This window comes from Camelus ferus, chromosome 4, assembly GCF_009834535.1.
Source record: "Camelus ferus isolate YT-003-E chromosome 4, BCGSAC_Cfer_1.0, whole genome shotgun sequence".
Classification (NCBI taxonomy): Eukaryota; Metazoa; Chordata; class Mammalia; order Artiodactyla; family Camelidae; genus Camelus; species Camelus ferus.
This window is the reverse complement of record NC_045699.1, coordinates 8,809,875-8,881,963: the sequence shown is the minus strand read 5'-3', so window position 1 is coordinate 8,881,963 and position 72,089 is coordinate 8,809,875. Positions and strand designations below refer to the sequence as shown.

At 42.7% G+C, this 72,089-nt stretch overlaps 1 protein-coding gene across 1 annotated transcript; it reads right to left on the bottom strand.

Moving 5' to 3' along the window:
- Window positions 1-22,637: 22,637 nt before the first annotated feature.
- Window positions 22,638-70,694, bottom strand: SLC28A3 (solute carrier family 28 member 3). The gene is made up of 18 exons (XM_032477498.1): window positions 70,481-70,694; window positions 50,623-50,721; window positions 47,201-47,283; window positions 44,461-44,552; window positions 42,291-42,480; window positions 41,060-41,204; window positions 39,683-39,796; window positions 39,003-39,080; window positions 36,368-36,448; window positions 35,731-35,811; window positions 33,750-33,875; window positions 31,967-32,097; window positions 30,574-30,742; window positions 29,981-30,178; window positions 25,674-25,755; window positions 24,917-25,015; window positions 24,560-24,680; window positions 22,638-23,341 (listed from the first exon to the last, which is right to left on the bottom strand). The coding sequence occupies exons 1-18, from the start codon at window positions 70,556-70,558 to the stop codon at window positions 23,215-23,217; spliced, it is 2,094 nt and encodes a 697-aa protein (XP_032333389.1). The 5' UTR covers window positions 70,559-70,694; the 3' UTR covers window positions 22,638-23,214.
- Window positions 70,695-72,089: the final 1,395 nt, after the last annotated feature.

The following is a 72,089-nucleotide window of genomic DNA, read 5'->3' as shown; positions in this document are numbered from 1 at the left end:
CTCGAAAGACCTGAAGTTTTTGCTTGGCCTTGCAATAAACACCAATGAGCACTGGTACTAATTCTGCTGGAACCTCTGTGTAAACCGGGATTGCCCCTGGCAAATAATGGCATGTAGTCACTCTGAGCCATGTGACTGCTTTCCAGGAGTGGAGGTCACCTCAGGGCTCTACCCTTGTGCCCCAGAGTGGGTCTGGGCATCCGAAAGTGGCCCATGTAGTGAATTTTGGAGATTAAAAACCCCTAGACTAGCAATGTCTGCTAGAAGTGTAATGCAAGCCACATGTGTCATTTAAAAATTTTCTATTAAACACATTAAAAAGGTAAAGAAACCAGTGAGATTAATCTTAGTAATATATTGGATGAAATCCAATATATTCATGTGCTAGGCAGAATAATGGCCTCCAAAGATGCCCCCGTCCTAAATTTGGCCACCTGTGGTATGTTACCCTACATGACAAGAGGAACTTTGCAGATGTTACGAAGTTACGGACCTTGAGATGGGAAGATAAATCTGGATTATACTGGATGATCTGGGCCCGATCTAATCACATGGATTGTTAAAAGCTGAAGTCCCTTTCTGGCTATGGTCAGAGAAACATGGGCAGACAGATGGAGTGTTGGGGGCTTTGAATATGGAGGAACGGGGCCATGAGTCAAGGGCTGTGGGCAGCCTCTGGAAACTGGACAAGGCCAGGAAACAGATTCTCTGCTGTGGTCTGTGGGAGAACACAGCCCTGTCAATCAACACCTGGCTCTTAGTTCAGTGAGACCCATTTCAGATTTCCAACCTGTGTGACTGTAGTAGAAAAAATTAGTATTGTTTTAGGCCATGAAATTTAGTAGAAATTTGTTACACTAGCAATAAGAAACTAGTATAATCCAACACATTCTCATTTCAACATTTGATCATATAAAAAATATGAACAAGATATTTTACATTCTCTATTTCATGCTAAGTCTTCAAAGTCTCATGTGTATTTTACACTTTAAAGCACAGCTCAGATCTCAGTTCAGGCTGTCCTCGTTTCAAGTACTAGCAGCCACACGTGACTGGCAGCTACCATACTGAAGAACATAGTTCTAGACATGTTGCTCCAGGATTCTGAAATCTGAGGTCCCCAGGACTGATTAATCCCAGCTCGAAGCATCTGCAGAGCATCTTTCTAGGGCAGCCCTATTTCTAGCCAGTGGCACTTTGCATGTGTGTGAGTATGTGTGTGTGTATGTGTGGGTTACCTCTATGAGCATTTATGCCGTGCCTGTGGGTGGCAGGGCAGGGCCAGCAGCCTTGGCAGACATCCCAGATGCCCCAGGGAAAAAAGGGACAATTTTTGCCAGTCCTAGTTGTCCTCCCAGCAGGAACCAGCTTGCAGACTGATCTGCTAAAGATCCTTTATCACTGCTCCCAGTCCTTCCAGCCTTGGCCAGCAGCTATTTCTGGGTCTCCACAGAGGCCAGTGTTGACTCATAGAAGGTCCACATTCCATTTGTTTTTAATTAAAAAAATTTTTATTCTAGCTTTGTTGAGATATAATTGACGTATTAACATTGTGTAAGTTTAAGGCGTACCATGATCTGATAGATGCATTTTGTGAAATGTTTACTACAATAAGGCTACTTAACACGTTTCATGTCGCATAATTACCCTTTTATTGTTGTTGTTTTTGTTGTTGTTATGGTGAGAACATTAAAGCTCTACTCAGATAGCAGCTTTTAAGTATACAGTGCAGTATTAACTCCAGCCCCATATTCCATTTTGATCTGCCTTCACCCACACTGCACTGGAGCAGACAGAGACAGTGGCCAGGAGGCTTGAATTGAGGACAAGTCAGTGCATATTCATGCAGAGGGGGACATGAGCATTCAGATCGTTTCTCCAGGCTTCTTCTAAAGCGTGAGCCACCATGATCAGGTCACACAAGGAATGGGCCAGCCCGGCCGCTGGACCAGGCAGCTAATATATCTCTTTAATTTGTTGGCATAACCTGTCAGTAAAACAGGCAGGGAGCAGTGGGCGCTGTGTTCCTAACTCTCCATATAATGGCTCTTTATAATATTAGATGTGCAGAAAGGTCACAAGGAACATGTTGCACTGGCTAAGGCTGTCCTGCTGTCACAAAGCAAGCAGACAAAACCCTCCTTCCTTGAAAAAGTACATGCTATTCTCGCCTCTGATTAGATTTCCTTGAGAAATGACCCTTCACCAGGGCAAGTGATCCTAATGTCCATCTGTTTCTTCTGGGTCCCTGCTTCTGACTGTAATTCATTTCTCTCTGGCACATGTTGTTTTGTATTTCTGATTAGACTTACGTGGAAGACAAGGTGGCCGCTGACTTTCTTGGTACCATTTGCTCATGAAATCCATGCTGTTGGTGATTATGCAGTGCATTCAGAGGAACCGGCCTTCTAGTTAAGGATTTTCACAAGATCCATGTTGTGCAGAAGGATAATCGTTTCCTGAGTGGGGGGACCTGTATCTGAGGGGGGGCGATGGCATGGTGTAGGTGATCACGACTGCAGAAAGAATGGTTCATTTAATAGTTGTGGTCTAGTGTTTTCCCAGGGAGATAGGCAAGTTGCATCTCCCTGCAAGTCTACAAAGCGCTGTACACACGAAGGAAGGTTATCCATTAAACTGGATATAGGAAATTTTGCCAGGGAGAGTCTAGTCTTAATAGCAGTGTGTTCTTACGCTTAGCCTGCCAGCAGATTATAATGTAGGCTCCTCCTAAGTTTTCAGTGTGACTCTGTGTGTGTGTGTGTGTGTGTGTGTGTGTGTGTGAGCAGTGGAGGGGTAGCAGTGTTCTCAAGAGGATAAAAGTGAGAACACGGAGCATTCTCACTCTACATTTTTTCTCGTCCTTCCATCTCAAGGAGCTTTTACAAGTTCTGTGACCATAAAATCTACTGATGAAAGCTCTAGCCATTTTCGAACATGAATGGGTTACTGAAAGGCAAGGTGTGAGCTCACAGTGGATGTCTTATTCTGGGGAATAATGGATGAGGCTCCTGGCTGGACGGCAGGGTTGAGAGACCCCTACGTATAAGAGCTCAGCAGACTTTCACCCCACCTCTTTGGGCAAATCCCCAGGACCACCATGTTGCTACATGCTTGGGGCCGCTTGGGACTACTTGTAACTCGGCCCACGGGCCACCCCTTGGCCAGGAATTCCTCAAGCTCTTGCTTGTAACCAAGCCATTGTACTTGGCATTCAAAGCCTTCCAGGACTGGCCACAACTCTCTTCTATAAGCTTGCTTGCTTCCATGCCCTCCCTGCACCCTGTGCTCCAAGCCCATTAAATGACTCCCTCTTCTCGCACTCCCCCAGTCTGCCATTGCTCACACCTGTTGTGTTTTAGAATGCCCCCTCTTTTCTAACTCCGCATTCTTTCAGGGTTAATGCATCTGTTACCTCCCTATAAAGCCATGCCCCAACCCTCTCCAGCTCAATGTTACCTCTTCCTCTTCAGAACTCTGTCCCTCTCTCATGAAAATCTCTTACTCCCTTTGAGTAGCTATTTATGTTCATGTTTCTAGACCATAAGTTTCTTGAGGGTAGGGTCCATGTGAAATTTATCTGCCCCGTGGGTGACATCCTACAGATAGCAGGTCACTGTTTGTTGGGTAAATGAATGAACATGGTAGCTGATCAAAAGCCGTTGAGATGAGCCTTCTTGGGGCAATGTTTGTCAAAGTGAGTTCCAAGGACCATTTCCTTGGGGTGGGGACAGGAGGTTGTTGAGAAATGCAGATTCATGGACTGCACTAACTACTGAATCAGGCTCTGTGGGAGGTGATGTCTGGGAGTCTGATTTTTAAATGAGATCTTTGGGAAGTCCGATCTTTGAGAGCCTCCTGAGGTTTACAGGGTATGTTCAGCCTGGTTGGGGTTAGGTTCTCTGAAACAAGGATCTAGAGAGAGACAGGAGTGGGGGCTAAGGAAATTCTGTTCCACTGACGTGCCAGAGAGGGCTTTTGTATCAGCTTTAAAGCTGGGAAGGATGAACATGCAGTGACTTTTGGTTAAGATTTGTGGGAGCCCAGCATCCAATGCAGGGAATCCTTCTAAGTCAGGGAGAAAAATATATCCTGGGCAGACAGTTTAATCTGTGTGTGCCTGTAAACCAAAGTGTTGTCAAGGTTTGGCTCCAGTTTAGGAGAACCAGGTTAGAAAACTCAAAGTTCACTGGTTTAATGAACAGAATTGGGTGTTTACTTATTAGTAAAAAAAAAAAAAAAATTTTAAATGAGTAAAGCAACTGAGGGAAATCAGCCAGACTTTAGACCTCAGGCTAGAAAAGCAGCTCATTTGGGATGCAAAAGAAAACACGAAGCATTCAATGGAACATTTTAAATGCTTTTAAAATTTAAATAGGAAATGGGAAATGGGTTTCCATGGACTTTAGTTACTATGGCCAATGGGTAACTAAGAAGGTACTCTGCTCGTCCCTACTGATTTTTCCAGGTGATTTTAACCAAGTATAAAAACCATCGAGAGAGAGAGAGGAAAAAAAAAATGTAGCCAGCCTAGCAACATAGGGAGAAAAGCAAATAAAAAGAAAGGCACTTCACCCTTTACATAAAAAGCTTTTTCCTGAAGAAAAGTAGTGTGGTGGTCGGGGTTGTCAGAAAAGGCAAAAAGGGACAAGTACTTTAAAAACGATGGCATAATGGGGCTGCTGCTAATATTTAGAAAGACAGAGAATTATGGGAGTCGAGCTGCAGAGAAAATGGCTCAAGGTTCTATTTTCAGCTTTCCAACAGGTCAGAGGTAGCTAATGAGGGCTGTCGGCAGGGCGGCTGTCACGATTCCGGCTGAACTGGCTGTACGAGCTTCCTGTACTAAAAGCAGAGCCCAGCGGAACCTTCTCAGAGTGGAAGCAGCAGGTAGAGCGGCCTCAGGGACCCATTTTTCTAAATACTGCATTCTTCTTTTTCCTTTTAATTTTCAACTTGATGTCCATTAGGACGAAATTTACCTGGTTGGGTCGTTCAGTCAGAAGTTACTGAGTTTCCATTTGGCCAAAGGCTGTGTATCTACCAGCCATGCAAGAACCCCCTGTTACCTCTGAGCGCTCAGAAGACCACTGCAGCAGCCCCAGGAGTCCTTTCAAGTCTTCCTTCTGTATGGTGGGGTCGACAGGAAGACTTGTTGGGGCTGCCCTAAGAGTTGCACTTGAACAGGAATGTCTAAATCTGTTGTTTGCTTGAGGCCAAATTCTGGCTGTGTGTGTGTATGTGTGTGTGTGTGCGCACGCGAGTGTGTTCTCTGGGGTATGTGGTATTTATTTTCTCTCCCTCTCACATCCTGGGCCAATTTGCCTTATCCAGGTTAATTGCACATCTTTGTTATTATTCTCGAAATTAGGCCATCCTGGCCATCAGACAGAGCCACCTCAGCTCTGAGTAATCATCTGAACGTTTTGCTCAGGGGCACAGAGGCAGACATATTCAGACGCATCTTCCTTCTGAGGCTTTCCAGTTGTACTTGCTTGTAGGATAGACAAATTCAGGTTTTTCCAGCTGTCTTAATTATGCCACTCTCATCTTGAAAAAGCAAGCAGTAGAGAGTACAACATGTACCGTACGTGGCTAACAAGAATACCGGATCACCCTTGTTCCTGGTGGGGGTGGGCGCCTGATGCTTCGTGTACCTTCAAGGGCCCTATTTGATGTCCCCTATCTAACAGTGAACTCAGCAACCATTGCTCAACAAACAGCCTCACTGCGTGGGCTCACTGTTGCAGAGTCATGGCCCCCAGGATGGAGAGTGAGACTAAAGTGGGTGGGTGGGGAGATGGGATCAGGCCCTGCTGTCGCCTAGTTGCTGTGACAATACCCAGCTCATGGGATTGCAGCTGAAGCAGGTACTTAGTTCGGGCTCCTCTGGGGAGGATTAAATCCAGTTCTTGTTTCTGAATGTATGAGCCCGGCATCGTAACTTTGACTAATGAGTGTTAAAAGAGAAATCAGAGTCCTGGATGATCACCTACGAAGAGCTCGTCAGGGAAAAACAAATTACACAGTACCAGTGCTGACTTTACCAGTCGTTTAGTCTCACCCACGTCCCTGGGGCTTGTGAATTTATGACAAGCTGCATTAATGTCTATCAATGACTTTGGAAAGTGGAGGGCACCATGAATGCCCTAACACTCACTCCTCCTTCCACCTCTGAGCGCTGGTCAAAGTCTTGGCATTGCTCTTCCCCACTTACTTACTCTTGGTCTCAAACTTGTGCAGTCTGTTCTTCTCTATTTACTTATGGTATGGTTTTGGGATCAGGATATTAGCTACAGAGATTTCGATTCTTAAAAATAATTTGCCAATGTAACACCCCGTAGATCATTTCCTGGTTGGATGGATTAAGCTCTTCTCTGCCTTAATCCAGGGGGTGATCATAGCATCACTAATGGTAGGCAGCTGAGTGTTACATGTCCCCTGAGGTGGTACAATATGAAGTATGCTACAGCTCCTCTGATGGGTTCTAGCCAGGAAGGGTTTGTGTCTAATCCTCTGGGTCTAATTTCCAGTTTACAGGGAATCTGGGGGTGGGAGAACAAGCTTAATGACAGATAGCCTAAGAAAGCAACAAAGCAAATAAATCCAGAGGCTAGGACTTCAGCTGGAGAACTGGCTGGCTGTCTTCAAGGACTCAGTGATGTGTAACAAGAGATAAGTGTCCTAGATTAAAAGAAAATTAAAGAATATGATAATCTGATACAATGCTTGGTCCTGGATTGGATGCTGGGTTAGCTAAACTAGCAGCGACACACATTTTGGGTAGAATGAGGGTGGGGGTTTGAAAGGTATATAGATTAGAAGAAAATGTATTAATATATGATATATATGTGATACATATATGTGCGTAGAAGGAAACTGTGGAAGGATACACACATAGGTGGTAACTGTGGTAACCCTGGAGAAGGAGAATATGATGTTCTGACTTTCCCTTTTTTCCTTATTGACATTTTCCATTTTTCCAGCTTTGCGATATTATTGACACACAACACAGGCTAAGTTTAAGATGTGCAATGTGATGATTAGCTACACAGGTATGTTGAAAACTGATCTGATTTTTAATTTTTATTTATTTATTTATTTTCGATCACATTTTTTAATAGTGAAAAGATACTGCTTTTGTAATCACAGAAGTCTGTTCAAACCAACCAACCAACCAACCAGGAAATGCATCTCTGTGTAGCAATAACGAAAGGGGACGGGGAAGCCGGGTCCCACAAGCTGCTAGTGGGCTAACACAAAGGATGTGCGAACACCCTCCCTGCCAGCTGTCAGTTATCAGGATGTCCCCAGCAGAGATCGTAATTTTACAGTCACGTAGACCCACCCAGGCATAGGAGAACAACTTACAATTTGTTGCCATGTAATGGAATGTGAGAGTGACTTCCCACCAATGATGATTTTTGAGGGGTGGGGACTGCTGGGATGGAGGCTCAGAGCCTGAGCGCCATTGGAAGGGCCGGGTTGTGTCTCTCCACGCATGCCTTGTTCTAGGTAGGAAGCATCCCTTCAACACAGGCTCTTGGGAGCTTTGCACATCGCCTGGTTAATTCCTCAGGGCCAGATTTTATCAGCGACATTTCCCCTCGGTTGAAGCTTTTCCTGAGAGGAGTGTTCTGTCAGAGGCAGATGGATGGCACGCAGTTTTCCACCCAAACACTGAATGACATCTTATGCTGAAATGACACCCAGAAGATTCTCTGCTGTAACCAGTGAGTCCCTTCTCTCAGGCAGGTTAGCAATACTGAATGACACCTTCTGAATATTCAAATGAAGGGATGATGGAATAGCTTCTCTAATCCTTTTTTGATGGTAACTATAGCACGAGGAAAAACAAAACCCAAAATGAGGTGAAGAGGAATCAGAGGGTCACATCTCAGAAAAACTGGGGGGAAAATTTACTCTTAAAATGAAGCCAAATGCCTTTAAAAAATACTCTTGCAATAAATTAACCTTAAAAAAAAGAGGGAAAAGAGAAAGAAGAATACCATATGATATCACTTATATATGGAATCTAAAAAAAAGACGCAAATGAACTTGTTTACAAAACAGAAACAGACTGACAGGCATAGAAAACAAACTTATGGTTACCAGTGGGGAAAGGGGGTGGTAAGGGATAAGTGGGGAGTTCGAGATTTGCAGATATTATTATATATAAAGTAGATAAAGCACAAATTTCTATTGTATAGCACGGGGAACTGCATTCAATATCTTGTAGTAACCTATAATGAAAAAGAATATGAAAAGGAATACATGTATGTATATGTATGACTGAAACATTATGCTGTGCACCAGAAATTGACACAACACTGTAACTGTCTAGATGTCAATAAAAAACAGAGAAAGAAAGAAAAAAACAGGGAAGAGATGGCTCACAGCACAGCGACTTCAGCCATGATTTGCAGGTTCACATCCGCCCTGCGGGAGGGAGGTGGAAAGGCCCAGCGTACACTCCATTCCTTAGTGTAATCAGTTAAGTTCAAATCAGATCATCTGGCCTGTCTAGCTGAGTCCCAGGACCTAGAGGGACCGAGGTGGCTAGTCTGCTTCCAAATGCATGGTACATGGCCATTATGTGCAGATTATGATTTAGGGCAAGACTGTTTTTTCTTACAGAGAAGCTCTGCTTGTGAAAGGCTCTTGGCTTGTGTGCGTGGCTGACTTACTCAGACTCCAGATGTGCAGTTTAAATTAGTTAGTGAAAAAGACCTAAACGCACAAAAGTAAACCTGTGGAGGGAGAAAACTAATGTTTACCTCTTGTAAGTTTGTTCAGCATCATTCTCTGTCTTGATCACACTGACACTCAGGAGTGTCTGTCTCGGCACGGTGATACACTTAACACTGTCCAACTGCGTCTCACCACGGTGCCAAAATATTACGATGTCAAACGTATTAGCTCGAATCATACGATTTTTGTAGGTCAAATATGGCCAAATGGCAGCAATTTCATATAATTCAATCTAATAATTGGCCCTTTCCCTTAGAGGAGCTAAGGCATGAGTTGGGAGACAGAAGAGTAAACTTATCAAAAGATGCAAAATAATCGAGAACTGGAATTAAGAAGCCTTTGTTTTGAAATCAATAACACCCACATTAGTAACACCTTAAAGTTTTTCCTGACTGCCTCTGTGAAGGTGAATCTTTTCTACTAGATGAATCGTCTGGTCAAATTTGTAAGCCACAAAGGAGATCAACCCAATGACTGTATGCAACTCAGTTTTACCCCTAGATATTCTTATCTGCCTTCACCACCCACCTTATTCCCAAAAGCTCACTCTGGAGGTTTTCCACATACACGTCCACCCTCGCACAACCAGGATTTATGCCCATGGTAGATATTTGGCAGGACACGGTGAAGCTCTGAAGGCAGGTCCCAAAGAAGAGCTAATGTTTGAGCTGCTGCAGTATCTCTGGCACGAATATGAAGCTTCCCAAAGTGACTGCTCACTCAGACGTGTAAGCGTCGATGGTGTTTCTTATAAAATCAGACCCATTACTTGATAGTCACACCTTCTGAGACAGGCTCACCATCTCCAGAGTCCCAGGAGAGGCATTTTGCTCCTTCTGCCTGAATTTTATTTAATCTCATATTCCAGTGGAGTGGCGGATTCTTTTTCAAATTCTAGAAAGTACTCAACCCTGGATCATCTGTTAGGGTTTTAAAATTTTGGTGGGGGGAGTGGGTAGGGTAGTGGTAGAGCTTAGCATGTACAAGATCCTGGTTCAATCCCTAGTACCTCCATTAAAAATAAATAAATAAATAAACCTACCTCCCACCCATCCTTAAAAAAAAAAAAAAGGGTCATAGTGCCAATGTATGCATAGCCCTAAATTTGATAACTTAATGGAACAAGAAAAAGTCCCATTAAAAAATAAATAAATAAATAAATAAAATAAAAATCGTGGTGGGGGGTGTTTAAGACCATAGAAATCACGATGCTTCTCAGTTTTTGTCCTAGCCACTACTGAATTTCTATTACAGACCCAGTGAAACTGCTGGAATCACACAGCATGATACTGGGCTGGTAATTTCTCTTTTTGCAAGTGATTTTTCTATCTGCAGGGTAAAGGACCATCATGACTTCCCTGACACAGTTAAATGAAAGATCAAAATTAGTCCAAACTATCCTGAAAATCAGATGACAGAAGTTCAGGTCTCAGTCCTGAACCTACTTTCTGTGTTATCTTAGGCAAGTTAATTAACTTCTGGCAACACTACTTTCTTCCTTGGGAAAGAAAGGATGTTAAAGTAAATAATCTCCCAGTTACCCTCCAACTCTAAAACAATACAAGTCTATGTACAACCTTGGCTTTTTAAGATACTCCATAATCCTTAAACATTCACTTTCGTAGAGAGTAAAAAAGAAGATAGCTCAGAAACAGGTAGGCTAGTAGGAAAATCCAGGTTTTAAAATGTTTATGGTAACTGAGTCAAATAGAAATAATTTAATTTTTAAAAAAGATATTTTCATCTGTATAAGAAATTATTGTATAAGAGGGCTCTGGCGATTCTGGAGGGTGGCTCCCAATGTTACTGAGTCCAAACTCATTCTGCTTGCTGCACTACAGGCCAATAAATCAGGAGACAAGTTGTTGGGGCAAGGAATAGCGACTTTATTCGGAAAGCCGGCAGACTGAGAGGATGGCAGACTAATGGCTTTGAGGACCATCCTCCTCCAGTCAGAATACAGGCTCCTTTCTATTAAAAAAAAAAAAAAAAAGCAAGGGAGGGGGTGTGGTTGATTGTTGCAAACTTCTTGCTGTAGGAATTCTTTGTTCCTGCAGCTGTCCACCTGGGCCAGCTCCTGGTGCTCCTGCAAAACCTCCAACAGAACAAAGGTTATTCTCTGTTCTGCAACTTGTTATCTTTATGTGAGTGCAGAGCTAGCAAGACTAAGCCTAGGAAACAGGGCACAGGGTTAAAGCCAAAGGAACAGATCCAATATGGAGTCAGATTTGTTCTTTTCTATTACACAACACCTAAAGTTTCTCAATTCTTTTATACTATTTGAAAATTGGGATTCATGTAAACAGAAGTAGTCATATGTGTTGGAATAAGTTCATGGTCTCCTTAAGTCTCCTTTTAGTAGGTGAAGCTTAATGAGGTGCCCGTCTGGAATAAGAGCCGAGCATTTAGGCAGAAGAATGGCATTTGCAGAATATTTGGCACGAACTTAGGTTTAGGGCTGACGTTAACTGGACTATTTCAGTTTGTCATCTTGGGTGTCGGACACCAATCAGCGCTCTGGCCTGATTTGCTCCAGCATGAAGTTTGGACTCAAGCGTCCTTGCTGGTGACATCCTGCCACCTTGTGGCCAGCTGTGGACTTCAACATTGTGCAGTGTGCCTTGTCCCCTAAGTGTGCCGATGCAGAGAAGCTTTCCAGCTTTCCAGCTTTCGGGGATTCCAAGCACAATTCTGTGGGCTCTGTTCATTGTCTACAGGCACTTCTATCGGTCATCAAATGTTTGTGTTGCATTCCCGCCTTAAAGGAGAGTCAGTAATCCTTTCATTCCATAAGCTCACATAGCTGATGGGATGGCAGAAATAAAGAGAGGTTTAAGTGGTGTAAATGTTGATCTGATCTTGGTTCTGCTCCTAAATTCTTGCTTCAGGTAAGCTCCAGATCTGCAGTTGAGAGGCCATGTTCTTCCTGGTTCTGCAGATTAAACTGTTCATCCTTGGGAAGACCAACTCACCCCTCCATCCTTACCTAACCGTTACAAGGCTTTACCAGGGTTACCGCATGTCTGTTACCACATACCACGGCACTCGTCTGTGGTAAGTACTATTTTTATCCTCATTTTATAGATTTACTGAGATTCGGAGGCATTAAGTAACTTGTCCAAGGTCGCTCATACAAACCTCAGTTACAGGAATCCCCACTGTGAACCCCTCTGCCTTATGTCTGTGAAATGAAGTAAAAACATCTCCTTTACTGCACACAAAGCAGATGTAAGACCAAAGGAGATGATAATGCAAATGAAGCATTTTTTTAAATGGGAAAGATCTACCCAGATGTTGGTCGGCATTTCAAAAATTAGTCGTTATTACTATTATTATGCATGATGTTGAGATTGTTGCTAATGGCAGCCCAAAATTGTCAATTTCCTAAATGGAAGAGAAGAATGACTTCTTGAAGAGAAATATCCAGACTGATTAAAAAGTTATTTTCAGTTGCTATGAATGGTGTTCTGTCATCCCCTCCCTCTCCTGTTTGCTGCACAGTTTCAAATGAAGGTGATCCTAATTAGAGATTTCATGTGTGAGAAATGAATTTGCTTGTGAATTCAATATATAATAATGGAAAGCTGGCTATAGACCACTGGGGGCTAACAACTAGACCTGTGTGATAAAGTGTTGAGATTTGTGCCTGTAGCTGCCTGGATGAATTGGACAGTAAATTTGAATTAAAGGGGGACAAACAGATGTTCCACTGTCCTCTCTGAGGGATAAATAGGAATTCTGTGTTCTGTTTCTGTGGGACTTGAGTTACTTGGAATGACTGCGGATATACACTCACCTCTCTGTTTTACCAATTTAAGTGCAGTATTTGCATCATGAAATCTAGTGATGCTCAGGGTGAAAACCACCAAACAAAAGACAGCATATCATTCGATTCTCAAATCCAGCACTGGGTGATAGGATAAGAAAGCGTACCTTAACGAAATCTAGTGATAAACTATAAAGGTACCACATTGGACGTGAAGTACATGACCATCTAATTTAGACTAGTGCATATGTAACACTCACTTCCCACACACTGCTCTCACAAGTCATTCCTTCGACAGGATAAAGCCAGAAGGAAACCTGGTTAGACCTGCAGGTCTTTGGAGGGCAAGATCCTGCTTGAAATGGTGTAGTATCAATGGAGCAGGCATGAGACTCCATCAGTAAGCATCTCACTAGAAATTTTGAAAGTGTATCCCTCTGGCTTTGTGGGTGCCTGCCCTGTTGCTCCTAGCAAAAAGTATGTTGTGTTGGAAACCATTTTGGTTTCTTTTATGAGTTATAAATTGCTGACATTCGCCACTTTGTATTCACAGTTAGGACACATGACCCATAGGTTAAATATTTACATTTTTGATCCCTGTGGGTTTGTTTTTTTTTTTTTTTTTTTTTTTTTTTTTTTTAGTAAATGAGTGGTTTGAAATAATCTATAAAATTAAAATAACCTGAAGGGTGTATTAAGGAGAAAATAAGTCATAAAAAGAAAGGTTGGGTGTGTGGAAGGGCGGATATATTAATTCTGCCCATTTCTCATTGATGGGGGTAATGCTGGTGGTAGACAACTTGGATATGGGTCGAGCGTATAAGAAGTTGGCTTTTAAACCACCTTCTTACCCTCCCACCTGTTACTTCTCTGAGTCCTACCTAGCTAGTATTTGTGAGGGATGGGAAAGAGAGCGTTCAATTCAGCATACTACATAGATTGGTAGACAGGGCAATTTCAAATCATCTGCACTTGGATTCTCCTGCCCTGTATTGAAGAACATCACAAAACAATCGTTTCTACTGTAAGGAAATTGTGGAATTGTTATTATACCATAAGATGGATGTACTCTTTATGGAGATTCTCAGGATAAATTAATTTGCTCTTAGCATCAGGAACAGTTGTGTTTCTCCTGAGCAAATAAAAAAATAAACCTTAGGACACTGAGAATTGTGTCCTTAAAAGTCTTACTGTCACACTGACCACTAGAAAGCTTGAAGCTAAATTTGCAGCTTATTCATAGCAACTATACAAGCATGTGGTATATATTTGTGTGCTGAGTTTATTTCTGGCTTTATTGTGTGTTTCTATCTTTTTTTCTCATTTACATTAGTAGTAAGAATTAGGTTTGGCTGTGTGGAATCAAAAACCCCAAATACTAGTGGCTTAAACAAGATAGAAATTTCATTTTTTTTTTGGGGGGGTAAAATTCTGGGTAGGTAGTCCAAATTTGGAATGGCACCTCCATGATCATTGGGTACCCAAACTTCCAGTGCGTTGCTCTGCCATCCTCAACACACAGCTTCCAGCTCACAGTCCAGGATGGCTGCTCTCGCCATCAAGTCTGCAGCCAGTCAGCAGGAAGGGACACAACCAATGCTCCCTTCTAAGGATACTTCCTAGAAATTGCACACACAGCTTCCATTTACATCCCACTGACCAGACCTTAGACGTATGGGTACACCTAGCTGTAAGGACAGCTGGGGAGCGGGGTAGCCATGTATCTTAGCTAAAAATGAGGAATCTTAACGCTGTAGAGGAAGGGGAGATGGGCTGTTGGGAAGCAAGTAGAAGGCTGTGGCAATTTAGATTATTCGATGCATCTTTGTGAACTATTTTAAATTCTATTCACACTGGGACAGGGGTGCTTATAAGTAATGAAGGAGTAAGTTTACATTCCTTAGAAGAAGGGTGGATCTCGTTACTTCTTCTGTTTAACAGGAGTCAGAATCTCAGAACGGGCTCCTCGATGCCACGGGGTTCTGAAACAGTTTCTGTAACCCCACTTTGGGATGTTCAGATCGCTAAGGGTCTGCAAAGGTAGGACTGTTGCGCATGAGCTATTGTGGTTAATCTCTGAAAGCCCCTTGAGCAATATACATTTACCACTCAGAGATGGTTGTAGAAGTCTTTGATAAAAAGAGGAAAATCATTATTATTCAACATAATTATGCATTGGTATCCACAGAGGCTGGTTCCAGGACCCCCAGCCAATGCCCAGAACTGCGGATGCTCGAGGCCCTTATGTAAATGGAACAGTGCTGCCGTACCCATGGGTTCCGCACCCTCAGTCAGCCGCCCGCGACCAGGATCGGCTGAGTCTGGGGATGGGGGATCTGAGCATATGGAGGGCGGAGTGCACATGCGGTTTTTTGGTAGACAAATATCTTGTGAAGAGTTCGGCTCTTGGGGTGTCCTGGTATTGTAAGAACATGACCAAAAGGATGTGGAATAGTGAAGTGTTTTGGAACTGGTGGCTGGAATGGCTGTTTTGTCATGAGACTTTAAAGTCATGGCCACACTAGAGCAGTGGTTTCCAGACTTCAGTGTGTCCAGGACTTTAGGGCCATCGTTAAAACTGCTGCTACCTGACGCCCACCTTCAGAGATGCTGATTTGTTAGCTTGGGGGCAGAATTTGACAGGTACTGGACTAAAGGATGTTGATTGCCCAACGTTAAAGATTTCTAAATGGAGTTAATTAAACTTTCCTTTGAAATAGAGCATGAACAAGTCATTGGAAAACACAGAATATGCTTTAGATACTTTATTTCCCCAAGTTTCTGAGGGGGCCAGCATTTCTCCTCCCCAGGACAATCTCTTCTGTGAAGCATGACTCTCAGACCAGTTGAGCACAGTTGAATTCCTGCCTAAACGTTAATGACTTGATGAGGGCTTTTAGCACTCTCTCGCAGCTCTGGGCACCCGACATGCCAGGCGCCAGTGAGCATGGAGAAGGCATCCTTAGGTTCCTCCTCACCATGGAAACCAGTGCACACTGATCTGTGTCCGTCAGTTTTCAGGCTGGTGACTGGTCACCTGTGTCGTAGCAACAGGAGAAGGCTGCAGTTGATCTCGGCATTTCACATGCTCTGGAAACAGGGTTTCAATCCCAGGCCCTGGCTTCTTCCTCTGTGTAGATTCCTGGTGAGCTGTTGTTTGGACTCTGGGAGTTGAGGGGGCCTGAGAGCAACAGAGTGGGAGAGAAATTCTGGACCATGAACAATATTGGTGGCTGATGTATGCAAACTGGAGGTGTTAGCTGAACCAGTAAAAAAAATAAAGGTATGAATTTTAGGGGAGGGGAGGGAATCCTATTCATTTTTTAAATCGAAATACAGTTGGTTTACAATGCTGCGTTAACTTCTGGTGTGCAGCACAGCGACTCAGCCACACACACACATGCGTATAGATTCCCTTTCATACTCCTTTACATTATAGGCTACCACCGGGTGTTGAATATAGCTCCCTGTGCTATACAGTAGGACTCTGCTGTTCACCTATTTTACATACAGTAGTTAGTATCTGCAAATCCTGAACTCCTAGTTTATCCCTCCATCCCCCCTCTCCCCTCTGGTAACCACAAGTTTGCTCGCTATGTCTGTGAGCATATATGGATTTGCAAAACTCCAAAAGTTATAAAGTACCGCACTGTGTTTGGCTGGTAAGAGTATAAATCAGTCAAATAGCTACGGAAGGCAATTTGTCAATATCTTTCCAAATTACAAATGTACATGACCTAAGTTTCAGCAATTCCCTTTCTAGAAATTTCTCCTACAAGTATACTCTCACATACGTGAAGTGACATATGTAGAGGCTATTTACTGCAGTGTTTTGGGAGTGCAAAATATGGACTATAACATAAATAGAAAATGGCTAAATAAATTATAGTAAATCCATATGATATGTGCAAAAGAATGAAGCTTTTATGTAGTGCTCTAGAAAGAGTCCTAAAGTGTATCATTAAGTGAACACGAGTGAGCAGCAGAACAGATGTATGGTATGCTGCCATTTGTCAGCCACGAGTACAGGAAGTTGACTCCCTCGCCTGCAAAGGAGAACTAACGGCTGCTCTCCTGGGCAACCCAAGGAGACAGGACACACAATTCTGGATCCTACTTTTGCTGCTGCAGTTGCTAGCCCTCCCCTAACTGGGTGAACAGACCCAGACCCTCAAGGACCTGTGCAGTGCTCACCAGTCCCCTGCCGTCCGCATGCCCGGTATCCAGTGGTACTGGCAGGAACCATACTTTTTGATTCGCAGTGGACTAGGACTTCTTTCCTCTTGGACTGGGTCTATGCGGGGTTGGGAGTTAGCATTCAAACTTACTTCTGTTTCATTCATACCCGATGAATCTGGGTTGGCGGTATAAAAGCCCACAGTAGAAATAGAGAAATCACTTTCAGTTTCTGGTGTGCAACTAGAAAATTCGTCTTTTATCAGATGATGATAACCTTGTGTGCCATCTACCCAGGGTTTTTACAAAGCAGATATCAGTGGTTAGTGTATAAAAATCCCACGCAAGCCCGGGCTCGCTGTCATGTTTCAGTTACCTTCTTGACTGCCAGCAGAATTAGCAGGTAGATTGGCTTTGTAGGAAGCCAGTAGGAAGTACGTTGTCCATTCAAACTTTGACCATTTGGCTTCGCCTTGAGGTTAGCATAACACAGGAAACATTAGGTTGGGAGATAAAAACCTCTATATGTCTCTAGCGTTTTTGTATGTCTTACAAGGAAGTAATCATGAATTCGTGCAAAGATCTGACTACCAGAATGCGTATAGTAGATGTGTTGATAATCATGAAAAATGGGAGGCATCCATAATAGCCAACCACAAGGAGTTGGTTAAATTCTGGTACAGTGATACAGCCAAGAGCACAGCGGACATTTAAAAATGATAATGTAGAAGGATATTTAACAACATGCAGAAATGTTCATGATATACTAAGAGGGAAAAGCTGGCCTCAAAATAAATCACAGCACTGATCTTGTTTTAAAATTATTATACGTACAGCAACAACAAAAAACACACACTGAGTGACTATACACCACAGATTATTAGCACTTGTCATATTTTGTGATGGGATGTGGATAAAGTTTTAATTTTCTTCTTAAGATTATGAATATTTTTCTACAAAAATACGCTTGATTACTTTTGCAAGAAAGCATCTTAAAAAAGCTATTATGAGAAGGGCGTCAGATGGAAACATTGCTGAGCACCTCTCCCTACACAGTTGCAGCAGGCCAATGTTGGGAGCCCCCTCTGGAGCCCCACATCTCGGCCTCACCCTCTCAGGCCCACCCCCCCGGCCCTGGGTCTGGCCCGCTCCTGGGCAGACTCTCCAAGTCTCTGCCTTGTTCCTCAGTATTGATGTCTGGACAGTGTCTGTCCCACCTACCTGACCAGAAGCCCTTGTGATGATTAGGTCATCTAGAAGACCACCACCCCCGCCAGTTTTAGATGGAATTTTGATTGAATTCTTTCTGAATACTTCAGTAGTTTTTAAGAAAAAACTTTCTTGAGCATCCAGCTGCAGCCTCCAGTGAGCACCTGGCCCTTGTTTGAGAACGCCGGAGTCTGTTGCCATGGAAACAACACTCAAGTCAGACTGCTACAGAAAGACCTCTCCTGAGCCCCCAGGAACATATTGTTTCCTTCAGTTTGGTTCCTTTTGGTTTAAGTAGGCATGGAAACCCTCACTTTCTGGGGAGCCTGTTTTCCTTGGCCAGATGTTGATGAATGGATGGTCAAAGAGGTCAAATAAATTTTCAGCTGTTTGAGATGTCTGTCACAGAAAGGGCAGGTTGAATTTTGATGGGTGAGTTCTAATGAGAATTAGAGTCTTTGTTTTGCACAAGTGCTTTTAAGAATGGCCAGCCTTTCCCATAAGTGGGATTAAGTTGCTCATGGCTTCTAAGTCACAAAGTTTTAGCTGATGCGTGCTTCCCTACCGTGCAAGCTGCTGCAGCCAAAATCTGTTACGGTGTGATCAGAGCTCACCTTGAATATGCATCAGGCTTTCCTGCAATGCTTTCAAACTAAGTGTTTTTTTTCATTTCTTATATATTTTAAATTCACGTTCTTGCGCTACAGTTCTATGATGTCGAACGTTAATGTAACTCTTTTATTAGAGACTTAGAAAGGGGAAGTGATTTTTCTCAGAATGCAGTACCATGAAAAAAGCCATCATACAGTGTGTAGGAACAGGCTAATCACCATTCTATTCAACCAAGAGTGACCTCACGGTGCTCCAGCCTCTCTGTTATCCCCTCCTGAGGCCCAGTCATCACTGGCCTTCCAGTTTGTGGCCTGGAGCCAACAATCTTGAAAATCCCTGCGAAGAACAACATATAAGTAAAAAGATTCAGCAAGATTATGGGGAAGAGAAAGTGCAAACCCCCGTGTGGGTAAACCATGCCTCCTTCACATTCCAATTTATATTTCCGAAGCTTAAAATATTCTGAAACCCCTAAAGAATGCGTGGAAAGTAGAAATTTCTCTTAAAAACAAGTATTCTACAAAAACTAAGAAACTTTCACATGTCAATCAAGAGTAGAAGGGATACATAAGTGGTGGTGTGGTTGTACAATGGAATAATGGCAATGAGAACAGAATGAGCTACTGGATAAAACTGAAATTCATTATGCTGAAGGGAGAAAGCAAGAGACAAAGAGCATGTGCTGTGTGAAGTTCTAGCTGATTCATTTATCAGAACTAATCTCTGGGGGAAAGAAAAGTCAATGGAGCTTCCCTGGGAGTGTGGGAGCGTGGGGGTGAGCATGACTGGGGAGGGGTGCCAGGGAGCTTTCTGAAATGATGCAATTGTGCTCCATCTGGACTGGGCTGATAGTCACATGGGTCACGTGCATTTGTCAAAACTCAACAAAATTTACACTTAAAACCTGTGCATTTGTTGTATATAAATTATACCTCAATGAATAAAAGTGTATTGGATAGCCTTTCTCAGCAAGACATATTTCTAAGTGCTTTACATGATTTAACTTACTTAATTCTCACAAAAATATAAGGGAGCAGATGTTCATTTGCATTTTACTGATAGGGAAACTGAGGCACAGAGCAATTACATAGACACCTAAGGTAATGGAGCTAGTGTCGGGGCCAGGACTCGAACACTGACAGTTCAGGTCCAGAGATGGACTCTTAGCAGTTGAATCGTATTTCATATGTGCCAGCAGTGACAACCAGCTTGTCGTTTCCCCTTTCCTCTAAGAGCTTTTCCAAATGTGATAGCAGAACAATTGCTCATATAAGCAGGAAGAATTATCCAATGAAGTAGGTACTCTTCAGTCAAGGAACTTAGACCAGGGAGTGTTGCCCCCAACTCTCCTTTCAGCCATAGCAATGTATAGATTTGGTGGCTTTCAGTGACTTGACGGTAGTGGGAGTGGAAGGAGATGAAGCGTTTCTGAGTGCCCTAGGATTCTACAGTCCTCTGATTTTATGAATATGACTGAAAGCATGCCCAGTACGTGGAAGATATGGGGCTGATTCTACATGTAAACACGACTTAATGAGACATCAGATTTTTTCCTGATCTCGGTTATCTCATGCTAAAGCAGTTGGCTGTCAGGTGCCAGGGGACTCAGTTTCAAGACTGTCACTTGTGTGCCTTTCCCTGTTCCATGTCTATGGGCAGTATCCCTTCTATCAGTTGGTATCTTTCCATTTTGCAAAAGGCATGGTGAGTAAGAGGAGCTGGCTTGGCACAGATCCATTGTTTACTTTCTAGAGTCACTTGAAATAAAAATGCAAATAGTCCACCAATGACCAGCGTAGAAAGTACTCCTCCTGCATCCCGGGGCGGTCCCATTGCCTTTGTAACATAAAGGAAAACAGAATCATCATTGTAAGCTTGTGTTGTCTTTAGATCCAGAAAAAGGATGGGTAAGTGTACACTTTTCTACCTACTTTAGCTTAAAACAAAGTTGTTTTTTTATTAAGTAACAGGTTGTAAAAAGGTAGCTTTCTTAAGACCATATGGTTCATTGGCACCATATGGTGCACCTGTACCATGCATTTCTTCCTTAAGTCCTGTGCTCCTGCCTGTTTAAAATGTGAATGGTCACCTCCGCTTCCCCTGCTCCGGTACACTCAGGGTAGTTTAATCCTTCCTTGCACACTGTGTCCTTCAATATCTCCTTTATAAACATGCCTGATTTTGGAACTGTTCTGTAATTGGACATCAGCCTCACTGGGCAGGTGCACGTCTTAAGCTCTTCACAGTGGCTTACCAGCCTAATTGAACTACAGAAATATAAAAGCAATGAGGTGGGAGTATTTGCAAAATGAATGCATGTTGATAATCTGTGTATTTACAGAGACCTTCTCACGCAGACCTAACTGCTTGGTTATGCTGCTTTTACCAATGGAAAGAAAAATCAAAGAAAATTTTCCATATTCCATGATTCCAATCTATTCTTGGCTGAGACCCTAAGGCTTCTGCAGGATCAGAGAACTTGTTTTCATAACCATAGCTTTTGGATTGAAGTGAGAAATGCCATTTCTTCCCCCCTCTCCCTTTTTGCAAACCAATGGAAAAGAACAAGGAGACCAAAAAGCAGGAAGGCAAACTTCCATCTTTACTGAAATTAGGAAACATTCATACCTGGACCCGTAATACTGTCTTTGAAAAAGGGCTTTCAGATACGTGTAAACTGCGCCAGTGTGAAGACAGACTCGGAGAGGAGGCTAGGGACTTCAGATTTCGTGGGCAAACTAGAGAGACTGCAGACTTCTTTGAAGTAGATTTCACAGCCTTGGCTTGAAACGAGGTAAGGGCGCATAGTCTGATAGCAGCAGTGACCTCAGGCGACAACTGAGCGAACACCTAGAAGACACCCCGACACTCCGTCTTCGCCATCACCGAAGACCATGGGAGGTGTGGAGGACAAACTATAAGGAACGAAGAGCCCTCCAGCTTCTACGTCCACCAAAGAAGAGCGAAGACATCACCATCCCCAAATAACCTCCACCGACTGGTTTCACTGGGAAGAGGGAAACTTCCAACCAGCCCAGAGCCACTCACAACATTCACGGGGGGCTGGTGAGTTTTCTGAAGGCAACAAGCCTCAAGTGCTCACCAGCTCATTCGCCTGATCCTTACCCTTACTGCCCTGTCTTCTAATATGGTTCAGAAACAACACCGCCCTCCTCAGTTCAAGGACAGACGACATTCAAAAGGAAATCACGGGGCTTAGGTGAACATGTAGTATTTAAAAAGAAATATCACACATACACCCAGACATAGATGAATAAAACACATGTGAAAAATTATACTGCAAAGCGGATGAAAATTAAGACAACGTATTTCTCCAAGAAGTAATCTGGTAACATACATTAATACCAGATATATACACACACTTCAATTCACCTAGGAAATCATCCTGTAGAATTTCACTGTCCATTATATTAGTCACAGATATTTGATACATGGAACTATTTCATGTATGGAACTGAGAAACTAAAATTTTAATTTGAAAACATACTCATTTCAGTTATTGGAAACTTTTATTTATTTATTTATTTATTTATTTATTTATTTATTTATTTATTTTTTTATTTTTTTATTGGAAACTTTTAGATGTTATTTGGAACAACTTGGGGATTTAAATTTACTTTTCAACTGTAAATTTTATGAGATCTAATTACAGATCAAGTATTGCCAATGAAAATTTAGTGTCTCATGATATGCTCTAAGTATAAAATATACACTAGATTTTTTAAAGACTTAATTCAATAAAAAAGAATGTAAAATATGTCATTGAAGTAATATATTACTAATATAATATACTGTTAAAATTGATTTTACCAGTTTCTTTTACCTTTTCAATGTGGCTACTGAAAAATGTTAAATTACATGCAGCTTGCATTATATTTTGATCAAACGGCCTGCACTATGCCATAGGCTTTTAAGAAGGCTCACATCAGAACATAGAGAACAGAAGAAAAAAACATGTAAATCATTTCTCTAAGATCAAGACTAAGTACTGAAAGGGCACATTAAGTTCCCAGAAAAATATGATACAAGTGATCAATAACTAGAAATATCCGAGTATATTATACTTCAGAGATGAGGGGTTCTTTGGGCATTTAGGACCCTACTTCACCACCACCACCACCACACAGACACAGACACACACACACAGAGACATACACACAAACACACACACACACACACAAACACAAAATCAACTACACGTGGATTACAAAAAAATTACTCTCTTGCATGAGCAAAAGTGAAAGCACAAATAAATTACTTAAGGTATTCCAAAGCCTTTTTCATATTTTTTCTTTTATGTGAATCCCCTTTTAATCCAGTCACCACTGCTTGTGTTTTCTCATACAGTGTGGTCTTTATGCCATTAAGAGCACTGGTGATGAGCATTTCATTAAAAAGCATCTCACCATTGTTTCCAGAATTTCCTTCTGAGACAGAAAACATTTTGGGGACTGGAGACAACATCTCACTTTGGCACACCACAGTGGGTAATTCTCAGTAGTGGAGAGGTTGGGGAGGAGAGGGAAGGGGAGGAGGGAGGTTCTGTAGATCTGAAATGTTCCCTGCTGTTTGTCTTCTTTCCATTTAAAACTGATTCCACGGTAGAAGTATCAATCTGTGGAAATAGCTTTTTTGTGTCCTCCTCAGAGCAGAAAGTTCTGTTGGAGAAGTAGTTGAGCTCAAAGTGCATTAGGGATCCAGCTGCAGTTCAATGTTGACGGATTCAGCAATCCGCAGCAGTCCTTCAAAGAGTGCAAGCTGTGGTTTCCTCCTGGGATGACCTCACCAGGACCCCTGGCAACGGTGCTGGTGAAACGTAGAATGAAACAGTTAGTTGTAGAAGACAGAAACAGTAGATGAGCTGAAGACAACACATTAGAAATAGCACAGGGCGGGAAGCTGGTTTCCTCCCTCACTTTTCAGTTAGGGTGGGTTAAAGACAGAGGCAGCAGAGACATAGTTTTGACTCTTAAATCCTGTTTGGACTGAAGGACCCTCCTTATATTTCCTCTAGGGTAAACAAATAAAAGATAGAACCAATCCTTATAAAACACCTGCACATTAAGAAAGGCAGATGGAGTGGTGATACTGATTTTGAAAACAGGGTGGAGGTGGCCGGCGTGAGTCACTGATGGCCCCTCATCCACTGTAGCTCATCAGCATCACCGTGTTGTCAGGACAGCCTGCATTGCTGGATACCCTTGAAAGGGGGGGACAGTACCTAGTACCTAGTACCAGAGTGCTAGTTAAGGGCATGGGCTCTGTGGGCAGAAAGACTCAGATTTTCTTGGGTCTTCCTACATTGGTTGTGCTTGCACTCATTTTGCTTGGGTAAGTGACATGGCCTCCCTACGCCTTGATTTTATCCGATGCTTAAAAAAGCAACAGTGCCTAACTTATCCAGTGGTTGCGAGGTTGAGATGAGTTAATTCCTACAAAGTGCCTAATACGCAGTTGGGGGGCATAATAAAATGTTTCAGTAGCACTAGTTAGTGCTATGGTTTTAGTCTTTTTAAAAATTTCAATTCATTATTGGAAAAAATGGACAGAAATTTAGATGAAGCTAGAAATAGATAACATTTAATGAGAGCTTATTATATGCCAGTGCTCTTCTACAAATATTACATGAATGATACAGTTATTAGCCTCATTTCACCTGTGAAGAGACTCAGGTAGGCACAGAGATGTTAAGTAACTTGCTCAAGGACACACAGATGTGTAAATTGAAGAGCCAGTGTATGAATACAATCATTGTAGTGTGGTTCTAGCCTTAGTTTAGGAAAGTTAAGATGAAAGGCAGTTAGAAATGCCACATAAGTTCTTAAATTGGGTTATGAGTTTATAAAAATAAGTGGGTGGGGTCTTAGGTCTATTTTTTATGATTACTAATAGATATAAAGAAGTTATCATTGGGGGTGAGGGTCATAGCTCAGGGGTAGAGCACGTGCTTAGCATGCACGAGGTTCTAGGTTCAATCCCCAGTATCTCCATTTAAAAAAGAAGTTATCACCAAGAATACAATACCTGCTCAGGAGGCTCTGGCAACAAGATACTACATTGGTCGTGTCTCCAGCTAAGCTGGAGTTGAAGGCATATTCCAAAATGTGATGGCAGCCACTGTCTACAGGACTGTTGGTGAGCATGCCTGGAAGTGGGACAGAATGTCATTTATTTAATTAATGAAGTCACCGAACTCTCCTTCTATTCCTAGCTTCCCAACCATGCTCCATGCATTTCACTTCACAATATGCTTAACAGCAGCTCTGCCTCTCAGCTTTCTGCAGCAGCATATGCTGCATATGCAGGCTGAAGGCACCAGCCCCTGAAAACTGCCATCCTGTGGGCACAGGGAGACAGGACACGAAGTAGAGGAGGCAGTACCTGCGATGCAGGCTGTCATGAAGCAGGCGATGGTCCCCGCAATCAGAGCTCTCACTGCCCCGGAGGCGATGTCACGCTTTCTGGAAGGAGTTATGGATGCTGGGAAACACGGAAGCAGGTAGGAGAGATTAATGTTGAGGCTATTGACTAGAATTCCAAATTCCCAGCTTCTGAGAATTGTTCTGGGGCTGGAGTCTCAGGTCAGCTGACTTTTCTTTTCTCCTTTTTTAACTGAGCTGGAAAATTGAAGATTTCAAAAGCTTCGTGACGAGGTCCACATCCAGAGAAGTTCCTCTGGTGTGGGAGAACTCAAGGTATGCTGACGGCATTGCAAGGCAAGTAGGTCACAAGGAAGGATCCCAAATATCTGCAACTCATCTGTCACCATCTCCTTCTACACCCACAGTGGCACAGAATTAATTAATCAATCATAGCATTTTCCCATTGAACTTCCACTGGCCCTCCAAATCCTTCTCCAGGTGGTCATTGCAAATCCGCAGGAACTGGTATACAAAGTGAAACCTATCTGTCCTCTTTGAGTGGAGTAACATGTGTGCCTTTGAGCAAATTCTTCCCGATGCTCGCTTGGGTATCCAGAGGAAAACTGCATTGCAGAATTAAAATTAGACCCCAAAGGATTTACTGCAGTGCTGGAGCTTTTTTTTTTTTTCTGACACAAATAATGCTACAGAACAATGTGAAGATCTGAAACATGTTTACATCATATCTGTTGTTGAAGAACATTCTTTTCACTTACTGAGTCCGCCGATCACTATTCCCAGGGAACCGATATTGGCAAAGCCACAGAGAGCATAAGTGGCAACTGTCTCAGAACGTATCTGGAAATAAGCATAAACACAGAGATGTGCACATGGTGTGAGCCAGCTTAGCACATCTGACATCCTAACTGGGCTTCCTATTCTGACCATGGAATCAATATCGAGAAGTAAGTGTTCAGTGCATGATGTCAAACACCCGTTGCTTCCCAGTGGAACACCTGTTTTTTCCATCTCCCCTTGAATTCTGAGGGAGGGATAAGGGCTGTGCGGATTCAGAGACTCTCCATGAAGTTCTTGGAATTGGTAGTCTTGGCCTCTACCAATGCTGTTTTCTGCTCAATGATAACTTTTAATATCAGTATGACCTGGCCACCTGCTATATAGTGTGTCAGGCAGAGTACTAGCTGCTAAAGATAAAAAGTTCATCCCAGAAAATACTTGCATTACATTTATTTGACAAGGGACTTACTCAGAATGTACAAAGAACTGTTGTAACTTGCTAAGAAGACAAGCACCCAATAAAAAAGGAGATTTCACAAAAGACACACAAATGGCCAAAATAAGCACATGAGAAGATGTTTGGCATCATTCGCCACCAGGAAAATGCAAATTAAATTAAAACAATACGCTACTACCACACATCCCCTGAAATGGCTAAAGAAGATGGACAACACCACATGCTGGCGAGGATGTGGAGCAGTTAGAACTCGTGTACATAGTTGGTGGGAATGTAAACTAGCACAGCCTGTTTATAAAATACAAACATACTTGGTGGTTTCTTATCAAATTAACATACGCAGCCTGTACGACCCAGTAATCCCACTCCTAGGCATGTTCCCAGGAGGAATGAAAACATACGTGCCCGAGAAGATTGTACATGAATATTTATAGCAGCTTCATTCATAATAGCCCCAAGCTGGAAACAACTCAAATGTCCAACAGGCCAATGGGGAAACAAAGTGTGGATTTCCATAAAATAAAAAACTACCCTGGAATAGAAAAGAAAAAACTAACACATGGCACCAACATGAATGTTGAGTCCATTTATATGGAATTCTAGAGCAAGCAGAAGTGATCTACAGTGAGAGGAAGATCCCTGGCTTCCTAGGACTGGGTGGGGGTGGGGGTGGGGCTGACCTCGCTGGCCAGGAGGGACGCTTTCTAGGTGTGATGGAGATGTTCCATATCTTGATTGTGGTCGTGGTTACACAGGTGACACACTTTTCAAAACTCATGTGTACACCACAGTAGACCTTTTTTGTATGTAAATGACACTTCAGCGAAAAGGAATTATGTTAGTAAAAAAAAGCTCGCGCATATCAGACATCAGAGGGGCTCCTTTCAGTTGGCTGTGGTGTGTGCCGGCTCTTCTTTGTTGCTCAGCTCTGACCAGACTGGGGGGATATTAGGAGCACGCGTGGAAGTGGGAGAGTGGTCCTCTCACAGGGCGGTGAGAAGAGGGAAGGTGACTCCTTGGAAGTGTGAGCATGACCCTCCTTCTCTATTCTGACCATCGAGAGGTGCTGCTCAGGCCAGATAATTCTTCCTCAGGTTGAGGGACTGGCGATAGGAGGCCTGGAAGATTCAGTGGGCTTGGCACAGAAATCTGGCAAAGGCACCCACGCAATTGAGGTAGCAATTTTCTTTTCCAGACTCTTGAATAATCTATGATTTGGTTCAAAGAACAAGCCAGGCCAACGTTACATTCAAAAGTAGTGGTGCCTTTTTTTTTTTCCTCTTCCACTAACTGGATTTTTAAAGCTCACAGTCAAGACCCAAGGGGTCATGGTAAGTTTTTTGTTGATTATAAGGCTCCTCTTCTCTTTTTATAATTTCTAAGAACTCCTTTGTTGATATTCTCAATGAGAGTGCATAGAGTGGGCAGAAAAAAAAATATTTCAAGTATTTGAGCAGTCCAGTTTTTGGAAAAGCTCATCCTTGTCCCCCACTCTGTTGAGTGCTTTCCATTTAGTTCAATTGGCTTCAAAAATAGGAAAGCTGATTAAGAGACCACGGGGAGGAAGACAACATAAAGTGCTTGAGATTCCTCTTTCCTTTTTCTGGGGATCTGTGGGAAGGGGATACACAGATGTGGCCATGTAGGTTTTATAATAAGAGGAAAAAGAGGCTGAGATGATTCCACTTTGCCTTTGCCCATAAATGCACAAGATTATGTGATGGAGAGAGCTGTACTGCACTGGGAAATTAACAATCCATCTTATGGTTCTCCTTGTGTAGGAGCAGAGATGCCTCGTGTACAAGGACAGTCCCTGTAGCACTATTTCTAATAGAAAAAAAAAATTGGTAACAATGTTCATCAGCAAGAGGCTGGTTAAAATAAATTGTGATGTGCTCATACTGTGTCACAGGCGTGGGTATGGAGAGGCATCCGAGATATGTTATCAAATACAAAGAGCAATGCTAAGAACAGTGAGCAAAATACGGAACAGAGAGAGTTGCTGAATGGCAGGGAAATGGGGAGGATGACTTACCTTTCCCTTTACACCTTTTTGTAACTTTTAAATTCTGTACTGTGGCATGTTTTATGTGTAAACAAAGAAAGAAACATGTAAAGTATTATCTTTAAGAAAGAGAAATGATGGAGTGATAAAGAGCTCATTCTAGGGACAATGTGCTACATACACATCCTGACCTCTTGGATGGAGGTCCCCAGTGGGCATAATTCAATGGATAAGGCTGGGGTTTTGCCTCAGGGACCCAGATCTTATGCTTCAGTCATGTGGTAACTTTTCCAGGAGATGTTGGGACACCACCACCACTCCTTAGTTGGTAAACAGAAATTGTAGGAACTCATCCCCATTTGGTTGATTGGAAATAGGAAATTGGGGGAAACAAAATGTTTTCCCCTTTGTGACTCAACAGTAGCAGAAGCCGTTGAGTTCATACCTCCCGAATATCCTCTGTGGTTCTGCCGCTGGTTGGGCTCACTCCCAACCCAAATCAGCTCCACTGTTCTGTTTCTATCCTCTTAATAACCTGTTCACAAACCTGCTTAGCACAGCCAGAACCGAGCGCTTGCTTTGCTTATTAACAAAACTGCTTTCTCCTGGCAACTGGCAGTTAGGGATGGAAAACATTTCACTTAATTTAGCCTATTCTTTACTGTTGGCAGAGAAGCAAGCTGGTTTGTGGTGGCATCCAAACAATGAGGACATTTGGCCAAGCTCCACTGCGTGGTCAGTGGAAGAATGAACATTTGAGAAAGAGGAGACCTGCAGAGCTGCTGTTCATATCAAATGTGTGGGTCGAAATGCCCCTGACCATAAAATTCAAGTCAGTACTCCCCTGGAGTAAGCTGTTATATTTGTGTAATATGTGGGAGTAAATTTGCGTTGTTTGGTGTTGGGGAGGCTGGGAGAGATGGTGGTGTTCAGACGTGAGCAGTCTGTTAGAACCTTGGACAGCATGCTTTTCCTTGCCTTTACTTTTAAAGCCAAATATGTGCATAGGACATTAATTCCAAATGGATTGTTTCAGTGAGTAATAGTGGTCGTTGAAAATGTCCACCATTTCGCTTAAAGTTTCCATGTGTGACAATTGTGTTCTCTAGGAAGGTAAAAGTTGGAGACTCAGCTGCAATTATGGCCTAAATAATGGCCTCACCTGAATTCCCTCCTCCCATCCAAGGCCAAGCAGACATGAGCATCTCCTTGCAGGCTATTGACCTGAAACCCTGATGTTTTAATTACAGGGTGTTTGTCTAAAAGGCCCTGAGGTTGTCTTCCTCCCTCATTCACTTGGAGAGTAGCCATTGTGTCTCACTGTTTCTTTAGGATGTCGGGGCACTATGTGGCACTTAGGCATTCTCTCAGAGTTCAGAGAATTCCTCCAATAGGAAGGAAGAGTCCTTCATGACAAGGCCTCATCACTTACCCAACACTGTGGCCTCAGGACATAGCACAGTGCTCCCAGAAGACATTCTGTAAATACCTGTTGACTGATTGGTTCCAATCCCAGCTCATATGACTCTGGGTTTGTATCCACAGTGATCAAAAATAAATAATCACAGTGGTAAGGATTAGCTGTCTTTACACACACACACACACACACACACACACACACACACACACACACATGATTAACTCAACATAACCGATAGTTACAGGGCACTATGTACATTATGAGCTCCATGAGACCAGGGATTTGGGGTCTGTTTTCTTCCCTGATATACCCCCAAGTGCCTGGCATGGTCCTGGCACACAGAGGCTATTGATAGGATGCATGTATGTGATGCAGAATTGTATTGGGAAAAAAATGTACTCACCGACATATATTGCTGCACACCGTTCACAAATTTGGGTCCAGCCTCTTGCCTTAAATGGATCAATTCTGAGAGGTGCTGATAAGCCACAAATTCATTGAAGAATGTCTTATATCCTATGAGTTTGGCAACCATAAAGCTGTCTTGCCAGTCTACTCCCATCATGAAGGAAAAGGGCATGAAGATGTAGGAGCATATTATCTACAAAAACCCAAAATGGATAGTTTATTAAAGTCATGCTTTGCTTCCGGTTTTCAGCCTCATGCTCACGACCAGGTTGTTCCCACCCGCTCTGTGCCTCCTGTAGGCACAGAAATCCCTTCATAGTCTCTGGCTTGTCCATTAGGAGTCAAGGTCGAAACCGAGTCATTTGAAGTAACCTGAATTTTGCGGGTCAGGAGAGGATAACTCTGCATTGAGGAAAGGAAGGGTGATAGGAGACAGCAAAAGATGGGTGGGAGCATGAGGGTCTCATGGTCAGTTTGTACATTGTTGAGGAGTGCATTATAGGAAAGATTTGCTATTCACAAATCTATTTTCTTTTTAAACAAAGATTGGCAGGAACAAAGTGGAGGAGAAACATGATAGAATTATACCTCGAAACTCAGTTGTGGGTAGTCAAACATGTTTCCAAACCAGGACAGGGCTGAATTCACAAAGGACAGCAGGGCCAGGAAGGCAATCAGATTCACAGCGATGTTCGCCACCAGGGCAATGGATGAGGATGCTCCCTGCGTTGCGGCTTCTAGGAGATTCCTTGAATCACTTTATCAAAAAATAGCAGTTCCGGAATTACCACGGGGTTGTCGGCGGATGAACATCACAGGTGTGGAAATGGCACAATCTGAGCTCAGTCAAATGGAGAGACCCACGCCCTGGCCGAGATACCCGAATTCCATGGACTCATGAAGGGGGATTTATACTTGTTAAGTGTAGGTGATGAGCATGCGAGTGTCTAAATGTTATACTACTCTTTTAATTTGGGGGCGTTTATAGTAAAAAAAAAAAAATGGGAAAGGATAAAAATATTACAGGTTTTAACAGTTATATTTCACTAAAAGTAGCTTCCAGAGAATATTTATAAAATATTCACTGTGTAAGAACAATTCAAACAAAGCCTGTGTATCCATCACCTCATTTAGGAAATGGAATATCACCTCAACACTGAGCACCTCCTCCTTAACCTCACCTTCTGTCAAGTCTCAGAGGTACTTGGCCCACTAGAATTTGCTTTATGATTCCCTTTCCAATTTTTTTCTCCCTAAATAATATATTGTGTACGTTTACACATTTGCTAACTTTGTAAATGAAATCCTCATATTCCATATATATCCTTTGGCAACTTGCTTTTTTAACTCATGGTTATGACTCTTTCAACGTACAAACAAGGGATGACTATCAGAAACATGTTGTTTGATGAATTCTGTTATTTAATGATATACTTTTGAACATCCTAAATCCTCTAGTTTTTTTTTACACCCCCTCATTTTTTTCTTTCTTTTGAACGGGGCAAAAGGTAAACAAACCTAAGAGGAGTTAGAAATACCTACATCACATCTTATCTTCCCTATTCAATAAGAAACTTCCTGAGATGGTGATCCTGTGGCTTTCTAACAGCCTAAAATCTGGCTCAATGAACCCTATGCTGTATTTAAAATTAAATGTCTATGAGACTGAAAATAACATAATATTGCAATCCAACTATACTTCAATCTAAAAAAAATTAATTAAATGAAATATCTACACTGAACAGTCAAGGCAATGTATTGACACTCAGATATTGGTATTTAGAAAGGTTCTCCTGGAGTTTTGAAACAAGATATTTAGGGTCTAAATAGTCACGGGAAATTAAATTCACTTTAATTCACCATGTTCTCCGATGATCAAATTTTTGCTGCATTTTGAATTTGGACTGGAGCAACCCCCCACCCGCCAACCTTCTGCTTCTGTAGTCATTAACTATTAACTAGGTGAGTGTGTCCCACTTACCCACTTTCCATTTTCATGGCATTCTTGAGGGTTATTTTAGGTGTTTCTGTCTCGGGCCAAAAAAGTTTAGAAATAGCCAACGCCGCAGGTGCTGACATGACGGACGCAGTTAACAAGTGAGAGGATGAAACCTGTGATTTCAGGACGAAGAAGGCCAATTTAGGGTTAGCTTTTCTCTTGTGTTCAGAATGAATGGCCCAAATGCCTTACCAGGGAGACGATGGGTAGGCACCGATTCTATGCCAGAAATCAATGTTTATTTGGAGGCTTGGAAGAGTTCAATGAACCAAGAGTCAGGCATCACTTTGAGAGAAGGGAGGCATTTGTGTGAATTGACCACATCCTTGGAGAAGCACAAAACCCAAATCTGACCATTTCAGAGGGGAATCGATCCTGTATTGTGGTAACTTACAAAGAAGTTTCCTCAACCTTTCTGTTGTCCTTTCAAATATTCAAATAGTCCCCAAAGCTCATGTTTCATTACATCATCAATTTAGACAGTGGATTTCTGGGGGCGCAGGCCAGGTACACCCCTCTCCATCTTCCTTTTGCTCTCCTGAAGTCCTCTGTGCCTTTATGTGACTAATATTCGTTTATCCAGAGTCCCTTTGATCTACAAGCTGTTTCTGTTTTCCTCATTGCAGGTCTGCTTAAGCTCATTCCCCTTCCCTCCTCACATCCTTATTTTGTTTCTGGATTCTCTTCCCTATATTTTCAGAATTCTAGAATCCACGTCTTCCTCCCCATTCCCATTGCACCCAGGACATTTTTGCAGGCAGCGTTCCTACAGTGTGGCAACGTGGCTCATCTGGGGAGACAAGACAGCCAAGCTGCTATTCCTGAGGGCTCCTTCCTCCTTTCCCTCTTCCTCTTCCTGCTCATCGGCCTTTGAGGTTTGGGTGAAGTCCTGGAATGAAACTGGCCTATCTTGTAAGAACTCCTAGTCACCTGGACCACACAGCTGCTGAGCTATTCTGTTTCTCCCCTGGGGGTTACATCTGCGTGTGGCTTGTAAGCTCTGTGCTTGGGGCACACGCACCAGTTATCATAACGTTCTTCAGCCCCATTCCTTAGACCACCCGCTCTCAAACTGGGCTGTACGTTGGAATCTGAGGACTGAAAAAAAACTTAGTAATGCCTGGGTCTCATTCCAAGAGATTCTGTTTGAATTACTCTGGGGTACGAGCCTGGGCATTAGGGCTTCTAAAAGCTCCCAGGTGATTCGAATGTGCAGGAAGGTTTGAGAAGCACTGCTGCAAGCCAGAAGTCAGAAAACATTTTCTGTAAAGGGCCAGAGAGGACATATTTTTGACTTTTTTGGAGCACAACTAACTCAACTCTGTGTCATGAAAGCTGCTATAGGGAAATAGATAGGAATAGCTGGTTTCCAATAAAACTGTAGTTACCTTCTAGATGTGGCCCACAGGCCACAGTTTGCTGACCCCCAACCTAGAATCTCTTTACTAGTGTTAGTAATAGTTATTTTATTATTTTTCTTTTTGCATATTTAAATTTTCAGCCAAAGTAACCTCATAATATGATTTCATTCTGCTGTGGTTGGATACAGTTCACATTTAGGTGGCAGGGATATGAAAGTGAAGCATCGTAGCTCCTTGGGGTCACGCCATGCAAATGTCACAGGAACTGTGATCAACTATATAGCAAAAAGGACACTCTTCTGGCCTCCTTATCTGGCAGCAGTGGTAAAGGGAAAACAGAAGTAATGATAGCAAAGAAAGAAGAGGCTGAATTTTTCCATAAATTAATCTCCAAACATTCTTACCCCAAAAGAAATGTATGCACCCAGCACGCTTCCAGCAATGGTAGAGAACCCAGCGGTCATGATTGCATGGAGTTCGGACTTGGTGACGTGTGGTAAATACGGTCGGACCAGCAGTGGAGACTCTGTCTGGAAGCAATGACCAGATTAAATGTTTCCTTAGGAAGCTATGCCAGTCTACTCAAAATTCCACTCTATACAGCAGTACTTCTAAGAGTGGACCTCAGACCAGCTCCACCAGCATGACTGGGAACTTTCAGTTAGACATGCAAATTCTCAGATTTACTGAATCAGAAACTCTGGGGATGGGTCCAGCAGTGGTGTTCTCATAAGCCCTCTGGTGGTTCTGATGTGTGCTCATGTTTGAGAACCCACACCCTCAATGTCTGGGTCATTTGGACTTTAGGTCAGTGTGCATACAGAATCACGTGTGAAGTTTGCAAGGCTGATTCACATAAGGCCCCCTGCCTAGCCTAGGACTGGACTGTGATGGCTTGATATTCTTTTCAAAGGTTGGAACGCCATTGGCCAAGTTACTCTGTCCAGTGGCCTGGCCTTGGGAGCTGTGGTTCCCCAGCCTCTGTGGCTTCCCATCTCCCAGCTTCATCTCAACAGACCCTAAGTTTCTTTGCTGACACCATAGGGAAACAGAGACACAGGTGTGAAAAAAGACCAGCAACAACAAGGACAGGTGCCCACAGGCCGTTTCCTAACTGAGAATCAGAGGACCCCTCTCCTCCCCTCGTGGGGAAAGGAAAAGGTTGGAGTGTGGTTGTAAAGGCTTGAGTCCCATTAAGGAGGGCAGGCAGCCTGCAGCATGGGGCTCTCCATAAATAGTAGCTGTACTTTTAGCATATTAAGTACCAAATTGAGCACCACAGAAGCATGTGTGCAATTTTACAATTTTCCCCTCATTATTTCTAATTGTTTTTTAAGATTGACTGTGTTGAGCTTCAATTTATGGACTAAATAGAAACTCAGTACATGAGCCCTTTTACCCTGCAGGTAGGAGTAATCAACTCAAGACGGTGCCCTAATTAGTCCTGAGAGATTTTATGACTATAATTATAACAATTTCAACTCCTAAGGAAAGAAGTAGGGGCCTCCCTCTAAAGACTTTGCTCCAGGCTAGCAGGCTGGGCTTAGCAATAAGAAGGCTCAGCCTGCCTGGAGCAGTTGTAAGCCTAGGTCAGGGGGCCACGTGTTTTTCCGGGTGACTTGAGTTTTGCTTCAAATTCAATTTTCCTTGAGCAGCCATGCTAGCAAGTATTCACGCTCGGTTCCCTTGGTGTGTAGTTTTGTGCTGCCTGAAGCTGTATATCCTGAGTAATGAGGATGTCAGGAATGCTGCCATTCTGAGGGACACCCCTTGGCAACTTATTTCTTCGCTTAAATGGGCTTCAGGCAAAAGAGCATTTATTCATGCCATGGGTGAGGAAGGTGAAAATGCTTTTGCTCATCAACATTTTTCTTCGGGCTCAGCAGAGATTTTGGCCAGCTCAGATAAGTTGAGAATGAGCTTAAGTATTTATGCGGCTGCTTGGTTGTTGGTGGAAAGCCTTTCTTGGTCTCTTTGCCACAAGTGTTACACTGCAGAATATGAAGCTGCCTGTTTCACGTCTGCAGCTTAAGACAAATGGGGAACTCCATTTGTGTGATGAGCTGCTGGCCCCTGCTAGCCAGAAACCTCAACAATTCAGTTAATTCAGAAAAGACTGGTTGAGAAGTTGTGTCTGAGAAGCCCTATGCTTTGATAAAATGATTCAGTCTCTCGTCCTCTCCGTAAACTTCTAAAAACCTAAATTCCACATTAGTGCACGGAGACTCTTGGAAGGGCTCTCTCTCTCTCTCCTCGGAATCTGGACGTTGTCAATATTGAGAGTTCCTTATTTTGACATCCTCCCCTCCTAAACTAAAAGAAATACTCTTTCTGGAAAGAGTATCCATTTAGCAGTTTGTTTTGTTTTTTGCTATGACTACTTACCTGCCCTACGAATATATTGCCAGAAGCAACTACAGATTCAACAGGAGATGTTCCCATAGTCACTAGCATTATCCATCCAACCTAAAAGGCAAAAAGGGACAAAGTCAGTGAAGAACTATTGGTGTACATGGAACTTCAAAGTAGGGATAAAAATCTTTAAACTGGAGGAAGATATGGAGTCCTTCACCAATTGTACTAAACTGGAGTATACCTCATATAGTTCATAGAGCAGGTCCATCAAATGCTCCTATTGGAGTGGTAAATCTGAGTCTTTGTGTAGGTACTTTGAATGCTATACAAATGAATGTCTATTGAAATGTCTATTTCATACAAGTAATGTCTATTGAATGTCTACTGTATACAAGTAATAAGTTATAATAATTGCTAATGGTCAGGACAATATCCATTGCATTCCAGGCCCTTGTTCCCAGTAATGCGTTTAATCCCCACAATAACACTTTAAGGGAGGTCCTATGATTAGGCCCATTTTATAGAAGAGGAAACCAAGGCACAGAACAGTTTCATTGTTTTGTCAAAGATCGCCCAGCTAATAAACCCTAGATAAATGGCATTCAAGACTTCGTCCCTGAAATAATCAGTTCTACACTTGTCACCCACTCCCTTCCAGTCCCGGTACCTTTCTAACAAGCCACTGCATCAGTCCGAGGTAGTACAACATGGACATCACAGTGCTGAAAAAAACCACGATGGGCAGGACCTGGAGGTGGGAGGCAAGAGCGACCATGGGTTAACATCAGCCCCAGCAGTATCAGGAGTAGGATTCAGATCAGTGTCCCTCTTTCTGCCTCCTTCCCCACCCTGAAATGTTACGAAGATACTAGAAACTCCTCTTGAAGTAAGCAACACTTTTATCAGGCAACTTCCTCGTGTGCAGTCTCTTATTTTAATTTGTTCTGGATAAGCTTGAGTACATTTCATAGGAAACTTGACTTTTTAAAAAAAATCCTGCTATGATAAACTTTTCTTTAGAGAAGGGATGAAATTTTGGGGGAATTTGTAATAATTAGACCTGGAAACTGAAGTCCACAGGCAGATATTCTTGCTCTGATATTGAACAGACATGGGCTTCCCTACTTATTAGCAGAGTAACCTGGGTCAAGATTAAGTGTGATTAACCTCAGTTCCTTACTCACGGTAATTACACGGTAGGTGCTTAAACAGTGCTTCCTAGAGAGCAAGCATTCATGCATTTAGCTTTCAGAATAATAACTGTTTTACTTACAGAGTTTTGAAGCACTCTATATAAAGATTAGACTTTGGAAACTAGTTTACTTCTGTGTTAATAAAGGTTGCCTTTTCCTAGATTCTGTTTTCCTGATGCTCTCTGGATGCCTTCAGTGCAGCCTGTGTGTCTGCAGGGAGCAGTTTCTGCCTTGCAGAGACCAACCAGGGCTGTGGTCTGGGGTGCTCCTGACCCCCAGCCCATTGTTCCCCTTCCTCTCTGCCCCTAGCTAAATGGCCGGGGACAAGCTGCCACCAGAGACACAGAATGACCAAGGACAATTTGTACAGGATCTAATTTAGAAAAAAAAATCCATTAATAATACATATTAAAAGACTCTTTGTGCCATTATTCAGAGCTTGCTCACTTATGTGCTTTTATTGGCTTTAATGGGCAGGCAATGCCTTCCCAAAAGCTCCAGGGAGTTTAAGGGGCTCATCCTGCCAATGTTCCCATAGGGAATCTCCTTTGGCAGAAAGCATGGCAGCTACAGCCCCGGGGGAGAGGGCGGGGCTGGGTGGGGAGGGGGGAGGCCTAAAGACAATGGTGCAGTCTGGGCAGCAAATTCCTCCATCTTTGTGATTTTATTTTTTCTAATTCTGGATCCAGTTCATGACAGATGCATATTTCTATCTCAGTTTGTAAACCCTTGATCTTTCAGAGATGGCTTAGTTATCTCAGCACCGAAGTATCAAGTCAGCAGTTTAAAAAAAGATTCAGCACAGTAGTTGGCCCAACTGATGCCGAGGTAATCTGGAGGTGTATCTGGAGTCCCTCAGTGAGAAAACAATTGAGAAGTGTAGGAACAATAACATAGCACAAGAAAAAGAAATCTGAAGAAAAAAACCAAACGTGTCTTTCTGACTCATCGACAGGTATTTGTAGGGACTTCCCAGAGGAAGGTGAGCTTCCGGGGGGTTTTGGGAGGACATGGGCATGTGGCCAAGCTGCCTTTCCCCTGGAAAATAGCATCCGTCCTTTGGTTGGGAGATGCCCAGCCTGCAGGCCTGCCTGGGCGAAGGCTGTGCCGAAGGAAAGAGGGGAAAGGTTTAGCACGCAGTTGGCTTTGAAAGAACAGAGGCTGATGTGGGTGACTGGCTGTTTCGGATGGTCTGGGATGAAGGAATTTCCTGGGCGCAGCGCTGTCACTGATTCTGGACTGGGAAGACATTGATGGCCACATGCCTCTTCTTTGCTGGATACCTAATGTCCCTTCTCCTGACGTCTCAGATACTGTTACCCCTTATGATCTTACATAAGTATCTCAACAAACGCTACAAGACCTCCAGAAGCGCAGGCATCCCTTGTTTCCTTTTGTTTCGCTTTGTTGCCCTTCTTGGATATTGTGTTTCTTACAGATTGAAGGATTGTGGCAACCGTTTGTTGAGCAAGTCTATCGGCGTGGTTTTTCCAACAGCATTTGCTCACTTTGTGCCTCTGTCACTGGTAGTTCGCACAATATTTCAGACTTTCTCACTATTACTCTATCTGTTATGGTGATCTGTGATCAGTGATCTTTGATGTTACTGTTGTAATTGTTTTTGGCATTTTTTAGCAATAAAGTATTTTTTAATTTAGTACTTTTTTCAGACATAATGCTATTGCACACTTAATAGACTACAGTAGAGTGTACACATAACTTTTTTTTCTTTTTTTTTTTTAAACATAACTTTTATATGTGCTGGGAAACCAAAAAGTTTCCATGACTTGCTTTATTGCCATATTCACTTGATCGTGGTGGTCTGGAACCAAACCTGCAATATCTCTGAAGTATGCCTGTGTTTCAGTATTTCTGACTTCCTCTGGATGTTTCCCTTAATGCTATAGTAACAAAATAAAATGTTTTCAGTCCACTGACTTCAGATAGATTGTAAAGGAGAAGGGACGGTGACGTGCTGTGCCCCTGTAACAGGCCTGGCAGGTGTATGCCTGGTTTCTGGTCAGTTAGCTTCTATCTGAATATCTACAAAGACTGAGAAGTTATTGAAAAGGAAGTCCCTTTGTAGAAAAAAAAAATGTTTGGCTTTACCTTAAATGCAAAAAAGTGGTCTGTATATTTCTCACCAAAGACGAATGAAGCACCAGCATCACTGTACGCCAGGAATGTCTGAGTTAAAGGAAGGAAAAGAGCAGATCATTACAAGCACCGAAGTGGTGGTTACCATCCACAGGAGCTACCAGGCTCTGCAGAGGGTGGGGACTTGGAAAACTGGTTTGACAGACTTGGAGTGTTAATCTTCTCAACTTCCCCCCTGCAGTGGATGGCATGAAAGTGTATTTTGGAACTATAACAACATACAGATTTCCTGGCAGTTCTGACACTCAGTCTGACTCTAGGGTGCTGAAGAGTAAGCCAGGTGTGGTAGTTTGCGCCAGGAGCCATAAATGGTACACGGGTGGTACTAGTTACCACTGGATGCAAAGAAGTCCTATTTCTCTGGGGAAACATCTTAGAAGAGTGACACCCTGAGGCAGGATGGGATAGGCAAGTGATGTGGTAGATGATCTGGGTAAGGGACAATGGAATATTAATAAACTAGGCAGATTAACATATTCTACATAAACAAAATTATTTGTCTAACTCATGCTATGGAATTAAAACATGGGTCAACTCATGCAGATAGATAAATCTTTCTGACGTGTCTTGAGGGTTATAGTCAAATGTCAAAAACACTGTAAAAACAACGTGTTCTTTTGAACCATACTTACCTGAACTTGTTTGCCCAACCAATCAAAAGCCATAAATCCAGGTTTAGTCCTTAGGATCAAAAGCCCAAGAAGAAACTGTATCCCAATTCCCCAAAAGACAGGCCTCCAGTAAACCTACACAGAAAGATGAAGACATAGGTCTTATTAGAAAATGAACACTGACCTCAGCATAAATGCCCAGAGGATCACTGTTTTTTTGGAAGTCTCTCAGACATGGCCTGTGACCCACCTTCTTTTGAAGGCCAAAGCAATTGTGAGCAGAGAATCCCTTGATAGAATCATACCTAAAAATATCAGGATTGTAGTCCCTCTTCTTAAACTTGAATTTAAGCCAACAGTCCCGGGAGCATAGGTAGCCATTTCGTCATGATAAAATCACTTAGACACAAAGCATAGTCTTAGGAGGGCCATGAAAGGAGGAAGGATCTGCCCTTCCCAGTTATGCTGTAAATATTAGATACATATAATCATTTCCCCCATCTGGAAAATGGAAAAGCAGAACATAACTTCTCTGCGTGCCCAAGGTTTGTTGATCTGACAATTTGTAAGTGAATTAAGTGAAATTCCACCCTTTTGAGGGGCTCTCATTTTACTGTAAGAGGAACCAATGAACTCTAACGCAGACTCGGGGTGTGCAGCAGTAATGGACCATCATCTGCTTTCGTTTTCGGTGCAGAGATAAGTGGCCTGCAAAGAGCTATGGGATTGGAGGCACGGGAAACAGTGCGGCCATTCACTCGAACAGGGCAAAGACTTAATATTAGGTGGTTTTGGTCTTCACTTAATGCTCTTTTCTTGGGTCAACCTTTTAGCCAGTAAAGTCTTTCAGAGTTTGCCATCATGAATCCTGTGTGAAAGCTTCACTGTCTCTGAATTCTTGCCCATGTAACGGGTTACAGGCTGACAGAACAAGGATGAGAATTGAATTCAGTGGGGACGGAACTGCGTAAGGACAAATTTTTGGAGTAAAATAGCCTTAATGGCAAATAGCAGTTTGATAAACTGCAGAATCCAGTGGTAGAATATTAGATTATTTGCTGGTCTGGGGAAATCTGGATCAAAATGGATGCATTTTCTTTATACATACGTTTGATGGGGGAGGTGGGCTACGTTAGTAGAAATTGTATCTGACAGGAGAGAATATTTCACTGGTTGAGCAACTGGAAAATTACTGAGACTGAAAAATGAGAGATTAATAGGACTATTCACGTTCAGGATGAAGGGCACTCTTGCCACTTAAAATATCACAGCAAGGTAAGAAAAATATTGAGTAACAGTTCAATTGTCTCATACTCATTATTTTGAGCAATTTACACATGAGGGAAAAAATAGGGAAAAAACCAAAAAAAAAAAAAAAAGGATCGATTTCATACTCACTCTGGTTGGGTGCTTGGAAAACAGAAATGTCAGGATAGTGTACATGACAAGCCCTCCGAAGGACACGAGCTGCCGTTGGCCCAGTTTGGCGGTGTCCAGGATCAGCCAGAGCAGAACTGCCAGGGTCAGGGAGCCCCAGGTCACCCTGCAGGAACCAGAAGGGAGGCTTTGGCATCATTTGTGGTGTTAGCTTGAAAACCTTAATCAGACTTCAAACGAACGGACAAAAAATACTGTGTGACACACCCTGGCACCGGGAAATGATGCTTCCAGAAATTGCAACAAACTCTCTTTGGTTGTTGTAGCTACTATAAAGGCAAACAGTCGAGAAATTAAGCAATGTGTCCCCTCCCTCCACAACTCTTGGGCCCTTTGCCGGTTCAAGGATATTTAAAGAGGCTGGAGAGGAGAAAGGATGTTTGGAGAGGAAGTCTGGTGGTTTCTTTGTGAGAGCTACTGGGACTCCTCACCTCCGTTTTGGGAGACGGGTGAAGTGTTACCTTCTTCCCTTTAAGGAGAAACTTGAAATGTGTCTTCTGCATTGGGGGGCCTCACCCAGGCCTCAGAGAGCTAAGTCAGACTGTAGATTGGGTTCTGAGTCCCTGGGGATCTAGTGGGCATGACAGGGCTGACTCACTTGGTGGCAGCGCCAGAGAGGATGCTCTGCTGGGATTGCACAACCCCGGTTTATTAGGCCAACAATGTGTAAACTTTCCTGGTGGATCCCATGTGGGCCATGCTTGGGAGAATTGGTCCTGAGTCCTACCTACCCCATAGGGCCACCTAGAGATCAAGGAGATCCCACAGAGAGAGGCTGAAATTAAAACAGTGGCTATTCACCTGCAGGACGTGGGGTCCTACAAGAGAGAGTTGGCTTTAACAGCTCACAGACTCTTCCTCCCAAGGAGGCTGGCTTCATGCTCAAAGCAGAAAGTCACCTTTCTAAGCCAAAACTGACCCAACTTTTGGACAACAGTTTACCATTTAGTGATGCTTAAAATTAAGGCAGTTTGTAGGGACATTTGAGCACATCCTGAATGAATCACTGCCTTATCTGGGCCTTGCTGTCCTGCTTGTAAAATGAAGACATTTTAAACAGATTATTCCCTAAGGTTCTTTCTAGCTTCAGTATCCCATAAATAAGGAAGCAATTTCAGAACAAGTCTTTGGGACAGTATTGAAAAAAACTAACATCCCTCTCGACCGCAGTAAGAGGACTAACTGCATTTACCACTTCAGCCAGAACCAGTGGCTGTCCAGAAGCCTTCTGCCAGGGGACAGGAACTTGTCGATCCGAGACTCATATTTGGCCATGAAGTGATCCCAGACCACAAAGAAGATGACCACCACTGTGATCACGAAAAGAGGGAGGGCTCTGTGGAAGTTCAGCACACAGGCTGCAATCACCAGAGCCAGGTAACCTGCCCAGGAAGCAAATGCAAACAGTGAATGTCACCAACATCGACTAGACACCAGCCTCCAGCACTGATCTGGCTCAGCCAAGGGCAAGTTCAGTCAGGAAAACAATGAATATATATGCACATTTTAAAAATTGAAGTATAGTCGGTTTACAAAGTTGTGTTAATTTCTGGTGTACAGCATAGTGGTTCATATATATATATATATACCTTTTCATATTCTTTTTCATTATAGGCTGTAACTAGGTATTGGATATAGTTCCCTGTCCTAAACAGCAGGATCTTGCTATTTGTCTATTTTACACATAGTAGTTAGTACCTGCAAATCCCAAACTCCCAAATTATCCCTCTACCTCCACCCCCTTCCCCTGGGTAACCACGATTTTGTTTTCTATGTCTGTGAATCTGTTTCTGTTTTGTAGATAAGTTCATTTGTCTCATTTTTAAAAAGATTTCACATATAAGTGATATTACATGGTATTTTTCTTTCTCTTTCTGGCTTACTTCACTTAGTATGACAATCTCCAGGTCCATCCATGTTGCTACAAATGGCATTATTTTATTCTTTTTTTATGGCTGAGTAGTATTCCATTGTATATATTTCCTTTTCTGAAGTTTCATTGTTAATGTAAAGAAATGCAACAGATTTCTGTATGTTAATCTTGTATCCTTCTACCTTGCTGAATTCGTTTATCAGCTCTACTAGTTTTTGTGTGGAGTCTTTTGGGTTTTCTGTATATAGTATCATTATACATTTTTTTAAGTGTCACCAAGTTTGCTAGGAGGACAGGGTGCTAGGACATTTTCCTTAAAGAACCTTCTGAATTCGTGAATCTTGTTGCTTGATCATTGAGTGTCTTGCTTAGTACTAACTTTTTCTGATATTCACACTCAGCAGGTGAGCCTGCAGAGAAAGGCCAGGCACTAAAGTGACCACTGGCAAGAAAAGTATGGATTCTCTTGGTTCGCAGCTCAGATTTGGCCTAAGCTTGAGTAGGAAAATCTTTGAGTGCCACACAACAATCTCTAAGTACCACAGATTCTCTAAAGGAAAATGGGGTGGGGATGGTGAGGTGTGATCACCAAGGAGAAGGCTTCTGGAGAGGAGATTCTAGGATAAGAACAACAAGGATTTCCATTAAAGGTCAGCAAACACGGCTTTGTCTGCAAGTTAGATTTGGCCTACCACTTGTTTCTGCAGGTGGCAAGTACAGTTGTATTTGTACATTTGCATTTGTATTCTATGAATAAAGTCACATGGGCACACAGCCACACCATCTGCTCACTTTGTGCTACAGTGGCGCAGCTGTGCGGTTTTGAGTGTGGTCTGCAAAATGCTATCCAGACTGGTGCAGAGAAACCTTAAACCCTGCTGCTACCTGTGCTGGCTGTGTGAGCACCAGAAAAACTCACTGACCTCCTGGGGCAGGGGGCTTGGATTAATGTCTGTGGACTTGGGTGAGAGGGTTCACATTTTATAGACAGGAGTGTTCCTTGAAATGGGACCAGACCCCTTTGCTTTAGAGGGAATTAAAACAGGACACCTGCTCATCTCTGAAGACATCTCTGGTCCTGCTTTCAGGTGAGAGGAGTGACCTGAGACTTCTCCCCATGTTGTGTGCAGATAAAGTATCAATTGATTACTCATATCACCCCTTCAGTTAGGTTTCTGCCTTGTGATTATCACTCTGTTTTCCAGTTACCTGAATTTGCATTATCCAGCCCTCAAGTCCAAACCACAATAACAAAGGTCATTAGAGCAAGTGACCTAAAAAATCAGCCGCTGGCTGCATAAACAGGCAGGGGGACTATCTACATGGGCTTTCCAAGCTGAGACCCAACACTTGGGGGCCTCTTGATTAAATTCTCTCCTCTCTGGATGATTCATTGAAGTCCAGGGGAAAGGGAAGATTTATTTGTTTTCTACAGAAAGGTAATAGTTGAGGGATCCTGGAAAAGAGGCCACTACCTTTGGTTACTTACTTGGTATTAAAATGCCCCAGATGATGTACTGAAGGGTGGTTTTGTGTTTCTTACAAAAATCACAAACTGTACCACACTTCCTTTCCAGGCACCTGTAAAACACAAAAGCAAGAAGGCAGGCAAAAGTCACCACCATATGCACGAACTAACCACGGCCCACTAAAGCTAGGTGAGGCTTTGTGAATCAAATAAGCAGCAAACAAATGCACGATGTGTGTGTCCTACAAAATAGAAATAAGAAATTCATTTCATTTTAGATTAAAATCAGCCAAGGCTGGGATCAACCTTTGCTGAACGGATGTGCCAAGCTCCAAGTAGTTTGAAATGCAGAAAATGTGGTCTGGAACTAAATCATAGGATGAGAGTGTTTCTCACTGGGATAGGAGGACCTCCATTAGCATTTAAGCTCTCATGCAAAACTCTGACTTAAAAAAAAAAATTAAAATCCAATGAACTCTCATCGCCTCTGGGTCCCAAAGTTTGAGCAAGCTGGTTATTCCCTGTCTGCGGTCACCACCCTCTTTAGCTGGAGGCTGATGGGCTTCACAAGATGCCTGAAATGTAAAGTAGGATTTCAGGGCTATTAACTGATGAGTTGTAATATAGCTTTCTCAGAAGGTTCTGGAATTGGTGTTGTCTTTGCTTCTGCCCAGAGCTTTGTTACAGGGTGGTGTGTAGTGTGTGAGCAACCTGAGCCTCTGATCACTTCTTCCAGGGAGGACGGTGTCCACCAGTGAGGAGTGTGGAGAGGCCACAGGGCCATCCTGAGGATGACGGCCCTCTACTTCTCCTGGGTGTTCCTGGGCCCCACCATGCCTGCTCTGAGAGCAGGCTTCCCTGCACCTGCCTCTTTCTTCAATGTGCCTTCTAACGGAGGCCTCTCCTTCTCCCACTTTAGGCCAAGTGGAAGGGATTTTCTTGCCCATTAATCATGACCACTTCCAGGCCACTGGACAGGATTTCTGAAATAATCACTTTGTCGTCCAGAAGATTCTTAATCTCAAGGATCTTAAAGGCCTCAGCCCCCAGCTGGAACCTCCCCTCCTTTTGGTGAAGGCCTCCAGTTCCCTTCCCTCCAGCAGTGATGCCCCAAAGTCCAAGTGTCAGCCCCTTTCAAGTTTCAGGGCACAGCTCAAGCCTTTCATGTCTACAGAGCCTTCCTGCATTTCCTTAGACAGAGGCATTCCTCTGCAATCTAGTCCTACTGTCGCCTTTGAGTGTGTTTTGTTACGAAGCCTTAACTGACTGTAACTTTGTGGAGAATGGATTTCTGTGAGCCCCACAACACCAGCACTGTGGACACTGAGTGCTTGGCAGGCTTTTGTTGAATTATTAGATACATGAAATGGGAGTGTGTATTGCTTTTCTGGAACAATCTTTCACAGGTGTGGGTTGAGACCCATCAGTGGGTTGGGAAGTCAGTCACTCTGCATGATAACCATTGTTAAACAAAAGAGTAGGCTATCTCAGGGTGTATCACACAGAGTGATGGCAGACATTATTTCATGAAGCTTTTGTCTTACGTATGTGTGTGAATGTGTGCACTGAGGATTAGAAAGACTGACCTAGAAGATATTGAGGGAATGTTAGAGTAGTAAAGACTAAATGTTTTCATGGTCTAATCTAGGAAAGGCTGATAATACATTATCTTCAGTTGTGGATACAGTGTTAAAAAGTAGCGCTGGTGGAGGGCAATGTTGAATACGGCGCACTCATCTATTTTGGGTTGAATTTATCAAATTTTTTTAATTGCGGGGAATGTGTATAGGCCATTACGGCAATCTGACGCTGCATAAAATGAAGTAGCTAGAAATAGACGCTTCGGCCATTTGATTACCTAGGCTGCACAATTCTCCGTCTCCTGGTGGTCGTTTTCCATCCCATTAATATTGATGAAACCTGAGTACCTCTGACTACCCAGGAGAATCTCTCAGTCCCCAGGGTCAGAGATTCATAGAGTAAAATGAAGGATGAAACCAAGTTCAGGTTTCCAAGGAGGTAAAATATTTTTGATGATGTATATGTGACAAGAGCCTCCAGTCCTAATTCTGACCAATGCCAGAGATCTCTTCTCATACATGAAAACAAGTTTCCTCAGAAACTTAGGAATTTAAATCATATTTAAAGAGGAATTCAGAAAATTTACAAATACTTTAGTGTTATGATCAAGTACCACACAATCTTGGTCTAGGAATCAGAAGCTGACATTTAAATTAGATTTGTTCCACTCCAGCTGACGAACTTTCGGTCAGTCAGTTTTCCGAGCTTAATTTTTCTGATCCAAAAAACATAAAAATAATAACTTGCCTTTCCTGCTAGTGGGTGATAAGGACTTGGGGTATTTTCATGATACCGAACAAGGCAAGAGCAAGTTTTGTTGGCATTTCAAGTGAATTGGGCTTTGAGAAATCAATTGCTTATTGATTGAAAATTGAGAAGATGAATTAACTACTTTTGTATGGACTAGAGAAGTTAGTTGGCAATTTACACCTTTAATTAGAAGATTGTGCTGGATGTTGGGTTCCCAGGACATCAGCAGTTGGAATTTACTTGTTGATTATCCTAGAGCTCCATCAATGTTTCTGAAAAGTTAGTTGGATAGTAGGGAGAGGGGATTGGTGCTGACCATCTCTGATAAATCATAATTCATGTTAAAAATTAGATGAGAATAAAAAAAAAAGTGGCAAAACCACTTTGTTTAGGAGCTCGGTGTGGTTACTCCTCCGGTTTAAGTTTTTACCCTTCCTGATGAGTGTCTTGCTCGTCCTCCTCATCTCCATCCTTCCTTGGGGAATCCTGCTCAATCGCGACTTGCTCTTCGCCCTGGAAATCAAACGTTGGAACAAAGATGGAATAATGAGAATACTGAGCAAGATGGACTCTGATCTCTTTTGCTCAGAATTTTGGCGAAGAAATTTTGCCAAAAGGTCCTTTGAAATTATTATGCAAGATGCTGACTCCAATTACCTACGGCAGAGACATTTTTCCCCTTGTCACCGAAAACCCAGGCTCACACACATTTCTCCCTTCACTTCAAGAGGAGCCACTGGTATTTTCTCCATTTCTTCAGGGAACAGGCTAACATCTCTGCTTTTTGTTCCTGTCTCTACTGTAATCATTTAACTCCTGCCCTGTTTTCAGGCAAGTGCTAAGTGAAATTAATACCAGGGGCTGCACAAATCTCCCTTTATGTTCTCTGCCGGGCCCAGTTTTCAAACGCTGGAGACCAAGGCTGGTTCTATTTTCCTGGCAGCCCGAGGCTTGGTCTGCTAATGTGAACACTTGTTCAGCCTCATCAAGAGCTGTTAAGCTACCCTCGGAAACTGGGGTTCTCCTATCAGTTGGATTGAAGGGAGCTATTTCAACAATTAGAGCTAGCCCTTGCCTTGCTCTGATTAATTGAGCGAAGTGCATACCTGGGCTGTGTTTCATGGCCAGCCTTTCCAGGTACTATTTGAGTTCTTAAATATCCATGACCCACCCTAGTCTTGTGATGGTGTAGAGGATATCCTGCCCTCCTCCCCACAATTTTGCAATAATGTCTCAAACAGGCCCAGCTATTGTGAGCAAAGGCAAGGGAAGGCAGGGAGGACGTGTGCCGCTGTGGAGCAGTTTTGAACACGCCCTAAGAGGTAAAGTGCCGAATCTCAGCTTTGGGTTTTTTGTCATATTCCCATGAGGCCTTTGATTCTCTTTACTTTAACAAAAAACATAGAAATGAGTTATTAGCACATCTCTGAGCTGAAAGGATCCTCAGAGATCATACAGTCCTTGGATGCCAAACTCGCATCACGCTCTGACCTAGACTCTGTTCATATTCTGGGCTGGGCCTCAGGTACTGGGAATGTGAGGGTGTAATCGCAGGGCAGTCCAGCCGAGTCCATGCCGCAGCTGCTGAGGTCAAGGGTGGAGAGAGGCCTTACTCATTTCCCCATCTAACACCTGGCTTGGTCAACAGTCCAAGTCTGGTAAATTTTTGATTTAAATGATCATAATTATTATTTTCTTACAGAGAAGTTGTCCCACGTTGCCTACTATATGAAATGTCTAGACCCACTATTGTCTTCTTTTCTGGTTTTGCCAACTCTTTCTCATCTTTATTTATTATTGTATTATTTTATTTTGGCAGTGAGGGGAGGCAATTAGGTTTATTTATTTTTATAGGAGGTACTGGGAATTGAACCCACGACCTTGTACATGCTAAGCATAGCGCTCTACCACTTGAGCTATACACCCTCCCTCTTTCTCATCTTTAAAGCAGAGCAAAGTAACAACAAAACCTGCCTGACCCCACAGTTATGGGACGTGTACCCTCCCTTCACTTGAAAGAGTTACCCTTACGTTTAGCGACACTCCCTCACATCCCGCTCACTTCTCACCTCCCTGGGGCCAGACTTCTACTTATGGCTTCTGCCATGGTCACCCGAGGACCACTGTTGCCAAATCCAGTAGCTGCTTCTCACTCTTCATATTTCTGTTTACCGTAATACCTAATTTTTTTGTTCTTTAATTTTTGGATGAAACAATTTAAAAAAAAAAGACTTTTGAGAGCAAAGCTGAAGTGAAGGTGCAGAGATTTCCCATGCCTTTCCACCCCACCATCCCCCCCACTCCCTGCCTCCAGACAGCCTCCCGCTTTATTGACTTCTCCCCCCAGAGTGGTACATTTGTCACAAGCGGTGAAACGCCAAAGTCCATGGTTTACATTAGGGCTCGCTCTTGGTGTTTTACGTTCTGTGGGTTTGTACAAATGTTCAATAACATCTATCAACCATCGTAGTATCATACAGAGTATTTTCACTGCCCTAAAAGTCCTCTGAGCCTATTCATTCCTCCCTCCATTCTTGGCAATCAGTGATCTTTTTACTGTCTCCACATTTTGCCTTTTCCGGAAGGTCATGTAGTTGGAACCACACAGTATGTAGCCTTCTCAGTTTGCTTCTGCCACTTAGTAACACACCTGTAATGCTCCCCATGTCTTTTCATGTCTTGGTAGCTCATTTGTTTTTAGTGTTGAATAATATTCCCTTGTCTGGATGGACCATAGTTTTATTTATCTGTTCACCTACTGAAGGACATCTTGGTTGCTTCCAGGTTTTGACAATTATGAATAAAGCTGCTATAAACACCCATGTGCAGCTTTTTGTGTGAATAGAAGTATCTTTTTCTCCTTTTTTGGTTGGAGAATATTTAGTGATAAGAGCCCCTTATAATGTATCAATTGAATGAGACAATTAGCAAATCATATGAAAGTATGATCCCCATAAAGGTGACACATGCATGTGGATGTTTAATACCTACTTGTATTAAAGCAAGCTGTATTCCAATATGTTAGGCACTGACTTTTTTTCTGGAATTACAGGTCATTTTTTTGTCTTCCAAATTTTGCTGCAATCATTTCCCACATTTTTTACTTCAAATAAATTATTCTTTTATCCAGAGTCAACTCCCTCCAATAAATGGCACCCGATATTACTTTTTAAAGGATGATATACATGGATAATTTGCTCACTTTTTAGCAGCAGAAAGCTTACTTCAAATGAGAGTCTTACACCTGTAACTTTCTATAATATTGCACACCAACTACACTTCAATTTAAAAATTTTAAAAATTAAAAAAAATCCCATACTCACTGAAAATATCCTTCAAAAGTGAACACATAATAGAGATATTTTCAGGAAAAAAGAGAGAAAGAGAGATCCTACCACGAATTTAACATACAAAAGAAATAAGAGATGGTGTTGTCACAGAGCACCTCAGCTTGCTGTGTACGTGTAAGTGTCACTGAGGAATCCTAGGATGTGACGGACAGGTTTTAGAACCACATCTTAGAACCTTCCTCTTGTCTGGCTCATTTGCTATATATTGAGATATTTTTGTTGAAGACAGTGCTCTCTGCCTCAGGATGGAATCTGGAATCTGTAACAGTGAAGTGTCGGAGAAAGCCTGGGTAGTGTCCCCATCTGAGAACTCTGAGGACAGATGCATAAACACAGCACCTTTGTTTGGGCATGCGTGTCTTCCTCATGCCTGTGCCTCACACATTCATTACCATTTAACTCATTCCGCTGCGTGCCAGCTGAGCACCGTGCTTTGCGTCCCCAGAGCTGTTGCACGGCAGTTACCATGGTGATAGATGCACTCACTGCTTTCCAGCCGTACCTGCTCACTGTTCTCATGCTCTCTGTTTTGCACAACTCTGCTGCTTACTGACTTGTCATTTCCTGATGTGTTCTGGTTTTCAGAAAAGTCTTCTTCATTCTAAGAAAAAGTACAGATTGCAAAAATAAAATTTCAGAGCCAAAAAACAAATGTTCTTTCAATGAATGATACCTAGAAGACTTTTGAGAGACGGGAAGGCAAGGACGAATTTAGATGTGTTTAGATGAATCAGCTGATTAAAGAAAGAACAAGTGAGTCTTGGCTTATAAAGAAACATAGATAATTTTAAAAATTTTGACCATTTACTATCTATGGAAGCAACATAAGGAGAAAGAAAATTATCTTAATCTAGATGTAAGTCCTTTTTTTTTCTAATATGCTCTTACATTACATAAAGTTGCTGGTGCCAAAAATATGTTTTAGTTAAAATTTTGGATCACTTATATTTCACTTATATTTTTTTCCCTAAAGATATGAATGCTTTAAGAACAAGATTCACAAATGCCTAAATGTTTTGCATATTTCTAGTTCTTTGATTAAACGTGTTTCTCTGCTTCTGATCTTTCTTTCCTCCAGATCTGTCTATAAATTCCTTCTATGCTACTCTTCCTACGTAACAAAATGAGTCTCCTGGCCTCCAGAGTCAGTTGCACCCTCCTTGGCACGGGTCAGAGCTCTACGCTCGTGCTCATTTATCTTGCTCTGCTCCCTTGCAGGCACCATGAATGAACACCCAGCCAGACAGAACTATGTGCCCTTCTCTGGGCCCAGGCCAAGTTGTCCTGCCCTGCACTTGCCGTATTCCCTCCGCTATCCTGTAAAATTATGGAATAATGGCATTTCCTTATATGACAAAATTTAAAGACAAAGCATGGTTCAGCCAGGACTGGGATGACCTGAAAGATGCATGTGTTGTACTGAAAGTCATTATTTATATTTGAATCGTGGATGATTTTTATGTTAGGTTTTATGTTTAATGATAGAAAAGATTGGTGTGGTCCAACTTGTGGAAGATAGAGAGGAAGAGAGTTGCTCGATCTGGATCACATAACTTTCTAATAAGCAGAGCTGAGATGAGGCTGCGGGTTTTCAATCTCTCTTCCATCATATCACACAGACTTTCAAATTATAAAACAAAACAAAGTATAGTAAACCATAGGCAGGATAATTTTATTCTTAATGTTGGGTTTACGAAGTGTTACATGTGACAGACGCATGGTTCATTTTTCTTTGCCTCTTCTGGGTGGGTCCAGTCTTTCTCCCATCTCATCCCAACTTGGCTTTTTATATGGTACTTCATTCCAAGTAAGGCAATAGATGGATAAACAATAGATAGATAAACGGTGTTGGATAGGTGCCTGCATCTTTTCAAGAAATGTTCCCTGTTAGCCCTGTCGACTGTGACCTTGTCTTTGAAAAAGGAACAAGTATATGACTTTGATTTTAACTTTAGATCTCTGGCTGGCCACACAGATTTAGGAAAAAATGCAATTCCAACTTGTGTCACGTTCTGTTTATTGAAACACTGGAGTGTATAAATGTGAATAAAGTCTAACTTCCAGCACACACATAAGATTTATGCATAGTTTTGTGGCCAAGCTGCTTTTTTGTGTTATAGGTGCTTATATCTTACTTTAGCCCAGTTCCTTGTGCATAGCAGACACTAAAAATTATTTGTTGAATTAGTGAACCATGGTGGTTTTAACTTTGTACTATCTAGTAGTACCTCTAGATACTTGGTGTCAAAATACAGTGGTGTGTGGGGGACAATGTATATAGTATGGAAAGATGACAAAGTGTGGCTAATTGCTGATGCTGGCTGATGGGTACCTAGGGACTTATTTTGCTGGTCCTACTTTCATAGATGCTGAAATTTTCCTTTAGTTAAAAATACAACCCAGCAAGTGTTGGCGGAAAAACAAGACGCAGGTAACTGCGGGGGCTTGGCCCTTCAGGTCCCGAGTTACACATGTGACACTGGCCAGCCCACAGCTTCCCACACCCCCGTCCACCCATCTAGACAGCACAGTTTCAACTTGGTGTTCTTATGGTCCCTTCCAGAACCCTGACGTTTTCTGCTTCCAGGAAGAGGTTCAGCTTCTTGATGCTGATTATTCCTGCCACCTGGTGGCAGGATCGTAGACTTACTTGTGGAACGTGAGGGTGGAGCCTGCCTTTTTACGGTTAATGAAAGAGGGAGGAGTGAGGGTGGGAGGGCGAGGGTTGGCTGGGGGGAGGGCGGGCATAAATGGCCACAAGAGCACCTCTGGATGTATTTTGTAACATGCAATGGTGTTGTTTTACCCCAGCAGAATGCACGCCTTCGCTTTTTAGCATTTTTGGGAAGAACAGTATCTCCCAGTTGATGATTTCCAACAGAAACAATGGGGGTGTTGTGGGTGTTAACTGGTGCCTAAAAAATGACCCTCAAAACACCTGTTTCCCTGCTTCTTTTTAAACTGGAGTCGTGGGGACTGTAACAGTTGGCCCACAACGACTTCTTAGCCCATTGTTTCTTTCCATCTATTTAGCAATTCAGATTAATAGATACCTTAGTACACTCGACTCCTACAAGCATGACAGTATTCTGAGCGCACACCTGTCCACTGAATGGATAACAATGGGTGGGTGTCGTGTATGAATATTTCTTAGCAGTTGACAGTACCACTTGGAATTTCTCTACTTAGCGTTGGTTGCTGGGTGTACTAAGGGTGATGATCCTGGATGGAGCCCGTTCTGAGGGGCAGATCTTTGAACCAGGAGCACAGGGTGGCTGAGTTTTTTTTTTTTTTTCCCTACGTATATTTTTGATCATGCATTTCCATGCTGTTCCAGCAACGACAGAGCTGCAGTGGATGTTACCGGGGGTACAGGTGGATAGAGGTCTTTGATACTAATTTCTCCCTTTCATTCAGTTTCTAACCCATGTAACTTCTAGAACATAGGAGTTCTAAAAACTGAAATCACCTCCCCCCTCTATTTGTGGTGAGTGTCCCCTTCTATAGAATTTTAGCTGAACACATGGCCACCCAGAGTAAAGGCTGTGATTCCAAGCTTCCCTTTTTAACTAGACCCTGGCCAGTGAAATGCAGAGAGAAGTGGAGCCCTGAGTGGGGCGGCTTGGGGACACTCCTTAAGAGATGGCAGGCAGGTACTCTCTGTCCCTCTGATCCCCTCCTCTGCCCTGCTGCCTGGTGTGTGGATGGTTCCAGCTGGGCTGTGAACACAAGGTCCCATCCTATTGATGACAGAGTGGTGAACTGCAGGGGGACGTGGGTCCCTGAAAACCTCTAACTGTGCTCCCACTCTGGCTCTGTACTTTACTACCCGCCTCCTGACCTATCTGCAGGAAACAAGCATCTCCCTTATTACTTCTGGCTTTTGCTTCTATATGCACCTGGACTTACATAATATTTAGTAGGTACAAGACACTGCATGAACCCCTTGACTGGATCCTAGGAAGCGTTTTGTACCTGATCCTAGGAAGCCTGTGATACCCTTTTTCACAAATGAGGAAACTAAGGCAAAGATAAATAAGTTACCTGACTCGGAGTGCACAGCCAGAAGTAGATGAGATGGAATCTGAACTCAGACTTTCCAACCCCAGGCCATATTGTGCTCACAGAGTTTGGCCCTTGGGCCAAGACCCTTTGGCCTCGGGCATGGCTAAAGGCAAAGTGGTGGAATTCCTTTTTCATTAAGAAAACTTGATTTGAACTGTAGATTATTAAAAGACAAGAGTAGAAATGACAGAGGTACTAAAAATACCAGAAATGCTTGTGGCCACATTTAAACTATATTTAGGTGCTGGTGGTCACTTCTCACACCAGCACAGTGGCCTTCCCACCCCATAGACTGGTTATAAGTCAGCTCTGCCCTTTAAATAACACATGCGCACACCTGCAGTGGGGGCAGGTCATGTCCTCATGGCTGGTTTGACGTTCTTCCTTCTTCCAGCTGTGTCTGATCCACTCACTCCGTCTCTCCTTCCCACTGTGGCCCTGCCTGGACAATGTGGCTTCCGTTTCCCCACCCAGATTTATTTCTCTGCTGCAGACTCAACATCCCTATGCGCGGTGGGGGTGGGGGTGGGGCCTTCCCTTCTACCTTCCTGGTAGAAACTGCTCTGGCCCCGGGTGCTTGGCCTTGGGGGGACTTGCCTTGCTGAGGGGGCACAGCCAGGCTTTGAGACCTGGGTCAAGAACAGGAAACGTCACCAGAGGAGACTTTGCTCCTAACCTGTGGTAGGATTTAGATCATATGGGTTTATGAAAGATGGGTTTCCCAGCGGGCAAAGTGATGTTGACAAAGACCCTGAGGCATTGCTGTGAAATTCTGTACTCTGTTCTAGGGCTTGACATTACACAGAAGGTTCTAGGAGGTGTTTGATAAGATACCTTAGGTGGAGGGCTTTATACCTTCAGAACAGATTTAGATTCATGATCAAAGTAGTTTATTTTTTTCCTCTGTGTGTATATATGTATATATGTAAGTATGTATTTATTTCCACCTCTCTGTACACCTGTAATGCAAACTGCCTGGAAGTGTCACCCAAGCTATGCAGCCTAGGCCCCAGGCACAGACACTGGTTTTTAATCATACAGGCTAGCTGTGTTTTATCAACAGGATGCCACGAAGGCCTGCAGCAAAACCAGACTGAAATGGCTGCATCCAGGATGGAGGGCAGGATCGCCTAAGGCTCCCCTCTTTCCTTGCTTTGATTTATCTTTGTGTTTCCAAACCAACCCCTGAGAGCTGAAGGACACTTGCCTGATTTACTCTGTGTTTGTTTCAGAAGTACCTGGTGTTTGGCAAGATGCTTCATAGCTGTACTGTGAGAGATACATACTTTGAGATATAGACAGTGGTTAGTGGCCCCAGGCTGGCTCTGACTTGACCATGGGAAGGCGCCTGCGTGGGTGAAACCTAGAGGTGTCCGAGAGTTACCTTTGCTTCATTACCATGCTAAGATCTCTGCCCAAGGAGGGGGGTTTGCACTCAGGTAGGCACAATTCTTCCCATGTGCAAAGGAGTGTGGAAGACTGCGCATGCCCCAGCTGCCCCTGGAAACCTCCACTCCTTTCCTAGAGCCTGATACCTGTCTGCCTCCTAACCCTGGAAATTCCCTTACTCTCCTCCCTCTGGGGAGAAGGTGCCTTTAGAGCATGAACTCCCCTTCTCCATGCTCTGGCCATTGGCTAAAAGCCTGTCTTCCTCACACCAAGCTCAGTTGCATTACTGGCAGCCTGAACCTGAGTGGGAAGGAACTCCCCTGACTGAGTCAGGGGCCTTCAGGTGAGCTGTGGCCTCAAGAGGGAGGCCTCACATCTAATTCGGTAACAGAAGCAACCAAGGTGGTGCATTCTGAGAAGGAAGGATGCCTTAAATGTTGCCATGGATGTCAGCGTCCCAGTGCCTGCAGCAAAATGGGAATGCATGTCTTTTGGACTTGGGACTGTGTACATCTGTACTTTCCACACTGGACTGTAAGCTGAGAAGCTGGATACTCTGTCCTCTGTTCTCTGCTGAATTCCACGCGCATAGAGCAGTGCCAGGCATAGAGGTGCTCAATGGCTGTTTATGAATGAATGGGAGAGGGACTGTCAAATTTACAACAATAGAGAAAATAATGTTTCTACAAATGGGGTAGGTCTAGTATGGGACTGCTTTCTCTCCCTCTTTAAGATTACCTTGTGTTCTAATAGTCTAAGCCACTTGTCTTCCGTGAAGATGGTGGTAATACGTCTCCCATTTCTGTTGCTTTTCTGAGCTTCTTCAAGTGATCTAGCCTTTCTGTATCCATTTCTCTGAACATAGATTGGGACTAGTCTAGATCAATGCCTCAAATAGTAACTTAAAATTCCAAAATGCAACATAAGTAGATGTAGGCAGTGACAGCTTAAATCTTAGATGATTGCTGCTTGGAATATTGATAAATTATCTCCATGAATTGGCTCTGCTTATGGTAAAAAGTTTGGGTTCCATGGTCACACCTGGGTTCAAATCCAGCCTTAATTTCTTGGGGCCTCATACCTTATTACATGGGACCATAGCATTCTGCACTTACCTAGCTTCACTGTGTGACCAGTCTGGTGCCACACATAGTAAGTACTCATTGACTTTTATGTTAATTTTATAGTTTAGTTTTTGCTACTTGCTTGCTTGCTCTGGGGGCATTTAGTCGCTTTGTTCTCTTTTGTTGAAAATTGGCTTATAAAAGGCAACATCTGTTTCATGAATCTAATCTCTTCAAATTATGACCATCCCCCCGCCTTTATTTATTTATTCTTTTGCTTTAAAAAAATCTCCAGGTGTCAAATATTTTAAGGCTGTTTCTCTCTAGTGTTCTTCTCCAAATTGCATGAGCATTGCTGTGGAATGATTGCATTTTCAGAGGCAGTGTTCCAGAAGCCTCTGATCTTCACCTGCTGATTCTGGGGGTTCTTGGCTCAGGTGACCTCTGGCTCAAGTCCTGGGTGTATGTAATCCTTGATGTGAGGTAATGGGTACCGGCTAGACTGCTCCTCCGTGAGATGTTCATGTTTTTCTTAACAGCCTTTGTGGGTTCACAGACAGGAAAAGGAACAGTAGTGTCGTGGGAGGGAACCACCTGACCAGCCTGGGGCTCGTTGTCACACTGCCCTGGCTCAACTCCCTGTCACCTCTGAATGCTCTGAAGGGAGCTTTGTGTCGGTGCCAGGGGTCAGGGCTACAGAATACCAATGACGTTCTCCCCTCGTGATCTCTGTGAGCCAGAGGCAAAGGGAATCTAAGTACGCGGTTATAAGGAAAAGTGGAAAGAGGCAGAATTCTGTACCTGAAGGAGAAAAATTAGAGGAAGGTTTCTATTCGTTGGATTAAAAAAAGCAATTTAAACATGCAAGTACTCATGGCATATGATTTCTGTGAGCCTTTATGAAGAAACTGCTTGAGGAAGAATGAGCCAAACAAGTGATAAATGGAGAAATTTTAGCCAAAGGAGTGATAGTATATTTTGAATGAATACACTATCAAAAATGAATGAATCAAAATCTTTTTAATGAATCAAAATCTAAAACAACTCCAGGGATGAAGACCCCAGAACAGATTATAAACATTATAACCCCTAATAATGTGGAAAGGATTGTCAGAGCAACACCTGAAGGAGAAGAAAACAAAAAGGTAGATGGTAGGATAAATAAGCCAATTTCCTCAACTTTTAATTTCTGGGAGCTGGAGGAGATCAGAAGCAGCAGCGTTTGAGATGAAAGATAAACACTAAAAGATATGTAATCAGCTCAAATCAAGTGAAGGAAGAAAGGAAAGAAAATAATGGAAGGCTGAAAATATACTCATTTTGTGATGACTCATAATCGTAAACTGGTACTAGAAAGGAGCCACTAAAACAAACAAAAAGTATGTCTTCAGAAGAAACCAAACAAAAATAAACTAAACCAAACACGTTCACCTAACCAAACAATGGAAAGATTATTTTTAAAAAGTCACAACATAAAATGTGATGAGAGGAGCTAAGAGCAAGCACATCGATTTGACTGAGTCAGATGGAATAACAGATCACAACCATCACAACTGAAAATGACTCAGGTAAAGCAGGCAGTGGCCGTCATCTTAATCCATCCAGGCTGAATAGAGGACAAAAAATTCAATTAACACGTCCAAAAAGAAGCCAGTGATTGGGTCCCGTCCCACACTGTGTGAAGCATGGCCATCTATGTACAAGAGGAATAGATTAACACATAGATTAACAAAGGAAACGGAGAAATATCCAGAGATGCATTTACAAAGAGGTTGAGAGAACTCTTTCAAGTCTAAAGTCTGTGACAAATCAGGTAAGGATAAAGGAAAACCAAAATAACAATGAATAATAGGAATCTAATGAACATCTCCTGAACGCCATAACCCGAATAGAACATGTATCGTGGCCAAGGCTGCTAGTTGTGCCCAGGATCTATCTGTCCTTATTTCCTCTAGAAATACAACTCTGACTTTTAGCAGGGCCTACGATTTCCCAGAAAAGGGCATATTTCCTCACCTATTCTTTGGATTAGAAACTGTTATAGTGGCTATAACGAAGTTCTGTCACTGTGATTGAAGCTACGTGCCACTTCTGGGAACTGGCCTGAAGCAGGACAGTTGAGAGCTGATGGACCCATTTCAGAATATTTTAAAATACATACAATTAAGTATATAGATGAAAAGGAAACCAATTATGTTGAAATACAGTTATTCAAATATTAAAATTGATTTGTGATCAAATATCACATAGGCATCTTTATTAACACATTAAAAAACAAGAAAAAAAAAAAAACCTAGCAAGGTCCAGTGGCAAGTTCTAATCAGCGCCTTAATGTCAACGCCATGGATGTAAATTATGCAACAGATCCGAATTCTTTTTTCTACTTGTAGTTACTAACTTAATGTAGTGGGGAGCCTTTTGAATCTTTTTGCATACATTTCAAACAAGGAATTCGACCCCCTCTTAGTCTGTGGAAAGAAATGTGCCCCTTTCTCCTCAAGCCCACGGCCAGGTCTTCCTGCCCACTCCCCACCTGATGTATCTCTTAGTTATGAAGCTGCCATTAATGGATACATCAGAGAGAATATGGACCGCCCCCCTTTTCTTTTCAATCTTATTTGTAGTTGGAGGTCCTGGCTTTAGTTCTGGTTCTGTCCATATTATCATATTATCATCCAGTAAACCTACCAGTGGGAGAAATCAAGTAATACCCAGGAATAAAGGATGAAGCATTGCATTCATATAGATTCTTGAAATAAGGAGAGAATGAGTGATGGTTAAACATCCTGCTGAATTGTCTGAGGCTGATGTCGTATGACTTTTCTATCAGAAGTCATCAGAGTCCTGGGTATTTTTAGAAGATGAAACGCAGATTAGCTTCCAGTGTAGTTCTGGTGCCAGCTTATTAGACAAGCCCCTGTAGGCTGGAGAGTGGGTGCTGCATGCAGTGTCCACTTGGTGGTGCCACTCTGCTAATGCTGCCAGATACAGGCGCCATGAAGGCATCTTTATCAATTTTTTAATTGCATGAAGCCAAGAATTCATAGGTAATCATTTCTTCTCCCATTAAAAACCAGTTTACTACCTGGACTTACTGGTTGCTATGGTCTGAATATCTGTGTCCCTCCAAATTCATTGTTAAAATTCTAACCCCCAAAGATGATGGTGTTAGGAAGTAGGGCCTTTGAGAGTTGCATAAATCGTGAGGGTGGAGTCCTCATGAATGGGCGTAATTAGTGCCCTTACGAAAGAGAGGCCACAGAGATCCTTAGCCTCTTCACCGTGTGAGGACACAGTGATTCAAAGGTGCTGGCTATAAAGCAGGAAGAGGCCCCACCCTAGAACGCTGACCATCCTGGCACCTTGATCCTGGACTTGCAGCCTGTAAGAACTATGAGAAATGAATTCTGTTGTTTCTAAGCTATTTTGTTATAGCAGCCTGATTGGACAAGACACTGGTTCATGCTTCGCCTCACCTTCACTTTTCAACCCACGCCAATACTGCTTTCATTCCTCCCTTGCTATGGAAATCACCCTTGCTACAGTCATCCATGGTCTCCATTTTGCTAAGCCCAGTTTTCATTATATGCAGTGGACCACATCCTTCTTCAAATATTCTTGTCCCTGACTTCTGTGATTACACTTTGCTAGTTTCCTCCTATCATCCAGACTTCTCCTTCTCCCTTTTCTGTGCTGTATAAACCTTTTCATTCAACCCTTAATGTTATAAACTCTTAATGTTCCTTGAGGCTCTGTCCCAGGCCTTCTCATTCATTCTTCTAACAAATACTTACTGTGCACCTGCTATGGGGTAGACACTGCATTACCAGGCACTGCATATGTGGTCCCTTGGGGAGTTTAGAGGAAAAGCTGTCAACCATAAATTATTTAATTGATTATTTAATTATAGTCAATATAAGGACTGTTAAAAAGTTCAAGGTACTCCTTTTACAGGTTAACTGGAACGAACTTGGCTGTGTTTGAAATTCCAAAGACACAGCCCTTTTAGTCACAGGGGAACTGGAAATGCTCTTACAAGCAAAACATCTTCCTACAGTTGAGAAAAAAAAATCAATAAACAAGGATGAAAATCCTTGGTAGGCCTGGCATTCTGGCTCTGAAGCCTCAGCTCTTCACCCAAGGAGCCTATATTTTGCCCTCCTCATAATGGTTAAGCATGTAGCTTTCAGCCTCAGCTGTGCCCTGCCGTCACCCTTCCCTTCCCACCTCCTCCACCAACAGTCTGGCTCTTTTCGGGAGCTTACGCCTTTCCTCTCTTTTACTTCCTTCTTAACGAGAGGTCCCTTGCCATCTCCGGCCAAGGTCAGAGCCGCGTGCACTATGGTCAGCATTTGGAGCATTGCAGACTGCCTCTTCCTCCCACCTGTGCGTCCCCTAACTTTCCCTTCCCTATTTCCTTCTTCCCTTTTCCCTGACCTGAAACCCTCGTGCTCTGCAGGGGAACAAGGAAGCAGCCATGTGGGTTAACAGAAAGCCTAACATTTGCTGGCCTCTAGGAATGCCTTCTGTTGACTTTGTGCCCCTCCTTGCTGGATTCCACATACCCTGTGACTAGACCTTTGCTCCCCACCTGCTTCATCTGCTGGGTCTGGCTCTTCAATTAAGCAATTATACTGTTTCAAACCTCCCTGGCTGCACAAGTCAGACTAGTGCTCTCTATCCAACTTCCTCCTTGTAAAGGTTCCCAAACAATGGACTTGGGTGGATGAGAAACTCAGAATGCAGTAACTAGAATTAGAAAAATGAAAGTTTGTCTGAAGCTAGTCAAGTTATTAAGTGATATGATTGAAAGAGTGAAATGACTGGTACATTCCCGAAGCTGAGCAGGTCAGCAGAGTAAGGCAACCAGGTGGTCTAGAAGGCGAGCCCTCGTGCCTGTCTTGACCCCTCTTGGACAGTAACTGACACTTTCTCATGGTGCACAGAGCCTTGTCTCATGTTAATGGGTTGCTTTCTGACCACGTTTCATGAAGGAAATTCTATCATGACTTTCGTGACAACCTGTTATAATCTGACTGGCTAATGTCTTCTAGAATGTTCCAGAGTCCACAGAGTACAGAAATTCCATTTTAAATGTCAACTTATCATTGGTTTTAGATTCTTGGAACCAAGATTTTGAAATTAGCCGAGATCCATGAGGCTAATAAGAACTGGCTTCTCTTCCCGTGAGCCTCTCTTTGCCACCCTCCCCGTCTCCCCGCTCCTGCCTCTAGTAACTTCTCCTTCAGGGCTTTGACGTCTCCACATAATGTAATGTGGGAAAAGTAGTTCTTGACATGGTGGCTTGGGGAATTATGCCCTTTGAGCCCTAATGTGTATTTTCCTTCCACCTAGCACAGAGTGGATGCTAAATAGGTATTGTAGAATGAAGGAGCGAAGGGATGGAAGCCTATAAGTGTTCACTTGGAAATATTCTCCAACTCCCAGTCTGGGGGAAGTTGCCTACTTACATTATGACTAGCACTTTTCACACACTGTGTTGCGCTAGTTTGCCATTGTTACTTAATTTTAACCTCACAGAAGCTCTCTGTTTCCAGCTCCCAGCACAATGCCTGGCACAAAGTCAGAGCTCAGTAAGTTTTTGTTGAATCAATAAATGTCATACTTTATGTCAAAAGAGTTTTGGCTCTTGGAAGGAAAGAAACAAACAAAGGCTTGTCTTTACAAAACCAGGCAATTGAAAGGAACATTGAACAGTCTTCAGGTACATTTGCTTACTTAAACTATTCCTAGTAATCATCTGCTTTGTTCCTGAACACCTATGAGAGGTTCCTTAACTGTGTGATTCCCAGAGTTTTCATTGGAAACCTCTGTCTTCATTTACTTCCGAAGGATACAGGACATTTGTACCATCTCTTTCTCTCCCTTCCTTCCTTCTCCCCTCCACCCCTGGCTCTCTTTCTTTGTAACTGTCTTTCAAAGGAAAAAGAATTAGTCATGCCAAGGCTTTAAGTGGCTTCTGGGCCAAATGCCTTAGCCCATGTGTGGGTGGAATTAAATGCCTCCAAATCCAGATCCTGACTTTGAGTGAAAATCACGCTATACTATGTTTGCCTAAATCTGCAATCTGAAGACAGAATTCCAAATTTTTGCGATGTGATAGAGACTTGGGGTTCATGCTCCCATAATCTATTCTACTGTAAAAGTCCAAATCCTCCCACCTTTGATTTTTTTCAACTTGACAAATAACTGTTCAGCTAGCACCCAGGGCCCAGCTTCTCATCAACATCAACAGTGTCTGAATGAGATGGATCCACAGGCACCGCCACCTTCATTTTCAATTAAGAATCATGGAGTAGAGGTTTTATAATTATTAGTGGAAGAGAGAGAGAGAGAGAGAGAGCGAGAGCTTGGTAGCCAGTCTTAGATCTGTCTTAACTGAGGTAAGAAGGTTTTTCTGCAAACCTCTGCAGCCCACCCTCCCGAGGTTGGGGGTGTGCTTGCAAGACACATTGCCTTGTGAGCTAATTGAAATTGATATTCCCAATACTGGTCAGGGGCTTTTAATTATTACTGGCATGACAGCTATAGGCCAATCAGGACCAGTGATGGATAACAAACCAGGCTTTCCATCATGCAGTCAACATGTAGAGTCTCAAAAGTAGCCTCTTGGAATCAGGAGGGCATTTCTTTTAGGATACTCATGATAGGAAAATAATGGCGTTCAATTTCCCTCTTCTCCTTTCCTTTACCTCTGACCATTGGATGCCTGAATCCTTCCCCCACTTTTGGTAAAAGGTCATAAGCCCCAGAACCTTTAGTCTTTCCTGTACTTATGACTAATTATCCAATGCATTCCATTTAATTAATTTATTTTTTCATGTTTTTTTTTTTTTTTGTGGGAGAAATTAGGTTTGTTTATTTATTTATTTTTTGATGGAGGTACTGGGGATTGGACTCAGGGCCTTGTGCATGCCAAGCACACTCTACCACTGAGCTATACTGTCCTGAAGATACTTTCAGTCACCTGACACCAGAGATGTGGCCAGAACCATCCACCATTTAATCATACACATACTCCCTTGTGATGTGTCTAACTTTGCTATTTAAACCTAAAGTTAGTGGTAACATTAGCAGGAATGGTGGCGTAAGAACCACCCCCGGCCCCAAATTCTTCACCTTCATAAAAGCAACAAGAACACTGGTGAAATTGTCAAAATCACTGTTTCAGAACTCTGGAAAATTAACTAAAGGCTTAAGACAACGTAGAGAGTATTTTTTTTCGAGTAAAATGATGGAATCTCAGTACTAAGGGCTTTGTGGTGTCTTATTCCCTAGTCCTATTCCACTCTCCCCAGGCTCATGATAGCCTTGAAAAACAACACTGAAATCACAGTGAAAACCAGCAGCCTAGCATCCTAAGGAACTGGCCAGCCAGGGCTGTCACTCTCCTTAAGTCCGATTCCAAGGTAACTGCCATTATTTGACCTTCTGGCGGTTCCTTAGAAAACCCCACTCACATGATCGGACTCAGAGTTTATACTATTTCCCTGGGGGCAACTGTTTAACATAGGCAGCTGCCCGAGGTGGTAATAATAGTTGGAGAAAACCACAGATAAACAAAAATTTAAAGGAAAAACTGAGGAATGAGATATCCAGAGGGGCTCTGAATATCTCTGCCATTCCTGGGGAATTAGAAACCCAGTCACATGCCCAGCGCTGTGTTCACGCCTGAAGAAGACTTGAGAAAAATCAAAACTCTCATCTCTGGCTGATGCTGAAACTCAACAGAAGCAGGAAGTGAAAGTAAACGGAGAATTTAGAGTTGCAGGCAGCCTGCCTGAGCACTAAAGGTGATCTTCCTGGTAGGCACGTGGAGATTTCTTGGTTCCAGACACTTGGAAATTTATGTCAAATCCTTAAACTAAACAGATAAACAAGACTGTACTGTGTAGCACAGGGAAATATATACAGAATCTTGTGGTGGCTCACAGCAAAAGAGAATGTGACAATGAGTGTATGTATGTTCATGTATGACTGAAAAATTGTGCTCTACACTGGAATTTGACACAACATTGTAAAATGACTATAACGCAATAAAAAATTGTTAAAAAAATCCTTAAACTAAATGAGCAGAGACTTTAGTGGCCACACATGACAGTAAGTACAGACTATACAGAATTAGTTCAGTTAATTCACTAAATAAACAGTAACAGCAGCAACAGACAGCAAGAGCAAACCCTGGAGAAGGAGAGAGGGATCTGTTTTCTAGAGCTGCCACTTTATTTAAAATGTCCAGCTTTCAATCAAGAATTATGAGACACACAAACAGATGAGAAAGAAAGGTCCATACACAGGGGAAAAAAGCAGTCGATAGAAACTGTCCATGAGGAAGCCTAGCTGTGTGACTTACTAGACAATAACTTTGAATCAACTATTTTAAATATGCTCAAAAAGTAAAGGAAACCATGCACAAAGAACCAAAGAAAAGTGTGAGAATAAGGCATCACCATATGGAGGATGTCAGTGAAGAGATTCAGAGCCTCAGAGACCAGAGGGGCACCATCAAGTGTGCCAACATACGCATAGTGACAGTCCCAGGACAGAGAGAGAGAGAGAGAGAGGGGCCAAAGACTATCTGAAGAAATAATGTTTGAAAAATTCCCAACTAATTAATGAAAAGCACTGATCTACACGTTGAAAGCAGCAAGACAGGAAACTTACACTCGAGGAATCCTTAATAAGATTAACAACTGACTTCTCATCAGAAACCGCGGAGGCCAGAAGGACTTACATATTCAGAGTGCTAGCAGAGGCTGTTCAATGGAGGGCAAAATTTGGGAGGTCATGTAAGCGCTGGAACATCGGCATAGACTTCTAACCGGGATACTTGGAATATAAAATTTCTGAGGTTGGAAGTAATTACGCAACGTAAGGAGGAAGAGAATTGTTTCTCCAACACACCAGTCAGGGATGTCAGTATGAATCACACCTTCAGGTTCCTGAGTGTGTTTTCACAGAGCTCACGACAACCTTGGCTAGAGCTATCTTGATGCTTTTTTTCCCCTCACAAGTGAATTAAAACACAGAAAATACATGACAATAATTTGCTTTTGTGAAAGAACTTCTTTTAAAAATGCATTCTCTACTCCTCCCTCACATCTGTATGATCACACCTAGACTTATTTCCAGGGGAGAACAGCCTAGGTGACTAACCAATGTCACTTCCGTGACGTCTCAGAGAGGAAGGGTTTAAGGATTTTCCTTTTTCCCTCATTCAAGCATTCCTGAAAACAATTCCCGTAAAAAAAAAAAAAAAAAGCCACTTACTCATCGTAGTTATGACATTGGAAAGGAAACAATAAATCATTCATACTGTGGATAAAAACAGGTATTTGCTGAAGGCTAAGGCAGAGTTATCTAATAGAAATAAAGTGCAAGCTACATGTGTAATTTAAAGTTTTTCTACAAGTTCGTTAAAAATGTAAAATCAAACAGGTGGAACTAATTTTAACAATATATTTTTACTTAACCTGACGTATTGGAAATATCCTTTCCACACGTAATCAGTGTAAAGTCATTAATGAAGTATTTCACACCTTGTTTCACACTAAGTCTTTAAAATCCAGCGTGTGTATTATATTTACAGTACATGCCAATTCTAATGTTAAGTTTTTATGAAAAACACATTTAACAGCCTTTCTAAACCTGACTGGCTCACCAGGCGATTCGTGGAGCAAGCCAGGCTTCCCTGGTGTGTGTGCCTAGATTTTCACCCTTAGAAGTTCTGAATTTTATCCAGCCTCTCTTGTTGTCAATTTTCATCTCTTCCTTTTCTCTGGATCCCTTCCCATTCTTTGAGTTTGGAAAAATCTTTCAGTTGCTCTATTCTTAAAAAAAAAAACCAAAAAAAAAAAAAAAAAAACAAAAAACTTACCCCAAATACAGACAATTGACAAATGTATTTGTCAAGTAAAGATTTTTTTTTCTTAAATTGATGATGAAATAATTGAGTGTCCATTTAGAAAATCAGAAAACTTGACTCTCACCTTACAGTATTCATAAAAATCAATTTCAGAGTAGAAAGCGAGAACAAACTTTTAGAAAATATGGGAGGGCATTTTCATGATCTTGCCGGGTAGGAAGAGATTTCTTAAACAGGGTATATAAACCAGAAACACCTGATAAATGGGACCTCAATGCAATTAACTTGTTCACCAAAATGTTAAAGACTGAAAGATTCAGAGTGGTACAAGACATCTGTGAACCATAGAACTGATAAAGGGCTTGTATTGGAACCTTTAAAGAACTCTTTCAAATCAATAGGAAAAAGACAAAAATCCAGGAGAGAAAATGGACAAGCGACTTGAACAAGTATTTCATAAGTAGACATCTAATGGCCGATTACATAGGAAAATTAAAATCAAACCTCAGTCATACTCTACTGTACATCTATCAGAATCACTGAAATGAACAAGCCAGGTAAATGTCGGTGAGGCTAAGGACTAACAGGAACTCACACTCTGTGGATGCAAATGTAAGTTGGTAAAACCACTTAGGAAGCCAGTTTGGCATTATTATTAAAGTTGGAAGTGTATATGCATTTCTAATGACCTAGCATTCCACTCCTAAGAATAATCCCAGAATAAATGTGTTACCTATTCACCAGGAGACATGTGCAAGAGAATTCATAGCTCCCCAAAGCTCCAAACTTAACACCAAGTCCACTGACCGTAAAACATAAACTGTGCAACGTTGATGGAGAATACTGTGTATCAGTAAAATTGGATGAACTCCAGTTGCTCCCAGTACTATGGCTGAATCTTAGAAACAGAAAGCTGAGCAGAAGAAGTCAGATACAAAATGACTCATCTTACTTAATTCCATGTAAATGTTTTGAAATAAGCAAATCATTTTTCTTATGATTTTCTGTTTATATAAAATTCAAAAACAGGCAAAGGAAGTGCTTGAGGATTCATCATCAGAAGTGAAGGTATATAGCACAGCAGGGAAGTACTTACTACAAAGTTGGGAACTGTGTTACCCCCGGGGGAGGGAGGCAGTTGTACCCGAGGTGCAAGGTGCAGGTGTCCCAGCTGAGGGATAGAAATGTCTTATTTGTTGACCTGGGTGGCACGTTATTGTAGGATGTCTATTTGGTTTCACATGTTTTTCTGTGTGTTATATTTCACAATTATAAGAAAAACCCTGCCGACAACCCTGATCTTGTCTCTCAGAAGCCTGTCTCTCTTCCCCCTCTCCTCTCTGCCAGAGGAACGTCCTTTCTGTCCTCATTTTCTCTAGTCTCTTAACTCCCACTCATAATACAAACTGTCCCCTGTGCCCACCCTGGTCACCAATAACTGCTAGTTAGCAAATCAAATGAACTTGTCTCCTTCGTTCCACGGAGGAGTCTTTGATGTTGAACTTGTGGTTCTCTTTCCGCTGGCTCCCCCAGGCCCTCCCTCTCCTGGTTCTGTCGTCTCTTTCCCTGTGGCCTCTCTGCTTCATCCTCTGACTTTAACTTTCCCGCTCCTGAAACACAGGTTCTTCCCAGCTTCCCCTCCACGTGGTCCCACCCACGCCCTTGGCCACCTCTGTGCGAACAGCCCCCAAAGGTATGGTGCCCCCTTCCAGGCTCTGGGTGCAGATGTGCCCAAAGCTTCCTGGTCCATCACCATCTTTATCCAGATGTTTGGTATCATCTTAATTTCAACCAGGAGGCCTCAGAATGAAGTCATTCTCTTCCTCGCTCTGACCCTCTTCCTGTCCATGTAAAGGGAATCACTTCCAAGTTGGCGTTTCTAATGTGGACTCGTCGCTCTCTTTAACCTGCCCCAGCACCAAGAGCGGCCGTTCATCATTTTGTATCTGCAGCCCACGTTTGGGCCCTCGGGCCCGGGCACGGACAGTTCTCTTAGTTTGCAGTGCTTAGCTGATGCCCCTTCCTTTTCAACTGGGAAATCCCTGCCCGCCTTTAAGCCCTCACTGGTATTCTCTTTCCTTCCTTGTTGCACGAATAGCATATTGTTCCTTCCTGAATTGTTCTGGCAGTGGCCACAGCTAGGGGGCAGGTAACAATTTTGCTGAGTAAATACATGTCTCTGGAGACTCCTGGTGAAGAGCAAGCCCTGGACAAATAACCTGGTCAGTGCTTGTCGGTGCTGGTGTGCGGTGCTCTGCTGGGCCTGAGGTGCCCTGCTCTGTGCCCCAAGGCCTGGAGATGCTCTGCTGGGGCCGAAGAGCGTGAGGGATGGAACGCAGGGCCGCGGTTGGTGGCTGTGTCTCCTCCCCACTGCCCCTGGGCCACCAGCTGCCGGTGACATGACCTTTCTCCACTACAGTTACCTTTCTCCTGCTGCCATGTTCACTTTAACTCTTTATTGCATTCCATCCCCCCCATTCTTTTGACTCATAAAAGTCTCCCTGCTGTGGGCTTTTCTTCTTATTGAACCCTTAGGATGGGGATCAGGATATGTCACCCAAAGTATGCCACTTTGGCGTAAGAATTATTTTGAGCTGAAGGCAAATGAGAAAAAGTAGGCCCAGAAAGAGCTCTCTGCCCTTCCTTCATCTGCCTAAAAGCAGGGCATAATTTTCCCTTAAGCAAGTGTTCCACCCTCCCCCATAAAAGAAAGAAAACATCCCTTATCACTGGAGACTGAGATGGCAGGAGATACCTGATTAGCAAACCTTATCTTCCAGTAGTTACCTCCACATATTTCCTAGTCACTGTCCCACAATTTATTGGCCCTGAAAGCACAACCTCACTTTCCCCCTTTGTGTAATCAGTTCTCCACAATTTATCTTCCTTTTTAAAATGGTATATAAGCCTCTAAGTCTTACTGCTTCTTTGGGTTTTTCATTTCTTTTCTGTGAAGCTGTCTTTTTCTGTGAATTTTATGTGTACAAAAAATTATAAAATTGTGTATGCCTTTGCTTGTTGAGCTGCCATTTGTCAGTTTAATTTATAGACCTCAGGAGCTGAATCTAAGAGGGTAGAGGGAAAGATTTTTCCTCCCCTACACTTATAACCTATGAAATGAGCATGACTGTGACCACTATACAGACAACTAAACTGAGGATCAGGGAAGTTACAATAACTTGTGGGTGGAAGACTCAAGGCTCAAATCAAAGCCCTTTTACCTTCCTTGTTCCTTTCTTTGCTCGTGCCTAAACACTTATTTTGCCTGTTTATTGATGCTCAAGCCTAAGAGATTGCTGACACCTGCTCACGTGGCCTCCTCGAGTTGGGTGTCAGCTCAAGGAGAGGATGCATTCCGGGCACAGCCCTGCAAAATCCCCATCCCAGACCTAGTCGGAAAGCCGGTGTTTTCCGGTGACAAGACTCATTCTGCGGCACCTAGCCCTGGGCCAAGCAGCATTAATCACTCAGTGAGTTTTGGTTGATGACGTGAGATGGTTTGCATAACCCGGCTGCTTGGGATGGGTACCCAGGCCACCATCTAACAGGGGCTCTGAGACCCGGTTAAAGAGAAAGGGACCCTGAGGTGCTGACTACATCCAGGATCTGGCTTCTTCCCCACTCTTCCTTTCTCACCAACCCTTTGGGAAAATGTCTACAGGTAAATGTTTATATTCCTGCCACGCGAGCCTAAAGGCAAAAAAAGCAGGAGAGGACAGTCCTGTTTTTAAGTGACAGGGCAAGTCAGGGATCAAAACAGGTTCGATTCAAAGAGACTTCACAGGTTTCTCAAGCCAAGAAGAAACAAAAAAGGAAAAATAATAGGCTTAACGTGTGACATTAAAAATCTTACTGTGTTCCAATAACCCCACTGCTTTAGTTAAGAAACATGCCGAAAAGGTAGGGAAAGAGCAGTATTTCCTTGGTCTTGAACATAAGATAAAATATCTGCTCACCTGGAAACCGGTGTTGCTGTGGCCCTGGGTTCTGAGGGCTGTCATCCTCTGCAGCTCCACAGAGTTTTTGCGGCTCATGGAATTGGCTGGGCTCCGAATTCTTTCCAGATGTCTGGGCTGGAGGTCCCCTGTACCTGTGCAGAAGAACACAGCCTCTGCTGATGTCAAAAGGCCACCTTGCTGTTGTAGGAACCTGTGCACTGCTTCAGTTTGGAAACTTTGATTAAAATCTCCCAATTGGGGTGGGGCAGGAGTGGCGGGAGGCGGGGTGGACGCTTCCAGGTGAGATCCACCTACCTCATTAATCCTTTTCTTTACGTTTGTTCCTGCCTGCCCATTTTTACTCCAGGAAGAAAACTCTGGTTCTGCTCAGAACAGAAAAGGACATTTTCTCTGTAGTCTGGAGTGAAATAACATATTTCCTGCGGTGGTGGTGGTCACTGGGAGTGGTGGGGTGGCAGGGGATGCCAGGGCTGGCTGCTACCAAGTGACCATGACCCTGTGCTGCGTCTGTGCTCAGGACATTATATATGGTGGTGTTGGTTGATCATTAGAACAAGGGAAAACTGAGGTGTCCCCTAACAACACCTCACTTAACACCTTAGATAAATTAACAAGAGGTATTGGTTTGCTCAGGGCCATTTGGCTGATGAGGGAACAATGAGATGTCAAATACCGGTCTGGTGGACTCTAAGGCCTTTCTCCTACATCCCTGTCTGCAGACAAGATCGTGTTTAAAAATTCAACTCCTAGGAATGCAAACATGTGGCAGATAAATGAAAAGTGACCAATTTAATCAAAAGAGTGTGCTTTATGAAATTATTAGCTGTAGGATTTTTTTCAAAATAGCAATATCCCCTAGAACATTTAAAATGAACTATCGTATCACTTATATGTGGAATCTAAAAAAAAAAAAAAGCCAAATGAACTTATTTTCAAAACAGAAATAGACTCACATAGTAAAGAAACTTATGGTTACCAGAGCAGGGATGGGGTGGGAAGGGATAAATTGGGAGTTTGAGATTTGCGGATACTAACTACTATAGATAGACTAGATAAACAGCAAGTTCATACTGTAGAGCACAGCGAACTATATTCAGTATCTTATAGTAACTTGTGGTGAAAAAGAATATGAAAATAAATATATATATATGTTCATATATGACTGAAGCATTATGCTGTACACCAGAAATTGACAGAATATAGACTGATTATACTGCAATAAAAATATATACATATCCGAAATTAAATAAATAAATAAATAAATGGAATGAACGATCATGAGTGGGGAGGGTAGAGCTCAGTGGTAGAGAGCATGCCTACCAGGCATGAGGTCCTGGGTTCAATCCCCCATAGGTCCAGTAAAAAATAAATAAATAAGTAAACCTAATTACCACCCCCCCAAAAAATCCCCAAAACAAACAAAAAGAAAAACCTAAAAAAGTAAAATAAAATGAACTATCACGTATCTATTAATTATTATAATTGTGTGTCCTGGGTGGAAACATGAAAACTTTTATGATAAGTGAAAAACTGAAATTAATAAATTGAATGCTGCAAAAGAATGGAAGAAAGTATCAAATATTTACTAGTGGTTATTTCTGGGTTG

Excerpts from the sequence above, each read along its gene's own strand:
- SLC28A3 (XM_032477498.1), bottom strand. The coding sequence starts at position 70,558 with ATGAGCCGCAAAAACTCTGTGGAGCTGCAGAGGATGACAGCCCTCAGA. Across the intron at positions 25,756-29,980 it reads GTGTGCAGCAATATATGTCG|ATACGTTCTGAGACAGTTGC; the intron begins GTGAGTACATTT and ends GCTTATTTCCAG. Across the intron at positions 25,016-25,673 it reads AATAGTGATCGGCGGACTCA|CATCCATAACTCCTTCCAGA; the intron begins GTAAGTGAAAAG and ends CGTGTTTCCCAG.